Source organism: Cyprinus carpio, chromosome B8 (genome assembly GCF_018340385.1).
Source record: "Cyprinus carpio isolate SPL01 chromosome B8, ASM1834038v1, whole genome shotgun sequence".
Classification (NCBI taxonomy): Eukaryota; Metazoa; Chordata; class Actinopteri; order Cypriniformes; family Cyprinidae; genus Cyprinus; species Cyprinus carpio.
In genome coordinates this window covers 19,397,153-19,457,232 of record NC_056604.1, presented here as the reverse complement: position 1 = coordinate 19,457,232, position 60,080 = coordinate 19,397,153, and the positions used below count along the sequence as shown (strand labels likewise).

Below are 60,080 nucleotides of genomic sequence, written 5' to 3'. Positions count from 1 at the left end.
TCTCTTTGTTGTTGTCATTTGTTGGTTTTTGTGAAATATTTTGGTTTTGTTCTGTAATAATGCTTTGCTGTATATTGTCCCTTAATAAATGACTTCTACTCCTTTAGCAAACACGTTTATTTGTAGGCCACTTATCCACGAGGAATGCTATAACAAAAGCGATTATTTTAAAGCTACTTATGAATGAATAACTAGACTATTGTTTCGATAATTAAAATAGTTTACTTGTAGATTATATTTAAGCTTCTGCTAAGAAGCCTGAAGAAATGCCACAGATGATAACATTTTTTTAAAATAATGCTTTTGTTCAGCAAGGATACATTAAACTGACTTAAAATAAATATACATATAATGTAAAAAAAACAAAACAAGAAAAAAAAAAGAAAAAAAAAGGATTTCAAATAAATGTATATATAAACAAATTCATAAAAAGCGTAATGGTTTCCACAAAAATATTAAGTAGCACAACTGTTTAAACTGTTAATAATAAGAAGAAATGTTTCTTCAATAGCAAAAAAAAAAAAATAAATCAGCATATTAGGAGGAATTCTGAAGGATCATGTGACACTGAAGACTGGCGTAATGATGCTGATGATTAATTTTTGTTTGAATGGAATGAATTATATTTTAAAAAATATTCAAATTATGTTAAATTGTAATACTTTTTCACAACATTACTGTTTTACTTTATTTTTGACCAAACAAATGCAGCCTTGGTGAGCATTACAGACTTCTTTCAAAAACATTATAAATAAAACAGGACCTACATGCTTCTTCAGTCTTGTGTCATAAATCTTACCTGCCTGAATTGTTTTTCAGTGCTAACGAAAGCCTCTCCAGCAGTCTTGACTGAAAGCATTTCAACAGGCTCTCTATCAATAAATGGTTAGGTGACTGCACTGCAAGAAAAGAAAAACAGCACTTTAAACACTTAGCACTTTTGCTGGTTTTTTTGTTTGTTTTTTAAAAAAGCAAGAACAAAAAGCAAAAATACAATACAAACCATATAAACTATTAATTATAAAAATATTGACTGTGTAGTGTTATATATTGTGTACGAATATGAACCGCACCACTGAAAAAAGATAAATGAAGTTGTTTTGCATTTGTGCAGACTATAGTTTAATGCTTATTTTATTAATGAGAGTCATCGGGGGGTTATCGGGTTTTGGTAGGTATGTTCCATAGCGTCAGTAACACACCTTTGGTATAGTCTGCCTATCTAGTTAATGATCAGTGAGCTGGATTGGCTTTTATCCATTCTGGTTGGCGGTGGAAACATCAGGCCAGATAAGACTCTAATCATCATCAGTATCACTTATGTTTATCCAATGAGTGAGAAAGTCTTTCATTTCCTCCTGTCTTTCTCTACTGTACCAGCACAGGCAGAGTTCGAGCAGAGATTTCTCTGCTACCTGAAACTCCTTACATCCTCCTGCCTCCTTCTCTCCACTGGACCTTACACTCCATACGCAAAGAAGTGCAGGACAACAAGAGAAATGCATTTCCAAAGAAAGAACTGGACTTGGTCCGGTTTATTGTTTACACTTGCTGCTTGCATGGTAGGTCTTCACAAATTTTTCTGAGTGACAGAATTATCACATTACAACATGTGAAACTCTTATATGTTGAAATATAAGGACTTTGGCTGTGAATGTGTAGTTATACTCTATGCTTTATTTGTGGGATATGGATCAATAACATGAGTTGGAGTGATATTTGTTTCTTTTTCACAAACAGAAAATTGATCCACAAATGAATAATGTATGTTAATGAATGGTTTTGCAATAATGATATATTATGTATGGATTTTCAACATTAAGAATTCAGGTTTAAGCTTTTCTAATGCCTCCACAGTCATATAAGAGTAGATTACAATATCCCAAGCTTGGAAAAGTAATACAAAATTAATAACATCTTTAAACATAATGTAAATTCTTTGGTTAAAAAGTGTGGGGCTTCTGTAAAAAGAAATGACATTGTTTAATAATTTCATTACATTTCATTTCATTTCTACATTAAGGATAAATTATTATGAATAGTAAATGTAAAACAAAATTTTTTGACTCATATTTGTTATTGTATCATATATTATCAATCTGATAAATTATAGTTGGAAATTATTAAGAAAACATTTCACTTCCATTTTTTAAGAAAAAATAATAATATACAAATGCAGAGAAATGGTAAAAATCTGAACTCAGAAGAAAGATTATTATTGACGTGCTAAAGATACATTACTTCAGATTTATAAGATACCATTAGGATTACATAAATATCTTTATATATGTCATATTTCTGTTTATTAAAGGTTCTCACAAGTGCTCAGCATGAACCAGGCTACTGCTCATTCTATGAGGACTGTGGCCTAAACCCTGCAGTGGAAGGGGCTCTTATCCCCCCTAGGGTTCCCTGTAAGGACTACAGAAAAGCTGTGAATGTGACAGGAGACCACTATGAACTTTTTAAATCTGTGTGCCCGATGTTTGCCCATGGTGAGGGTAATACACTGGCCTGCTGCTCCATCAGACAGCTCACAGCTCTACAGAGTAGCCTGACACTATCCAAAGCCGTGCTGATCCGTTGCCCATCCTGCGCCGACAACTTTGCGCACATCCACTGCGCCACCACCTGCAGTCCCAACCAAAGTCAGATTTTAAAGATTACGAAAACCGCAAACATCACGCAACCCACTGGCATTGTCAAGGAAGCTGTGGTGGGTTACGAGGCTTACATATCCACAAACTTCTCAGATGCATCATTTAGGTCCTGCAAAAACGTACGAATCCCAGCCACCGGAGGCTACGCCATCGCCACAATGTGTGGCCGCTATGGTTCAACGCTGTGTACGCCGCAACGCTGGTTAGATTTCCAGGGTGACTCGAGCAATGGACTGGCTCCTCTGGATATTAACTTCAAGCTCTTGTCAGACGGCCAAACCGCTGGACTCCCACCTGGAGCGGTTCTGTTTGCTGATAAAGCGTTGAATTGTAATGAGACGACACCGACAGGTGGCGAGGCCTGTTCCTGTCAGGACTGCGAACAATCCTGTCCAGCTGTACCACAGCCACCGCCTTTACCAAAACCATTCATGATTGGTCGACTAGATGGTGTACTTGTCATCAGCATCACAATCTTCTCCTGCATCTTTTTCCTTATAATGTGTTACGTAGTTTTAGAGTGCACTACCCACATCCGAAAGTCAAAGGGCACTCAAAAGAGCAAGAGCACTAGGGACCAAAACGAAAATGAGATTGAACATAAAATCAGTCCTAAAGATGTTACGTGCTCTGATAAAGCCAGTCTTGCCACTCAGGAGTTCCTGGGGTCTCTTTTCCAGACCTGGGGAACCATAATGGCACGATATCCTCTGATAGTACTCCCAGTCTGCCTTGTGGTTGTGTTGGTATTTGCAGTGGGAATTAAAGACATAGAACTCACCACAGATCCTGTCCAGCTTTGGTCAGCGCCCGAAAGTCGTGCCATGCGAGAGAAGGCCTTCCATGATGCACATTTTGATCCATTTTACCGCACCAATCAGCTGATCCTGACCGCTCCAGACCAGCCCAGCCACTACTATGACTCCTTACTCTTTGGCGAGCAGAACTTCAGTGGCATCATTTCTAAAGGTGACATTTCCTCAAACTTAAGTTATCATGAAAAGTTTCCAAAAGCATACTACATTACACAATGTAAAAGAAGTAGTAACAGATCTTTTCTTTAATGTGTTCACCTGAGAAAAACAGAATATCAAAAACTTCTTTTCTGTCTTTTCATTGGAAGTGTATGTTCTTTCATTCTCTTGTTTTGTTTGTGTTTTTTAGAGGTCTTAAATATTACTCTCCTTTTTGTATTATATGAACGTTTTTGTCAAACTCTGAAACACTAATTCGAAAAAAAAAAAGATATGCACATGCACTTTTTTAAGCAGTGTTTCAAAGCAGCCATTACTAGTAGGCTATACTGTATAGCTTTAGTATACTAGTAATTGATCCACAATGCAAACTGCTGCCAAGAGAACCATGGTGAAGTCTGGATGTGTAGCTTATATAAAGAATGTGCCGTGCTGTTGCAATATAATAGCATTTATGTTTTTGTCATAGGCTATTCATGCAGTCCTAATCAGTTTTTTTTTTTTTTTTTTTTTTTTTATGTAGAAATGCTTCCATTTTGAGAATTTTCTCTTCTTCAGCCAAATTAAAATATACTGTGTACGTTTCTTTCTCACAGATTTGATCATAGAGCTGTTGGAGCTTCAGCAGAAAATCCAGGCAATTGAATTCTGGTCAGATGACCTAAACCGCACTGCAAGTCTTAAAGATGTTTGCTATGCGCCACTCAATCCAGACAACCCCTCGTTAACAGACTGTGCTGTCAACAGTCTACCGCAGTACTTCCAAAATAGCATTGACAATCTGAACGCCAAAGCAAACATGACAGAGCTCGGCGTGACGAAGGAGGTAGACTGGAGGGACCATTTCATCTACTGCGTAAAGTAAGTCAGATATCTGTAGTTGTCACATTACCTAGACTGCACATAGATATTTCCAGTTTTTTGAGGTTCCATTAAACAAGTTCCAAGCACTGGGACTTTTTTTCTATCACTTGCCTGTCCAAGTTTGCCCACTGGGATTTTTCAAGCACAGTAGCACACAGGTTGTAGGTTACATTGTTAAGCCAGTAGGTGGTGTGGTCAAATGACTCTTATGAGTGAGTCATTTGTTTACGGATTTGTTAATAGTTTTTTTTGCGTGATTTATTTTTGAGAATAATATGTACTGGCTTAGTTCGAAATTTGTAGCATACTATTATGCTAGTTTAATAATGCTTCAATATAAAATAGAAATAGTAAGATTAGCATAATATTACATTTTGAATTCAGTCACAGTCTTTCCAAAATCACATGCGTATATACGTCTTTTGAATAAGTATGTACCTGGCAAATATTTAAAAAAGGTGTGCTCTATGTAGAATGAATGTGTATAGTATTAATATAATCTGGACGTGCTATGCCTATTCAGATATAGCCAGTGACTAGCTCCTATTTAGCATAATAGCATACTATTACAATAATATAAAATAAATGTTAACATAGTGTACCTTACGAAAATTAACCATGGTTTTACTACAAATAAAACCAAAAAGCCATGGTTAATATAGCTAAACCATGGTAACCACAAATAATGCTATGATAATTCAGTTACTATATTAATGAGAGGGTCATTGAAACATTCACTCAACCATTTAGATAATTCTAAAACACTGATTCATGCTGGAACAAAATGCCACCTACTGAGTGTGGCTTCATTTTGAAGTGTTTTTATTTGTGGAAACGTTGCTCATGTTATTCTTGTTTAATAAACTGCTTTATAAAAGCAATATCACACATAACATAATTATATTCTGCTTGCCCACAGCTCTCCATTATCATTTAAAGACATCACAGCTCTTGGCATGAGTTGTATGGCAGACTATGGTGGCCCTGTTTTCCCCTTCCTGGCTGTAGGAGGATATGAGAGTAAGACACAAATCTGGTGGCTAACATCTCCTCATTATCTTAAAGATTCACTGGGCTGACTTTCATTTTCTATTATATTTTCAGATGAGGGATACATCACTGCTGAGGCCCTGATCCTTACCTTCTCCCTGAACAATTACGCACGAACTGATGTTAAATTTAAGGTGGCTGAAGAGTGGGAAAGAAGGTTCCTTAAAATTGTACAGGAGTATCAGAAAAACCCAAACACAAACTTCACATTTGCCTACATGGCCGAGGTGAGACGCTGCTGATCATATGCTATAATGATTAGAGATGTCAGTGTTTAACAGTTTCATAATCAGACTGTCTGGGTGCTCTGTAGAGGTCCTTGGAGGATGAGATAAACAGAACAACTGCAGAGGATATCCCCATATTCATGATAAGCTATGCGGTCATCTTCCTCTACATAGCTGTGGCTCTTGGGGAATATTCATCCTGCAAGCGTATCCTGGTGAGTGCATCACAGAGTGGTTAATGGCTGTATGGGAATTTCCTCATTTCTGATAACGGGAAAGGAGGAAGCATTACTTTTCTCAAAATAAAGGCCTAATGGAAACTCCAGCAGTGTGATTTAAGTATGTTATGAGCATTTGAATCAATACATTCTGGATTAAAATATTCTAGGCCTACTAACAGTTAAAAAATAGATATAGATTCATTAGCTGTAGAAATGTATTTTCTTAACAATATTTTTAATATATATAACAGACTTTTTTAACATGGATATGAATATACTTATGATGTCATAAAAATACTGACAATTTTTAACCGTTTGTTTTGTTTTTAAAATGGTCCTTTTAAATATTTCCAAATCTGTAAATCGAATTTTTACAGATGTGGAATATTTATGATATGAGGCCATAAAAGCATAATTAATAATAATTATAAAAGCTTTATAAAAGTGTCTGTGAAAGGTTCTGTTAAAGGCGCTGATAAGTAAAATGTATTATTATTTTTATTATTATCATTTTTTTTTTAGATGGAGTATACATACACTAGCATATCAGACTTCAAGACATGTCCATGTTCCAAAAGAATTTCAGATAAACTTGCCTAGCATGATAACAAGGTCATATTGTTGATCTCTCAGGTAGATTCAAAGTTCTTGGTTGGACTGGGCGGTATTCTGGTCGTGGGCTGCTCTGTCATAGCCTCAATGGGTTTCTATGCCTGGATTGGGTTTCCATCCTCGCTGATCATTCTGCAGGTCGTACCTTTCCTTGTGCTTGCTGTGGGAGCTGATAACATCTTCATTTTTGTTCTGGAGTATCAGGTATGTTAAGTTTATTTCTTCACTCTTATTTTACTTCATTTTTGTGACATACTGTACTTTCTAGGGTCCACTTTAATCACATTGGTCACTCTTATTCACACTCTTAATTCACATTTCTTAGCTACATTTTGCTATATTGCAGTTTTTACTGTTTTATTCACCATATTTTACTGTAATACATTAAACTAAAACATCTTTTATAAAGTCTTACCAACCCCAAAATTATTTCATAAAACATGCTTTCTTTCTGTCTTTTACATGCTTATTCTCTATCAGAGAGATATGCGCAGACCAGGAGAGACGAGGGAGGAACACATTGGGAGAGTTCTTGGAAATGTGGCTCCCAGCATGCTGCTTTGCAGTTTGTCTGAATGTGTTTGTTTCTTCCTGGGTGAGAATCTCATATTGATCTCAAACTCTGCTTCAACCCATAAAACACAAATGAAAATATTTCAATACTTTTATGGATAGAAACTGGGAACATTTATTATATTGCCTGACCTTTACTCACTGGTGCATGTCAGCGAAACATGATGCAGTAGATTTATACCATCTCAATTAAAGAGAGATATGATTCATGTAAAGTATAGGCGATAATGTACTTTCGGCTCCCGAATGAGTCACATATAATGCAGTCGCTGGGTTCAGAAACAAACAGCTGACTTAACACACTCTCGTTGTCTCTTTGCAGGTGCTTTGAGCACTATGCCAGCAGTGAAGTCTTTTGCCCTATACGCTGCATTGGCTGTGTTCATGGACTTCATTCTGCAGATGACTGCCTTTGTGGCTCTGCTCTCACTTGATGCTCGGCGACAAGATGCAAATCGTTGTGAGATAGCTTGCTGTGTTACTGTTGAAACTCCACGACCGTCCGAACCCAACCAGGGCATCCTGCTCCCATTAATGAAAAAATACTACGCACCAGCACTGCTCAACCCTGTCAGCAGGGTATTAGTGGTACGTTCCTCCTTCACCAACAATGGTATTAAAGTGTTTTATCAACTACAGGCACTACAGGTCCCAGGCTGGATATTATAACTGTAAATTGGACATTTTCTGTCCTTATATAACTATTAGTAAATGTTTATTACTATTATGTCTTATTCTCTTAGATGGTGGTGTTCCTTGCAATGTTCTTTGCCTGTGTGTTCCTCTTGTTCCATGTAAAAGTGGGCTTAAATCAGGAATTGGCCATGCCATCTGTAAGTACAGAATTACTTAATGCTCTACTAGTATACTAATAAAAATAAATAAATAAATAAATGAGCCAATTAAAAAACCTTACAGTTATTAAATAATGTTACAGTGTTAACTTTCTCTCATCATCTGTGTGTAAATATTATCAGGACTCCTACATGTTGGACTACTTCGAATACCTCTATAAGTATTTTGAAGTTGGTGTGCCCACATATTTTATCACGACCAAAGGGTTCAATTTCACCAGTGAGGAGGGCATAAATGCAGTGTGTTCCAGTGTGGGATGTGACCAGTTCTCTTTCACCCAGAAGATCCGATACGCCACTGAGTACCCTGAGCGGTGAGCAATATCTATATAAAAGCACTATATAAAATGTAATCCACAATAAATATGTGTAAAATAGACATTATTTAAATAAAACTTTTTTATTTGATAAACATTGGCCTTTAAATACAAGAAGCACATGCGAGTACCAATATATTATATTTGGTGTTCTGGTATGGTACATCACTACTCTTTACCTCATTATGCCAATCACATCAGACCTTGAACTTATAGACTTGTTATCAAGTTCACAGTGACACGGTCCTGTCAAGATACCAAGTATTACAAAGAAATACAATGACCAAATCACTATATATAAAGCTGCTGATTAAAACTAAAATCATGCTGATTGCTCTAGATCTTACATGGCTATCCCAGCATCCTCCTGGGTGGATGACTATATCGATTGGCTGAACCCTGGATCCAAATGTTGTCGTATCTATACGGCTGGCCCAAACAAAGATGAATTTTGTCCTGCCAATGAGAGTAAGTCTTTCTATCTAATTAAGCAGTTTACATTTAAAGCCTTGTTGTTTATTATGTGAGTGTGTGTTTCCATGCAACATTCTTAGAGAACTAAATATGAACGTATTTTGACAGCGGGTCTCTTCACGTGTGCAAAGAAGTGTATGAGTATACCCGAAAATGGGGTTCTGCGACCTAGTGTTGAAGATTTTAACAGATTCCTGCCAGACTTTCTTAGCAACAGACCTGATCTACAATGTCCAAAAGGGTAAGAAAAGCAACTAAATCAAACTAATGAAAGATTGAACAGAATGAATGTTTAGAATAAAACATGTTCATATGCTTTCGTTTCCAGTGGTTTGGGAGCTTATGATAAAGCTGTGGTTAGAGACAAGGAAACTGGGGAAATAATAGGTGAGATAAATGAATGAATTGTATGTGTTTGAACAATTTGCATTCAACTTTTAAAGCAGTGGTTCTCAACCAGTGGACCAGGGACCACCAAGATTAATTTAACTCATTTAAAGTAAGACAAAACAAGGTTATTTCCTTTTAATACACCCCTTCAACAAGTGCTTTTTTTAAGAACCATGAATCCCACGGTTTGGGAAACCTGGACATATGAAGTAGTTTAATTTTAATAATATGATTTCTAGACCTGGAAATGGTCTATGAAAAATTCATTGAGCATTTTTATAATGAATATACATATTTTCTAGCTATGCCAAATGTATTCCTTATCCTTAATTCTCCAGTAAACTATGAACAGCTGGAAAAGTCATGAGGCTTAAAATATTGTTGTGAACAATGGGGAAACTTGTACTGAAAATGGTTGAGAACCATTGTTCTATCAATAGAATAGAATAGCATAGCAGTTTCTGGTTTATGAGTAAAGTCTGTTGTTAATATTACTAGATGAAACATTAATGTTTTGCTCATATCTCAAGTTATGTTGCTAATAATTTTCAAAGCCACAACAACTAGAACAGTTACTGTCAAGCAAGTAAACTCTCATCCTTGTGGTAGTTGTAGTCCTTATTAAGTGACTTGTTCAAAATGTTTGAGGTATGACTGTAATTTACTGTATGTTAAAGAATAAAACGTTACAAAGCCACAGACTCTAGTTTACTCATAAATGAGGTTTTGAGGCCTTCAAACAGCTCATATAAAACATATTTAAGTGTTTGATTCATTCTGGCATCTCTCCGCTTTTCAGCATCTCGGTTTATGGCCTACCACACTCCTCTGGTCAACTCTCAGGAGTTCACGGGAGCGCTGGAGAAGGCCAGAGAACTGGCACATAACATCACACTGACCATGAGGAACGTCACAGGCACCCCTCAAGACTTTGAGGTCTTCCCATACACGTGAGTGTCCACTTCTAATCCTCCCTTATCTTTCTACATTTGTCATCCTCACCCTTGCTGCTTCTTCTCCGGGATAAGATAAGAAGCGATAATCAGTTCATGTAATACTATTGAATGATAACGTGTCCTTGAGCTACTTCATAAATTGCAAAACTGCATCACAGATCCTAGAGCTACTTCATATTTTTCTGCCTACTACAGTATATTGTGTGTAGCAGGGATATCACGCACCTATTTTTTTTTAAAAAAGTGGCACCAGTAGAAAAAAAAGTGTGCTTAATTGAACTGAATGTGCACTTTGTTATGGACTTAAAATCTTAAACTCTACTTGCAGAAAATATAAAAGACCACTTAAGTGTATTTAAAAAGTGCACTTTTCTCTCAGCACTGATTCTCTGATCTTTTATTTCGCAGTGTGACGTATGTGTATTACGAGCAGTATCTGACCATCGTGAACGAGGGTTTGTTCAACATCGCCGTGTGTTTGATCCCCACATTCGTTGTGTGTTGTATCCTGCTCGGCATGGACTTGAGATCAGGCTTTCTGAACCTGCTCACCATAGTGATGATCACTGTGGATACGGTTGGTGTCATGACGTTGTGGGGCATCGACTTCAACGCTGTGGCACTTATCAACCTTGTGACGGTGAGTTGTTCACAGAAACACTGCATGGTCTTCACTTCATAAACCCAGTGACGCTAGTCAGGATAACATTCTCATCTTACTGTGGGTTTGTTTTTCAGGCCGTTGGTATATCAGTGGAGTTTGTGTCTCATTTAACACGCTCATTTGCTCTCAGTATTCGCCCCACGAAGGTGGAAAGGGCAAAGGAAGCCACAGCTAACATGGGCAGTGCAGTGAGTACCATAACTTCCTCAGTTATGCATTAGTTCATATGTCCGGTTGTTGTGTTGTTTCATGAGTGCGTATGTTCTCTTTTCCAGGTGTTTGCTGGAGTTGCAATGACCAATCTACCTGGAATAGTGGTGTTGGCATTTGCTAAAGCACAGCTCATCCAGATCTTCTTCTTCAGACTCAATCTGGTCATCACTCTGCTCGGCTTGGTCCACGGCCTCGTATTTCTGCCCGTGCTGCTCAGTTTCTTAGGTATGTATAGTTGTTTAAATGTGCAGTCTTTATACACATGGTGCTCAATCCCAAAGAGTTTAAAGGGATACTGTCACTTATTAATCACTTACCCCCATGTCGTTCCAAACCCGTAAAAGCTCCGTTTGTCTTCAGAACATAATTTAAGATATTTTGGATAAAAACCGGGAGGCTTGAGACTGTCCCATAGACTGTCAAGTAAATAGCAGTGTCAAGGTCCATAAAAGGTATGAAAGTTGTCGTCAGAATACTCCATCTGCCATCAGACATGCAATCTGGGTTATATGAAGCGGTGGGAACACTTTTTGTAAGTGAAGAAAACAAAAATAATGACTTTATTCAATAATTCCTTTGTCAATGGTCTCCTCTGTGTCTCTCCATATCACTGTATGCTGCGTATGCTCTTCTGTATTATCCACGCCAAAAAGTGTTCCCGTCGCTTCATATAACCCAGATTGCACGTCTGATGGCAGATGGATTATTCTGACGACAACTTTCATACCTTTTATGGACCTTGACACTGTTATTTACTTGGCAGTCTATGGGACAGTCTGAAGCCTCCAGGTTTTCATTCAAAATATCTTAAATTGTGTTCTGAAGACGAATGGAGCTTTTACGGGTTTGGAATGACATGGGGGTAAGTGAGTAATGACAACATTTTCATTTTGGGGTGGAGTATTCCTTTAAGTTCAAAGAGACTAATTACAATTCTAAGTATTGTAATTGTACTGGTTTTAAGTATCCCAAAATGCAAATACAAAATTGACTGGTCAGTCAAAAAGTAAAAGTTTTTACACAAAAACCACACACTCAAAATTAAACTAATGCCTTTCAAATCTAAAAACACAGACTATGAAACATGTAGGAAACATCCAGTAAGAACAGATAAGGGAGAGGGAGGAATCAAACATGTCAGAACAAGAGTTGGATCCATGAAGGATGAGAATTTTTATTTTTGACATTACCACAGACCACTTGATTAAATAAATGCAACATAATGAGGCGATTTGAATAGTTACACAGTTTGAAGTGTTATTTAGAAATAAAGTATGACAGTATAATACTGTAGTTGTTTAATATTAGCACATTACCAAATAATCTGTTATACAGTGTTAAGTATTATTTATATAATATGGTGGTATTTATTAAAATGTTGTATATTGAAGCTTTTATTTTTTATATTTCCATTTTAAATGTAGTTCACAATAATTTAGTAATTTTATATGCTTTTGTCATTTTTTTATTTTTATTTTTTCCCAGTTAGTTAGTTAGTTATTTTTAGTTTTACCTTAACTTCAGCTTATTTTATGTCCTAGTTTTTTCATCTCGTATTTTATTTCAGCTTTATTTTAATGACTTGTAGTAATTAGGGCTGCAAAAGGATTAATCACGATTAATCGCATTCAAAATAAAAGTTTACGTTTACATACTACAAGTGTGTGTACTGTGTATATTTATGGTTTATATATAAAAACACATACATGTATATATTAAGAAAAATAAAATGTTTGTATTTATATATAATATAAATGATATACAAGTATAAATTTATAAACACTGTTTTTTTTAAATATATACCTAATAATAGTAATAATAATAATAGTATTCGTATTTTTAATAATATTCAATTACAATAAAAGAGTAAGTTAAATTTAGTTTATAACTATGTAGCAAGCACCAGTATTCCATTTCAAACACTAGAAGCAACCAAATAAAATCTGGTGTATTAGAACAAGGGTTTGGTTAAACAAAACTCCTCTGTCTGTGTCGCTCAGGTCCTGGTGTGAACAACGCCATTCTGCTACAGATTCAAGAGAAGAAAGCCAAGGAAATGGAACTCAACAGCAAAGCTACATACGACAACATTAGCTTCGAAAACCATGAAAAGTCAAATGGCGAAATCCCCGTAGATCCCAAGACCACCCAAGAATCCAACGAATTTGAAATTGACATTTTGTAACTGCTCTCCCTTTTCCTTCCAGTTCGTTTACCTCTACTATTACACTGAATTGGTAGTATGAGAGTTTCCTCCAAATGAAGGGATCACTTGCTATTACTTACACTACTGCATGAGAGACCTGAGGGGAAAAAACAACCAACTGCAGGCACAGTAACATTATGAGCAGAATCTCATCTTGCTATGTCAGCTCTATGCCTCCTAATGAATGAGGACACTAAAGCATTATGTTACTGCTATAAAACGATCTATCACCTTCTGAAGATGTTCATGAGAGATACTCAGCTTGTCAGCCCTTCACCATCATCTCTAGCGGTGATTATCTCACCCAGGTCACACCTGACACAAAGTGATAATGCATACAAATGAGGAGATAATTTCCACTGTTAGAAATAAGGAAATTAGTACAATAGATTAGAATTGTTTAACCTTTTTATTGTGTAATATTTGTTAAATGTTATATTTAATTTTGTTGTTGTTTGATATTGTCATTTAGCATGCAATTAATTTAATCCTTGAGGACAGAAACACTTAACTTTAAAAAGCAGGCAATGCAACTCAAATAACACTCCAGTATAAAGAGCATCTGCTCTTGTATTATAAGCATAATGTCTGTAATAATATTAAATGCACTGTGTGTATTTCTACATTCTGTTTAAACTCATTGAATGTTCAATTTTATCTGAATAGTTCAATATCTCAACTTTGCATTTAAAGTTTAACGTACTGTTAAAGTAACCATAAAGCACTTTTACAGCAGTTTATTGGCTGTATGTAGGCAAACTAGGAACCTTTTTTGTATATTTTAGGGTAAATATTTAATATATATATATATATATATATATATATATATATATATATATATATATATATACATACATATACATATACAAACACAAAAACTATACTGAACTGTAATATTGCCTTCTCATATGATTATTGAATTATCTATCAAGTATTCAAATACATCTTACAGTAAATCAAAACTCAGATTTATTGGCACGTATCATAACATTCTTTATTAAACATTTGTGCAATGAAAAACTAAATTAAGTTTAATACAGGCACACAACTGAGTCTAACTTACACTGCATAGACCAAAAGGAATTAAACACATTCTAATCCAAAATCAAATCTTAATGAAAACCACTGAAATTAATGACATGCAGGAAAAATAGAATATATAACAGTACAGAAATTTTGCAAACCAAGCACCTGCAATAAAAATGTGCAATTCTTATGTTCACACACAAACACGTACGTACACAAAGACTTTAACCTAGAAATCTGCTGCTCTCTGGTTAATATTGCTGCATAAGGGAAATCTCTCTCTCACACACACACATGCACTCAGTCACTGGTGCAGAGTTCACTACGGTCAAAGGGGATATTTGGAGAAAAACAAGGGCCTAGACTCTAAAAATTTATTATATCTTTTATTTATTAATTAGCATAGCTATCAGCAATAAAATGAATGTCCCAAACACACAAGTCTATAAAGATAAAAGTGTTAAGACTGAAAGACTCTACTGTGTATCTTAGCTGATTTCCTTGTTCCAGCAAGTAAAAAAAAAACATTGACCCTCTGCCATCTAGTGGACATTTGTGGTGCTGTCACAAAGAAAACTATTCATACATACCTCGAGAGCAGATTTGGGCTTGCTATTCTCTATATATATACACATAATATACAAAAATAATTCCATTTAATGACTAAATTTCACATTTTCTAAAATGTAACTCTTCGGTCCGACTGTCAAACAGCCCAATCCAGAACAAGATGGGTGACTTATGAAACACAGCAGATATTGATCTGTTAATGACCATGTAGAACTGAAGCATCTAGTTCCCTCATGCATGAAATATCGTCTCAAACTGTGCCTTTAAGGGTGCTCACACATAGAAAAGTGCTAGTCTATCCTAACATCAGTAACTCAGAACCTAGGCGGACGTCTCGTCCAGAGGTCAGCATGTAAGAGACCTCTGTTCACGAGCCTTCAAACTCACTCTCTTTTTCCTCCTAACAGAGACAGTGAAACAGAACAAAGAAACATGGTATTTAAACACTGGTTTATATGGATTTACAGTTGGTCCAATAGTATTAGAATTTTTGTTAATTTTTTTTTTATTTTTATATTGATGATTGAATGGAAAGTTGATTTGACAAATTATCATTAATTTCAGTAACACTTTATTTTAAGGTGTTCTTGTTACACATATTACATGTGCTTACTATTATAATAACAATTAATTATTCATAATTACAATGCAAGTAACCCTAAACCAAACCCTAATCCTAACCGTATAGTAAGAACATGTAGTTAATTAATATTAGTCAGTACTTAAATGTATAATTACACTGTAACAATGACACCTTAAAATAAAGTGTAACTTTAATTTCTGACTATCATAGAATTTGATTTGTTCCCCCTTTTTAATGGGAACAACAAAGTTATTGAAAGAATGTCATATTCATTTGATGCTATAATATTTATTTACTTTTTAAATGTGGTCTGATACTTTTGGACAACAAAACAAATAATAAAATAAAAAATAAAATAAAACAAAAACTGGATTGCACTTGCACCTTGTGAAAGGTTTGATTTATACATTTTTGGTTGTGTAACCAAGAAAATTAATACATGTGTACATTCAAAAAAACCTTTTAAAGTTTTATTATCAGTGTAAAAAAAACAACATTTATTTGTTTGTGTAAATGTAGTACGTATTTTTGGAAACAATAACAAAACAACAACAAAGAATAAATAAGAATAAAAGAAAAAGCATAAAGCAAAACAAAAATAAAAATGCAAAACAAAGTAAAAAGCACAAACCAAAACAAAAAACACAGCCAAAAAATAAAAATAAATAAATAAAAAGCACAGCAAAACAAAACAAAACTAAAATGTAACAAAACAAAACACAATACTGCACTTGCACCTTGTGGAAGTTTTGTTTAGTTCATACCTTTTTGGTTGCGTTACCATGCATTTCCAAAGAACAGTATAGAGGGCTAACAGAAAGCCTATGAACACTGCTGCGGCAATCGCACCTGCAAACACACACACACAGACACACACACACACATATACACCTGTTACACTGCTGTCTGCAGTCTAAAAACATTTGTTCACAGAGCCACGTAATCTGTATCCTCTACCCAGAGATGAGATCAGTAACACTGATATAGAGCATGACAGAATGACAGGCTGCTGTTTCATTGTCTGCACTTCAAAATCACTGGTATTTCCAGTGAAAAATGCAGCCTGGACACTTTGGTACTGTTTGTAAACATCTCCTATTTATGAAACATCACAGCTGCGTTATGTACTGATCTCAGGCATGTGAAAGGTCAAAGGTCCCACTAAATGGAAAAGATCAGTCAGCTTGTTTTTCATTAGTGTTTTTCATCAAGGAGACTAACCCTGACAATCAAGATGTATATAGACATAAACAGTGTGGTTAAAGAGATATTTGGTGTAATGAGGAAACGGGGAGGTGGAAAATTCCAGTGATAACTTGGAAACCTGTTTGAGCCTGTGAGCGGAGAAGCAGAAGCAGGGAAAATCAACCCTGAACTATGATTTAACACTCAGTATTCTCTTTATATTCTCAACAAATGATCTGTTTATCCTCTGACACTCTGTCCAGAAACCCCAAGTGTTTAATAACAATCCAACAGCTTCTTTTCTTACAGACCCACACACCCTCGAACACTTCTCAGTACAACTAGATTTCTCTAGAAATGTATATGCCGCTTTTATTTTGAGAAATCATTGAGTTTGATATTTTTACACAAAATAACCCCTTGCCGTTTCTTCCCAGCAAAAGGTCAAACGAGTTGTGAAATCAAATGATTAATTTCACACTTGATTTCCACTCTTCTCAGAACATGAAGAGAGAAAGACAAACGTCATCCACTGAAGAAAGAGCACAAAGAGTGGAGAGGTCACAGATAAATCATGTTTTCCAAAGGTTTTGTTTTGACAGGACTTTTTATTATTTTTTTTGTGGAGGAATAAGTCATGTGGGAGTCACACACAAAACAAAGTTTTAAGTCACAAAAAACTTCTCAGTCAGCAAAGGAGAGTTTGGATGGACTGATAAGAAAGATATGAATATTATATATAAATAAATGTACATAAATTTGTAAATAAATGGATAACAAACAAGGTAGGACTGATGAGAGGTGGGCAAAGACTTGCAGAATGAGAGTGAGGAAAACAATAATAATAGAGGAACATTATTACAATTTAAAATAACTTTTTTATTTTAATATATAATTTATTCATATGATGTCAAAGCTGAATTTTCAGCATTATTACTCCAGTCTTCAGTGTCACATGATCCTTCAGAAATCATTCTAACGTGCTGATTTGGTGTTTAATAAACATTTCTTATTATTATCAATGTTGAAAACAGCTTAATATTTTTGTAAAATCTGAGATTTTTTCTTTGATTAAAACATTCAAAACAACCACATTTATTTGAAATAGAAATCAGTATTTATTGGAAATAAATCTTTTGTAATACTATAAATGTCTTTACTATTACTTTTCATCAAAGTAATGTGCCCTTGCTAAATAAAAGTATTTAAAAATAATACTTTAAAACTGATGCTGAGATTGTACCTGGTATGATTCCACTCTCTCTGTTCACGGGGGTCTCAGCAAGAGGGGGTGGACTGCTAGCTGCTGAGCCTTTAGAGACAATAAAGATGATGTTAAAGCATGAATATAGAAACAAATCATTAAGATGATGTAATTAAGGCTGTTTGATGTTCTACCATTTCTATCGGAGTTGGAGCGGAGCCACGAAGACACTGGGGAAACTATCTGGAGAGAAAAAACAACAGGCTGTTCAGTGAAACAATAAAGGTTGGGGCTTGATTTTATCATTTAGGAAATGAATGAATTGCAAAAAGTGAGTGTTAATATCCCCATGATTTACTCACCCTCAAGTCATCTAAGTATTATATTCACAATCGAATACAATCAGAGTTATATTTTAAAAAGTCCTGACTCTTCCAAGCGTTAAAAATGGCAGCGAATTGCAGTTGAGATTATAAAGCCCAAAAAGTGTGTCCATCCATCATAAAAAGTACTCCACACAGCTTTGGGGGGGTTAATAAAGACCTTCTGAAATTTAAGAAGCATTTTTATATGAAAAATATGCATATATAAAAAACAAAACACAAATTAGAAGTACAAAATAAGGATTTGAAAAGGAAAATGTCTGAGGATTTCAACATAAGCCAAGAGGAGACTGGCTCTCCTTGAACTGTAAACAAAGCTTGAGACTCATGAGACTCGCATATTCTCACCGGAGCTTATGCTACGTTTACAACCTACATCACCTGCTGGAACATCACTCTCTTGTAAACCTGAGTACGACATTTGCAGAAGCTAGAAATTACAGTTTATAAAGTTATAAAAATGGATATTTTTCTTACACAAACACATCAATTCACTTTAGAAGGCCTTTATTAACCCCCAAGAGCTGTGTGGAGCACCTTTTATAATGGATTGATGCACTTTTTTGGGTTTCAAAATCTCGACCCCAATTCACATTATAAAGCTTGGAAGAACCAGGAAAATTGTAATATATCTCTGAATATATCATTCGTGTGAAAGAAGAAAGTCATATACACCTAGGACGGCTTGAGGGTGAGTAAATCATGGGGTAATTTTCATTTTCGAATGAACTATCCCTTCAAACAGGTTATTATAAGAGAACTATGATTAGTGGGGAAGGGTTACATAAATAAGCATAAGGTGACATTACATAAAAATGTAAGCTGTTTGAGAAGTGTGGCTACATTTTGATGAATAACTGCAAAGGCAACAATGATTTATTTTTTTATTTTTTTTATCTTTACACTGAAACCTGACTGTGTGGATGCAGCCATCACACCAGAGCAAGATTTCAGATACAGATGTCACTGTAGACATCACCTATCCACATGTATAATTCTCACCTATGATTAATCTATTATGTGACAGAAAATGTCTGGTAAGAAAAAATAAAGTCATGTGATTCCAACATGGCAGCTCCATGATGGGGGACCTGGCCCATGTACAGTCAAGTATTTATCAAATGTAAGTATACTTCACTTTTAATTTATCTGTCAAGAGTAGTATTCATTTCTTCAGAGGTAAAACTGTGGAAGAGTTACTTGTACGTCTGTAGATCCTATCCAAGCACTGAAATGTGACAGTGAGAGAGGGGAGCATGTCCCAGCACTGTTGTTTAACAAAGATAAGAAACTATGCCATTACTGAAAGTTTCCAAAATATGCTGGAAGACAGGAAATGAGACACAGAGTGAGAGAGAGAGGGAACAAGAGAGATTTACTGTTTCCCTAAGAAGGCTTGCTTCTCAAACATTTGATCTGTGCTGTAAACGCAGTCTCTCAAAATGTAACTTTACTTCACTGAATACTAATAAAAAACCAAAGTGTCATTCTGATACACCAACCTAATTTCAACATTTGCAATAAAACTGTATTTTACTTATTTTAAAAAAGGTCCTGTCTTTGAGAGCTTGTAAACAGGTGGAGCATTTCTAACAGATGTGTTGCATTGTTTCTCGAGTGATTGCTTGTACCTGTGTGAGATTGTGGTCCTGTGGGTCTTTGTGAACAGAGCTGTTGTTGGCTCCCGCCTCCCTCCACATGTTTCAGCGCGTGTTTGTGTCTCCTCCCGTGATCATCACGAGTCGCCCAGAGTAGAGAGAGCAAAATTACGAATGAAGCTCAAACAAAACAATCTAAAATCCCGCTTAGCTCACTTTTAAAGTGGGCGGGGTAAGTATAGCTCGTGGGCGGGGCAACAATCCGGCCATCCGCCTCTACAGTTATGTTTGTATCAGTGCAATTTTGTTGCTAAATTTAGCCACTTTTCAGACTACCCTAGCAACTTTTTCTTCCAAAGGCACCTATCAGCAAATTTAGCTATTTTAACATTTTATTTGGCTACTTAGCCACTTTTGATAAGTGACTCAAACAATAAAAAGGGCACACATTTTCCATCTAAATTTCACAAAAAGAGGAAACCAAAGATGCCTAGCAGTAGGCCTACACACATCACGTGAATTAAGTTGTTGCTGTTTGCAGTTGTTCAATTTGATAATAATAATAATAATAATAATTTAATAGCCTAATTGTTCATTTATGATACACCTTGTTAGTAGCTTGTATCTGTGATTGTTGATCAGTTAGTACACTGTAAGAAAAATATCTACAAAAATGCAAAAGGTAGGCTACTAGTAATTTTCCAGGACATTACGTTATCCATTATCCGTTGTAACTCTGTAACCCGAAACACAAAATACAATGCGCAATTTAAAATGCAAGTGTCTTAAGAGTATAGCATACTAACTACTAATACACTGCTTAAAACTATAATTGCTAAAAAAAAAATAATAATAATAATAATCATTCAAAAATGTGTGTTCAATAATTAAATGTTGTATATAAAAATAGTTATTTATATTTTAAAATTATATTATGCATTTATATTATTTTACGGACAAATCTAAATTAAATATATATATTTTTTAATTAATTAATTTATTTTATTTTTTGCTGAGATTTGATGTAGCGACCACTGATCTATAATATACAATTTTGCGTCGTGATTACGTAATGACGTCATCGCGCAATGAAATTACAATGTCATTTAGCAAACAAACCGACCTTCCTTAAGAAACTTCTCCTGAAAATTAGTTGGCAGCACTGGCTTGTATAAACAGAACCAATCAATCAGATAATCTTGTTTCTCAACTGTACAAAACGTTGTTCATAGGCGTGAATCGAATTGAATTGGAATTAAGTGAATAAATTAATGACGCCATTAGGCATGCCAATAGACATTTCAAAGGTGCCACGAAGGGAGGGGAGTATATATATATATATATATATATATATATATATATATATATATATATATATATATATATATATATATATATAGCCTATATTTTTTTTTTTTTTTTTTTTTTTTTTTTTTCGGGAATATATATTTTAATATTGATCTATTCGTCATATATGAAGCTGTCTTATGACTTCAGAATACTTTTTTAACCTTTTAGGTTGATATATAATATGAGCTAATGTTGTATGGACGCAAACTGCGAGAAGATCATTCATAAAAGTATTCGTCTGTGTTCCACGGAACAAAATAACAACAATGACGTGAGCCTGAGTAAATAATGGCATCATTTTTGTGTGGGATCTCCCTTTAACACATCAAATACAATGTGCTACGTTTGAAACGTTACATTTAATTGTGTTACACTGCCATCTTGTTGCAGGAACCCTCTGGTGCATTTTGTGTAAAATTGATTACTGCACTTAAAACTTGCTCTTTAAAAACATTTTATATTAATATTAACATTAGATACTACTGTTAGTTAGAAAATATTGATACAATTAAATAATAATAATAATGATTATAATAATAATTAACCCCCTGCAGTATGATCATTGACCTCCTGTTAAAGACTTCTGTGTAATTTATTTATTTTTTATTCCGAAATTTGATACAAAAATGATTAAGAGACATCAAGCAAGTGATTAATGACACACTGTCTACACCATCATGCAAAGAGAGTTGTTACTTGTTGCAAGTGACCCATTACATCAGTTTACTTTAAAATCACAGTTCTGCTTTTGATGGTCTGACATCAGAGAAAAGCAGAAATGGAAGAGTGAGAAACGGCCAAAATTACTGGTTCTTCCTGCTGAAGATTGCAATTAGCATTGCTAAATGTAGATTAGTCACCCTCTACTTATATCTTGGGCAACAAGCATGTAAATATTGCAACCTTTTTTTTTTCCTCCAGTTGTTCAGAGGTTAAACAATGCATCATAAAAATGGAAGAATTAGTTAAGCATTTCAAAATGTAAGCCTTTATCTTATGAAGATCATCTTTAACATTTGTGTGGTTAGAGCCACATCCGTTATGAACAACAGCCTGCAGTGACCACAAAAAACAAGCCCACTTTCTAGCACAGTGCATGAAGATGATTTAAGTATGTCCAGAAGTTTGCATACCTTATTATTTCACTGAAAAAAAATAATCAGTATTTTTGTCTGGTTTCCAGGGGGGAAATATGTTTTTTCTTGTTATACAGTATAACATTTTGTGAGGTTTGTGTTTAAAAAAAAAAAGGTTGATATTTTGGCCCATTTGACCCTTGCATCAGGATACAAATATTTGCATGTAAGAAGCAGCAGGTGGCAGTATCACATCACTTCTTATGTCATCCACCTGACTGCGGTCATAAAGTTCTGATCCAAAATAGGATGCAAGACTTTAATCATAAACATATATGTATGTAATCAGTCTTAGGCTAGTTACTCAAATAATGTAATATATTACTCATTACTAGTTACTCCTTTCAAAAGTAATTTTGTTACTTTACTGGCAACAGTAATTAGTTACACTACTAGTTACTGCACAAAGTAATAGTATTACAGTAACTAAGTTACTAGTAACCAGTTACTGCCCAACACTGTATGTAACAGAGTTTTATGTCACTTTGTTTGACACCGGTCTGATCAAAATCCAGCAGAAGTTTTGACTATTGTAATTTAATTAACTAGCCCACAACACTTTCTCAAAGTTTTGGCATGATGATGATCCATCCTGTTCCACAAGGTCTTGAATAAATCCCTCATAAGGTCTTGAGAATCCCTTAAATGTCATGTAGTAAGTACATTTTATTTTATTATCTTCTTCATCTTTAGCCTTGTTATACCATACAAAAGACTGGACCAGGATGGATAATCAAATCTATTTTGATGAATGTCTTTATACTTTCGTTTTCACTATTTCTCTTTATGTTTGAGTATAATGTTTATTTACATTGGAAGGAAATTATAACAGACCTCTAAAAACAACAATTCAAGTCACTCAATAGTACAGCAGCTTTATTTACAACGATCAATCACATGTACAAAGTATATTCAAGTCCTGCATTAAATAACTGAACAGTTCTGATTTCCACTGAATATAAACATAATTTAAAAGTCAATAAATAAAACCAGCCATAAACAGTGCACAATTACCAGTTCATATTTACAAACACATCTACATAGTTCCCTCCGTTTCTCTCCTAACCTCCAAACAGCCATGAAGGTGCAATATGTAACATTACCTGAATGTGCTCAGGGCAATTTGCTAACAATTAAAGATGTATGTTGTGTCTAAAAGCATATTTAACTGCAAACATCTGACTTTTACGGCATAAAATAATACATCTGTTAAACATTTCAATGGGCTGTATGCATGTGGTTAATAGATGTTGCCAAACAACGCCACAGCCGGCCACTTCACATACGCAATGCAATGCTGAAAAGGAGCAAAGCACTTTCCCCATATGAAAGGCCGCTCTAACATTGCGGGTCAGCTGTGATTCATGAGATCCACCTGACGCGGCCGAATCGTGGTTTATCACGGTGTCAGCATGCACGCGGCCATCTTGCACGCCACAGCAGAAATGAGAGCCGCGCCCCGACCGCTCCCCTCCTCTGATTGGATGAAGGTAATTTCGCAGTGAGGAGTCATTTCCCACACAAGCTTATGGAACCGCTCCTTGAAACTGAATGGGGGAATTTGAAAATGTCACATTTTAATAGTGTTTACATCACATAGTGTAATATTCTTTACTCATCTCTGTTTCCTCTTAATTTCCCCCCTCATTTCTCTTTGTTTGCCTTCCCATAATCCCTCTCACTCGTCTTGTACTCACTGAGGGTGTAGTTTGTAGACAGAGCCATCGACTCCCACAGTGATCTTCAGTTCCTCTTGACAACGGCGTTCCCTCATTAGGTTGATGACGCCAGCGAGGCCGGCCCCGCACATGTGAGCGGCTCGCGTAGACACGCTCTCGCAGACCAGACGCACAATGTCACAGTCCAGCTCCGACGGTAAGATTCCCAGTGAGCTCAGGATGTTGTAGATCTGCTTTCTGTCCCCCGTGTCACTGAAATTAATAAAGTAAAATGTGTAGCCTAAGTACAAGCGTATTTTTTTCAATATAAATTCTGATTGTCTTAACCTTGCTGAGTATTATCATCTTTAATGATGCGATTAATCGTGATTAATCGCATCCAAAATTAAAGTTTTTGTTTACATAATATATGTATGTGCACTGTGTATATTTATTATGTATATGTAAATACACACACATGCATGTGCATATTTCAGAAAAATATGTTGTTTATATATTAAATATATTTATTTATAATATAAATGATGTGAATATAAATATAGACGTAAATAATTTCTAAATATTTACTGTATGTGTGTGTATTTATATAGACATAAATATGCACAGAACATACATATATTATGCAAACAAAAACAATATTTTGGATGTGATTAATCATTTGAAAGCACTAGTTTAAAATTTTAAGTGTACTTCTTTAAAGTACAACAAATGATTATTAAATCATCGATTTAGAATGTACTTTAAAGTACATCACTTAAGTATGTTAAATGTACTCTTAAATGCAAATGAAGTGACCTATAATTTCATTGATATATTATCTTTAAGTACAGTTTATGTAGTTTTGAAGTTCACTACACTTAAGTGCACATTCAGTACAATTAAGTGCACTTCTTTTTCACAAGGGTTTTTTGAAGCTTCTGATCTTAAAGCCTTGTTTTGATTAAAATTAAGTGAGTTTATGCTGAAAACTAGAACACTATTGGCAGATATTTTCTTGTTTTCGGTATAAACACTTTAATTACGATATTCAGACAGCAAAACTTAATAACTTTACTCACTTTGCTTCTCAAACAAATGTATATTGATTTAGGAATGTTTAAACAAACAATACAATCTACAGTTCTGATTTTAAAATCATCAGTCATACCTCTCAATCTGGGAGACGAAGCGAGTTTCAAAAGCTCCTCGTGTTTTCAGTAGGTCTGAGGCGTCGCCGTTAAACAGCAGATTTTCATTCACAAGTTTTAGCAGCACAAGACGCGCAAGCTCTCCCATATACTTGCCACCAATCAGCTTCTCATACCTGGAGTCATGAGAACAGAATATATAGATATTAGATCTTTCAAAGTTAAAGCACTAACATTAAGTCATTATTTACAGCAGCAAAATGAAGGATTTTAAAGCTAGTAAAAGCCTGAGGATAATCATGAAATACTAATGGCCTAAAGTGACGTGGACAGAGGAGCAGCCCATTGAGTATCTTCTAGCATACACTGTAAATACCCATTAAGCGAGCAGCTTCACTAATGATCTCTTTCCCTGGCCATTAATCCAGCCGTGTGTATTCCTGCACTGACGTGGCTACCGTCAGTATCTCCACATGTACAGAAAAACAACCCTCATCACCTGGAGACCACATAAGAGCTCCAGGTTGCCATCTAACTAACCTCTTAAACTAGAAGCAAGTATGTAAGGACATCAGCGGTTCAGATTCAGACTTTGATCACACCGCTGCTCCTAAAGTGTCTAATCTAGTTACAGATGTGATATTTGAAGAAACTGTGCATGCATCTCCACATTTTATTAAAGAGTTGTTTGATAGGATATATGTGACATCATAACATAGACTGATTTCTTATACTTCTTTCATAGATGAGGAGTTGAAATAATGTTCCTTTAAATGTTTAAGATGAAAATTGCATTAAAAAATCCTAAAATAATCAAAGAAAGATTCATAACATCATATTTTTATAATGATTTCAAATGTACTTTAAAGTAAAACTTTTAATTTGGGATTAGTACTTAATGCACTTTAAAAGTGTACTTAAGTATGTTAAGAAACAGTCATGAAAGAAACACTTAAAGTACACTTAAGTGGTCTATATTACATAAATACGTTATCTGAAAGCATATATAATAATTTTTCTAAAGTACTTTTGAGATTTGAAGTACACTACGAGTGCACATTCAATGCAATTAAGTGCACTGATCATACTTCAAAATATATGCATCAAATGTTTCTTTCATAGATGACATACTGAAATAGTGTTCATGTGATTGTTTAAAATCAAAATATCCTATAAATAGTGCTGTCAAAACGATTGATCGCAATTAATCGATTCCAAAATAAAAGTTTTTGTTTACATAATATGTGTATGTTTACTGTGTGTATTTGTTATGTATATATAAATACACACACACACACACACACAGTATATATTTTGAAAATATTTACATGTATATATTTATTTTCATATCATTTATATTATATATAATTATATTTAATATATAAATGTAACATATTTTTCTTAAATATAAACATGCATGTGTGTGTATTTATATATACATAAAGAATATACACAGTACATATACATATATTATGTAAACAAAAAACTTTTATTTTGGATGCGATTAATCGTTTGACAGCACTACTAAAATATCAGACTAAAGATGCATAACTTTATAGTTTGGGAATACTACTTTAAAGTATGTTTAAGTTAAGAAATGTTCTCATTTACTGTGCTGCAATTATGAATCCAAGTATATTTTGTAGTTTACTGAAGATACTAAGCAGAGTTCAAAAGTCTGAGATCACTAAAAATGTGTATATTTTACATTTTAATAATGTAGTAAATGTTGTTATGACATATATCATATCAGGTTCTGAAGTGCATCTTGTGTTTCACTATAAGCAATAAGTCATATTTATGTTTTTTTTTTTTTTTTTTTTTATTTCATTAATTTAATTACCTCATACCATTTCATTGTTTTTACATTTTAAATGGTATTTTAATTTTTTTTTTTTTTTTTTTTTTTTTAATTTAAATATGAATTTGATCCTGCCATTATCAAAATGGTATCAGACTTCCGGACCACCTTGGGAATTATTATTATTATTATTATTTTTTTTTTTTAATTTTTGAAAGCTCACTCACAGCTGATGTCCAGGGTTTAGTGAAGTCTCATCAATAACACGGTCGTACTCCAGCCGGAAGTCCTCCAGTTCACCATTGTCCCCAAACGCTCCCCACTCTGTGTTCACACACATCCTCCCCTCCTCTCCCTCCACCAGCTCCACCTTACGCATCTCCTCCATGTAACACGCATTACAGCCGGTCCCTGAGAAATCATGAAAAAATAAACGAGAGAGACAACAAAAACATTAAACTAAAAGCTTCAGGCCTATTGCTTTATTGCCATGCTGTTTTTACCTGTATGGTTGTTCAAATATTCCATCTTCCTGTTATAAAGTTTATGTGCGAGCTCTAATTATATTTACATGGGTCTTAGTTTGTGCGGTCACTCTTACCTACTATCATACCGACTTCACAGCTGCGGTCTTCATAGTAGCAGGAGATCATGGTGGCTACTGTGTCATTCACCATAGCAACCACATCCATTTCAAAGTCCTGAACAAAGAATTATTCATTCACTTTTATAGGACAGCAGTTTAAACCTTTTATTATATGCTTTTAAGGTGTCTAATGTACTAGTGCTGTGAAAGCAGCTTTCTGTTCTCCTTCCTAACCTTTCCATTACCAGTTAGGCAAGATCCAAGAACAGAATATCTGCTGCAAATGCATACTAACCCCTCTTCTTTTAATGGCATCTCTCAGTAGACCAACAACATTATTGCCCTCAGCGCCAGAGGCCTTGAAGCCTTTAGTCCAGTTAAGCAGAATGCCCTGTTAAAATTAAACATAAAATAGTACGTCTGTTAACCTAAAACATTGAAAAGTTCACATCCACATTAAAATGCATGTCAACTTCCCTTTTTAATGAAATGAGTTTAAAAACATGGCACACATCTGCCACAACATCAATGTGACTAAACCTTAAAGGGATGGTTCACCTTCAGTTGCTGGTCCCCATTGACTTAACACTATGCAAGTCAATGGGGACCAGCAACTGAAGGTGAACTATCCCTTTAAGCGGCTCATGTTTATATGCATACAGACACTGACCTTATCCAAATCCTCATGACGGACTGGAAAAGAGAAGGTGAATCCCAGTGGAAGCTTCTTATGTTTCAGATTATGTTTGTCCAGGAAGTCAGATATGCAGCTGGCAATGTAGTCAAACAACTATATGTAAAGAAAAGGGGGTACAATGAGTCTAAAATGTCAGAATATGTGTATGAGTGTTTGACGTTTTGAAATAGCTCACCATTTCAGCTGTGCCGGTCATGGCATCTTCAGGGATGGAGTACATGTGATGCTTCGTCTCCACCTTCCAGCCTCGCTCTTCATCCTCACCCACTTTCACCAGCATCACCCGAAAGTTTGTCCCTCCAAGATCCAGTGCCAGGAAATCACCAACCTCTAAGATAAGTCACATGAATAAGCATCAACAACATCATGAGTCATAGGAATCAACACCTGATTCCAGGAAAGAAAGCCCATTAGGGCTTTTTGTCAATGTACTCATCTGTTATGTACATAAACTTACCTAATAAGAAGCTAATATTGATTAAACTCATAGCACACTGCAAATCTATTTACTTTGTCACTTAGTCCACATTATTCCAAACCTGTGCAACTTTCTTTATTCTGCAGAACACAAGAAGATATTTTGAAAAATGCCTATTCTCTGTCCTTACAATGAAAGTCAATGGGGTCCAATATTGTTTTAGACTCCACTGACTTTCATTGTAAGGACAAAATAGTTCAAACATTATTCAAAAAAAAAAAAAAAATGTGTTCCACAGAAGAAAGTCAGTTATACAGTTTTGGAACAACATTGGGGTGAGTAAATGGTGACAGAATTAACAGATGACAAACTGTTACTTTAACATGAATATATGCTTCCTAAGAACATCAGATGTCTGATGCAACATAAAATAACAACAAAACATTTTTATTTTAATTAATATATTTTTAAACAATAAATTAGAAAATGCAGCATATAAGTTATACTCAACCCACCCAAAAATATGAAATACAGTGCTTTTGTTATATCTAATTACACTTTATATCAATATGTAGTTTTCCAACAGAAGTCTTACCAGAGCCTTCAGGTGTGGAGCGGACATAAGTGGGCAGCATTTTGACACTGGCTTCATCATGTGTCTCCACTCGCAGTCCTCTCTCCATCTCTCTCCTTATCCTCCTCATCACTTCCTCTAAATCTTCTTTACTCAGCAGAAATTCAGACAGAATTTGGTCCACCTGTAGAATATGCCAGAAAGAGAGAGATTCAAATAAGTGGATAGTTTTAAACCGACTTAATTTGATATTAGCAGGATGTGTTTGTTACACTCCCAGTAGTTTCAATGAATCACAAAATAGCCTTAAAGCATGTATTATGATTTATGTCAGTCTAAACGTATTGCTTTGTCTCTTACCATGAGAATTCTCTCCAGTACTGACTCAAAGTCACTTGGCGTCCTCTGCCTACGAGCTGAAGAGAGGCACGGCATCTTTGCAAGTCTTTTCAAACAATTGTATGATGAGTGTTGATTTGCTAAAGTTTGAATGTGTGTGAGGAGCATGGAGATGCTCAGCTGTTTTTATGCTCCAGTGAGGGAGGTAGGGAGGTGTGTTCAGAAGGATCATTGCCCTCTGTGTACACACACACGGTACACACACATCTTGATCAAACACACACACACATTTGCACATTTAATCTCGCCCAAACCTAGCTGTCAAGGCCACTCGGCATGATCACGCGCTTCACAAAGAACATGACCTGACGTTTGATACAATGTAATCTCCATAATATATGTATATGTATATGTATATGTATATGTATATGTACGTGAAACAACAATGAACATATTATAGTATAGTACTATTATATTTTATTATATTTTTACTATTATGTTGAGTATATTTTTAAACACAAGCATCATTCTGATGCAGTGCAATACAATGTAATACAATGCAATAAATACATTTTAACCACATTATACCAGGAGGCACAATTGCCATGTGGATTTCCTCAGATGTTTAATCTTGCCACTAAAATTTTAAGTGATATAATATTGTATTATATTGATTTTTTTTTTTTTTATGTAATTAGAGAATTCGATTTTTAAAAGTGGGATTTAGGTTACATTTAAAAATAGCCCCTGAACTTAAAACCCTTGCTAAATTTAGATGATTTGGTTTGCAAAGGGCAAACAGTTTTCCAGAAATAGGTTTGCAGGAATGTAATGTGAGGTAAAGTCCAAACATCAAAAGTTTATTGCACTCTGAAGAGTTACCTAAGTGGTCAGACAGGGTCAAAAAAAAGAAAAAAAGTCTGTTAAAAAGTCAGCTATGTGATTACACGAAGGTCCTAAATTGCTTCAGAAGTATAAAAATAGTATAAGAAAAGAAAATTGACATTTGTCACCAATGGCAAGTTTATCTTGAACTTGATGGAAGTTTAAGAAAGAGAAAGATATTACAATTATATAGGTAATAGACAGAAATAATTGAAGTTTTAATATCATGTTAAGTTTTATAGAATTGTGTTTACTCTACTGGCCTGTTGAATCATGTGCTAAAATGCTGATAACATGAAGGCTTTTGGGTGTTGATTTTGTACACTACATTGTTCAAATTTCTGGTTGCTCTTTAATTTGGGGACCAATTCTGACTATTAACTAGTTGCTTATTAGTATACATATTACTAGCATTGTGTCTGTTTATTAGTACTTATAAAACTCATTAGCACATTTTTGATCCCTTAATCTGACCACATACCTAAACTTAATAGCTACATTATTAACTATCAATAAGCAGCAAATTAACAAAACCCAAATTAGCAAAAACCAACTAAAGTGTGACCAAATATCCACATGGTTTTGGCTTCATATGTTGCCAATAGATAATGTCATCATTTTTGGGTTAGTTAACGCTATTATTCTCAGATAACAAATTTATATTTCATTTCCTTATGACCATTTTCAGTATATACAGTATACTCTATGCATTTGTGAATGTATAGCCTATTTGTGTAGTTCTTGTAAGTAGAGTGTTTTATACTATACTCATAATCAGATTGCAGTTACTTTTTATTATTTGCAGGATTGTATATTATTCACACATTAGAAATAAATTGTTCATAATTTATTTTCTAATACTTCTTTTTAATCTTTTACATTTTCCTTCCTAAAAAAGCATGTAACATACATGTTTGTAAAGTACATTTATGAAACTGCAAACACAGACAAGTCACAGTCATAATTAAACAGAAATTTGATAGTCTACACAACATTTGTCCACTGGATTTGCAGAAATCATTTTGCTTACAAGAAATGTTTTCTCAACAATGTATTACTATGTCTTTGAAATTCATGGCTGCATTTCTAAAAAGCATTGTGAGCTAAGCTGATCATAGATTGGATGCAATGGTTATATTACTAAAAATGTGTAATGTTATAAATAACGTACCTAGCCACAATTTTGATCATGTAATTTGCACTCAACACACTGCACTCAACACAGACACAAACACACAGATTTTATAATATATAAATGTGTGCTACTTATTTAAACAGTGCCTTTTTATGTGTATGTGTATATCAAGACCTTAAAAAGTCATGTGTACTCTGGATGGTCAGACACCCATTGAACTCCCACGCCGAGTTACGGTCACAATATACCAACATTGCGAAAGGTGCTTATCAGTGCAAACAGAACGGTATTTTTGGAAACATTTATCATTTATTCTTGCTTTAAATAGTTCAACTAAAGAACTGATATTTACTCAGACTCTCCAACATTGTAGAACTTCACTAGAATCTTTATCATACAAATCATATGAATTTGAATCATAACATAAAAAAAACACTACACTTAAACAAATGACATGCAACTGATTGGAATGCAAATGATCCATTATAATTAAACACACATTGCACTAGCCTGCATTATTCTAAGAAGACCCGTCCTCAGTCTAACATAATCAAGGCAAACAGCTATCAGTATCATAATATTTTTACAGCCGTGACTTCTGTATTTTGTCTAGGCTTATTCCAGAGAAAAAAGAAAGTATGTTAAATTTTAATCATTTTACGAGAGGGCGTAACAACTCTAGCTGGAGTTCATCACTTATTATCAGCTTTTATAATCATTTAATATTACATCATAAAAATGCAGGCCAATGGAGTTGGCAGGCCAACACATAATTGTGCAATCATCTCTGAATTAAAGATGTAGCAAGAGTGACACAAATCACACACATGGAGTTCGTCCAAGGTCATGAGCCATATAAGACTGTCATAAGAGCAAACTTGCAACAAAGACATCTACTATGGTGTGAGGGGGAGGACCAACACAAGCTCAAGAGATACTTCCAGGACACTGCAGCATGCTTAGATAAACGCTACATTCCTGGCAGTGTATTGGACAGAAACCATGTGCAATTAAGTATAGATAATAAAAAGATATCTGATTTAAGAAAGTGCTCTTGACAATGGGCTACATAGTAAAAATGGTCTACGCCTACTGGTACAATATGATACTTTTAAAGAAAGTAAATTATAGGTAAAGCTTCATAAACATCAAGCATATTCCAATTTTGACAACACATGCTGACCATGCAAAAAAGAGAGAATATAATATATTTTACCTTATCCATGGTATGAAGGTCCATGGTGTGTCTTCTTCATGGGTGCATCATTTTAAAGAAAAATCTGCATAAGGTGCAGGTTTTCCTCAGTTCTTCGTGAACAACGGCTCAATGCAAATGGCTCAAATGAAATGTAAAAAAAACAAATATTTATACATAAACTGTCATTCAACTTATCCAACCTTTTTCATGGTCAATTGTGGATATTCCAATAGTCAGTCACGCCGGATGGTCCTCTGTGTGGTCCATTTTCAATCATCCAAGACGTGTCCCAAAACCAAAATCCAAATATTTTTGTAGCTTAAATTTGTTTTCATTCCAGTTCACTCAGAAAGTTTCCAATACCTTGTCCAGCGTGAGAGATGTTCCAACAAATGATGCTCGACCAGCATACAGCTGTCTGACAATAATTAGCTTTTTACTTTTAACTTTTGGTTTTGTGATTCTTTGAAACATTAATACTAAAAGGTTTCATTCATAATTTTCTCCCTTCCTGACTCCCTGTAACTAAGGCAACAAAAGGACTGTTTCCTCCTATTTTTTGTAGAAAAATACCCACACCTGTCTCTTTCTACGCCAATTCAGACTGCAGGCTGCTTCTTGTTGCTGTGGCAAACTCGTCACCTTGGATATCTGTGAAGACCACACACTACTGATATGGAAAATACTTAGCTTGCCCTTGGTTAAGTGCCCAAAGGGAAATTGTTAAATGAGGCTAAATTACTTAGGAAAACATTGGAGGAGTATGAGTCTTGTTTGGTGAAAATGAGTGACAGTCTATGTGTTGGTTTAACTCTAACCTTCATAGACAGTAGGACAGTTCATATTGTAATATGGAATTACAGAGAAATTCTTGTGGTGCAATACTATATCGGCCAATGATAATAAAACAAAAGATGAGATGTCATATTTAAAGCTTAACTGTGGGCCAAGTTAAAAATGCTCATGTGACGATACAAAGCCTCCTGGTGATTGCCTTTTATAGCCAAGAACAAAGGATTCATAGTTCACTGCTGCAACTTCTTATCAAATCAACTTTTAAAGATAATACAGATACTGAAAGAAATAATCTCTCCCTTATACAAGGCCTGGGCACTGTGACAGCTGTGCTCGTCCTGCCCTATTTATGTACCCTAGATGGCAGTTCTGTATCATAGCATTAAGTATGTAAATTACAACTAAACAGTAAATTACAATGACGGTGCCTATACTCTGACTGTACTGAATCATTACCAAACTCATGTAAACATCAAGTTTTTTTCATCAAGGCTGTTTAAAAAATGGTTGTCGGCAAATACTTTACCTAGATAGCAAGCAACTATTAAATCACAGGAAAATCAGTGCTGATGTGTCAATGCTAATCGCATTGAATTAATGTTACAAAGTGATATTGGTTCAATATCACTTTTGCACCCTGATGCTGAAACAATGAAAATTTCAACAATATGATCAATGGTAATGTCACTGAATCTACATTACTAAATGATGTTGTTTCATCATCACTTTTTTGGCCTAATTTAATGCGGAAACTATGTTGAAAATTTAACAAAACAATGGTAATTGTCACTGAATCAGCGGTACACTGTTGTTGATTTTACATCACTGCAGCTGAATCAACCAATTCCAACAATAACAGCAAAAATCAATGCTAATGTCACTGAATCAATATTATACTATGATGTTGATTCTACATCACTGCTGTTGATTCAATGCTGAAATTAACATAATAATAATAATAATATATATATATATATATATATATATATATATATATATATATATATATATATATATATATATATAATATATATATATATATATATATATATAAAATCATTTTTAGTATTTAAGAACAGTTTAACAATCAGCGATAAAAGGAACTTTCTTAGAAAAGTACAAATGGGACAAAACATCATTTGTTTCGAGAGTCTGAAGTCACGCACCGTGGTTCAGTGGTTCAAGCTGTAAAAATCTGGCTTACATCAGACTTCTGCCTCTTTTCCTTTCAGTTCTCTGAAATGAGAAAAAGAAAGAATGATTATTAAAAGAAAATCAATTCAGCTGTTTATGGTCAGATACAGGAATATTAACAATATAACTGACTTTTTCAGTTTGCTCAATAACACAAAATTAGAACTATGGATTTAGCATCATTGAAGTCTTTTTATTTAATCTATATCAACATCAGTATCCCTTACAGTTTCTAATATTTGTAAATGGAAGCACATTGACAGGGGTGTACAGTCTCACTCTTAAAGGCACTTTCCAGTCAAATTTATCTCCAGGTTAAATTAAACACAACTGAAGCAGCCAATGTGGGTCTTCAGGATCTGTGGAAACTTCCAGGCTTTTGTGTTGAGGCTGAACTCTGCATGAATCTCAGCTCATTTTAAACCACATAGCTTTTAAGTGACAAGGGTTCCCAGTTTACCCTGTAGAATAACAGAGCTTACGTGTTTTCAGTGACAATTTCTTTTAAACTGCCGGTTCAACTTATGTAGACCTTCTTAAATCTCTTTAATTGTCACAAAATAGCCATGTTTCACTCTCTCATAAACACAAGATTTAGTTTTCTTTGATTCTGGATCAGCAGGAACGAGCTAAACCGAAGATCAGTTTTATGATATTTAATACTCATTCAGGAAAATGAATGATTACCTGATGAAGCCGTAATCAGGGAACAAGAGATAAGGGAGGGTTTTTTATCATATAATACGGTGTGATGTTATGTTGTGTAATATAAATATATGTATAATCAGACATGTGCCACGTATCAAGTGCACAATTATACAAGACATACCTAATACACTTCTGGAAGGTTTATTCAAACACTTTAATAACCTTTATTTACTATCATTGGCAAATGACTCTAATAATAATGTATAATCTGAGAAAATTACAATGTTTTCAGACCTTAGATGCATTTAAACCTGTTGTAGGGCACTCCAACACAATATTAGAATTGTGAACACTTTAAAATACCATATGACCTGCTCTTTAAGAACAGTTTTATTTATTTTCTTAGAAAAGTAAAAGTGGGACAAAACATGATTTTTAAACCTTTCAAATCAATGCATTTAATTACAGTCACTAATAATACAAATTGCAAAACACACACACACACACAAACATACAAAATAAATCAGTAAAAGTGGAGAACAGAGAAATAATAGGATAAAGTCATATGCATGCTATTGGTCAGGCAGTTAAACAAACAAGGCTGTATGATACATGAGAAAGAATTATTAGACTACTGAGTGTACAATCTGAGAACAATCCGGGTGTTTTATTTGATTTAGATGACTTGCTAAAATCCTGAAGGTCCATCCCTAAACCCACACCGAAATCTGCCCCGGTACAGATTAGAGCAAATCAGATAAAGCTTTTGAAAATGCCCAGCTGTTTGAGGAACAGCTACTAGCATTCTGCATGGATAAGTACTTGAGTAATCTAGTGAAAATTGGCTCAAAATGTACTCACCCTCAGGCCGTCCAAGATGTTTATGAGGTTGTTTCTTCATCGGAACAAATTTGGAGAAATTGAGCATTACATCACTCATCAATGGATCCTCTGCAGTGAATAAGCTGATCAAAACATCAAAATAATCCAAAAAAGAAATTCACATGACCCCAATCCATCAGTTAACATCTTGTGAAGTGAAAAGCATGTTTGTAAAAAAAATAAAATAAACCATCAAGATATTTTAACTTTAAATTTTAACATTGCTTCTGCCAGTCCTTAATAGCACTTCCTTTTTTTCTTTCATATTTATTCCACTGTCACGTGTCTTATGTATTTAAAGGTGAAAACACTTTCTGTGTGAATGACCCTAAGAAACTGCTATATATACAGTACACAAGTGAGCTGTCCAAAGTATTCAAATTGAATTTTGAATCGTTGCTAACCCGTTTGACCCATTCATAAAATGAACTGACTCAAAAGAGTGATTCATTTTTAAGTTGGGTTTAGCTCTTAAAAATGACTCCACATGCACAATGCTGTCACACGGTCTATTTTCTTCACACACATACCCAATTCAACACAATCCAAGCAAACCCAAAATAAACAGTCACAAGGACTGTGCGTGTAACTCAAGGACACTATGTTGATACGCGAGCTCTGTAATTCTTCAGGTCATGAGCTGCCCTAATTTTGACATGTAACATTTGTACTGCCACCCAGACTTACGTAAACTCACATATAACCTCAAGCCTTCACTTCCCTCTTTCTTATTCACTTTCTCATTTTCATTGCATCCATTCAGTATTTTCATCTCTTAAAAAGTTCCCCATTTACTCTCCCCTTCCTATTCAGTCACTTTATCTCATCTTCCACCCCACTGGAATCTGAGCACTTGGGCAGTTATCAGGGCTCCTGTATTTAGGAGGCTCTGGGTGCCCATGTAGGGGACTAACAGAAGCACTGCAGACTTTTATAGAGAAATGAGTGATAAGAGTCCTCATACTTAAAGACTGCATTAGCAACACCACTGACCCAGGAGCACAAACACAGAGACAGTCAACATGGTGAGTGAACACAGCTACTTTTTATGATGACAATTAATGTGAAATGTAATATAATGGATTTATAATAGTGCAACTAGAAGCACTATACACTTTTTTTTTAAAGTAATTCTTCTATTAAGACTGATGGATAATACAGGCATAAATATAATATAAAAAAAATCTTAAATATTTTCTCAAACCGTTACATTGATCTTTAAAAAAAAGTAATTTTAAAGAGCCTAAATATGTATATTTATTGCTGTGGATTAAACACTCTACCCTGTGCTTTTAATTATTATTTTTCTTTTATTTTTCTTACAGGCTAGTAAGAAAGCTGCAGCTAAGAGGGGTAAAACTGCTCAAAGGGGCTCCTCCAATGTCTTCTCCATGTTTGAGCAATCACAAATACAGGAGTTTAAAGAGGTCAGTCTTTATATTATCTGAAAACCAAATCTGAAAAAAAAAATAATAATAATAAATAATATATATATATATATATATATAATTACCACAATCCTAATTAATAACAAATTAGAACATACAGTATATGCACTCAAAGCGATTTACTGTATAGTCTACTTTATAGCAAATCACATATGCTTTTTTGATTGTTTATTTCAAAATGTAAACTATTTTACTGTCCAGCTGTAATCTGATAAATGTGACTATAAAGCATGAAGATCTTAGGGAATTCTAAACATTAACATCATGATTTTCTGTAAAGCTGCTCTGAAACAATGTGTATTGTGCAAAACACTACAAATAAAATTTACTTGATTTTATAACAAAAATCACATATAGACACCAGCAGCAGTGACAGGCTGGATTGCTTAAATATAATAACTATTTAATGCTTTTTACAGGCATTCGGCTGCATAGATCAGAACCGGGATGGAATTATAAACAAAGCTGATCTGAAGGAAACGTATGGACAACTAGGTATATAAAATGCATTGGAGAGTTTCAGAATACTTTCATTATACATCTGAAACATCAGAAGCAGACAGCTTTTTAGATAAGCATTGACTGTGTTTGCGCAGGAAAGCTGAATGTGAGTGATGAAGAGCTGGAGTCTATGTTAGCAGAGGGAAAAGGGCCCATCAACTTTACTGTCTTCCTCACTCTCTTCGGAGAAAAGCTCAATGGTATTTAAACTGAACTTTCAAGATTCTAAGGCCTTGATGAATAAGAAACAAGTCTATAAAGGACTTGAATGGAGGATTTATTATAAGTTGTGCAATATTCCTATCTCCAAACAGGCACAGATCCTGAAGAAACCATTCTTGCTGCTTTTAAACTGTTTGACCCAAATGCTACAGGAGTTGTCAATAAGGATGAGTAAGTGTGTAAAACAGATCAAAAAACGTTACTGTATTTTTAAGAACAACTGACGGATTTGGTGTCGTTTTGTTTCAGGTTCAGGAGGCTGCTAATGAACCAAGCGGATAAATTCACAGCGGAAGAGGTTAATATTTGCATTTATAAATACTAATTGCATTTAAAAAACATAAAATGCATTAAAAATCAATAGATGCAGATAATATTTCCCATCTTTCACAAACAATGGGATTTTGAAAGCCTATATTATCAGGTGCCGTGATAAGGATGTGCACTTTTTACAGAATCACTTGTTCTAATGATGTTCTAATCAACTTTCTTTCAGGTTGACCAGGCTTTTGCAGTGGCCCCAATAGATGTGGCTGGGAATATTGATTATAAATCACTTTGCTACATTATCACGCATGGTGATGAAAAGGAAGAGTCTTGAATAAAGGCAAATCTTTCATTTGAACTTCTTCATTCTGCAATTTTTGTTCTGGTAGTGCTAGATATAATAAAAGCGAGGAGTAATACAAATCTATTGCTTGCTGTCACATGTAATTGTACTGTTAGGAGCAGTGCACTACAAGACAAAGCAGTTTTATAAGTTTTTAACCAAAAAATATTGCATGATATGAAGGCTAGCTCATTTATTTCAGTTTTATAAAATTACATTTCCATTATATTATATGCAGAATACATATTATACTGAGCATAACTAACTGAAAATTAGAGAAGACCATAAAGATAGGATATTTGCCCACTTGTAAATTCTGTCTGTAATTTGAAGACTATAAATTCAGTCTTTCCTAATTGTAAGTTGCTTTAGATAAAGGTGTCTGCAAAATGACTAAATGTAAATGTCATTGCTGCCCTCCACAGACAGTTTGTTAAACTGCATTTAGTAACTGGAACTTTGTGGGCCCTTGAATTCTTGGACCGCAAGTGGGACATTTTCTCAAACCTCTAATAAACTTTATACACAGTTGCTATGCTTTAATTTTTTCAAATGTAGATGAAATAATGCATTATGTATAAGAGGGGGAAAAAATTGTTTTAAATATGATACACTCAACCTTTTCAGAAATTGTCAAGAGATATCAGTATGACTTTCTTACTTCTGTTGAAAACTAACAAAGATTCTTATTTTTTCTGTGAATGTTATTCAAAATATCAATGTTTGTGTTCAGAAAGAAATACATACAAGCTTGGACTACCTCTTTAAATGTCTCTGAAGATTCATTGTTCAAAAGAGTGGCCACAGTGTAAAAAAAAAGAAAAAAAAAAAAGATTGATTACACTTTATTTTAAGGACCCATTCTTACTAGCTGCTTATTAGCATGTGTATTATTAGCATTTTGGCTGTTTATTAGTACTTATTAGGCATATTAATGTCTTATTCTGTATGATCATATTCTACATCCATTAACCCGACCCAATACTTAACCTGTAACGACAAATAGGACGGAAGCAATAGCAAGTGCAAATGAAGTTTAATGAACCAAGTTCACACAGAACATCAGAGAATAAGCAGAAGGTCACACAATGAATATTGGGCAGTAGAATCTCTTGCGGCCAGGGATCAGGTCCGGAACCCAGACAGCAGGAGAGCGGGACGCAGGGACGGAGGTGTTACCCCTTCTAAGGCCGTCTTGACCTTCGATTCGACCTCCCATATGAGTGTGGAAATAACTACTTTCTCGGGTAAAATGAAAGTGAAAGTGAAAGTGACGTGACATTCAGCCAAGTATGGTGACCCATACTCAGAATTTGTGCTCTGCATTTAACCCATCCGAAGTGCACACACACAGAGCAGTGAACACACACACACACTGTGAACACACACCCGGAGCAGTGGGCAGCCATTTTTTTATGCTGCGGCGCCTGGGGAGCAGTTGGGGGTTCAGTGCCTTGCTCAAGGGCACCTAAGTCATGGTATTGAGGGTGGAGAGAGCGCTGTACATTCACACCCCCCACCCACAATTCCTGCCGGCCCGAGACTCGAACTCACAACCCTTCGATTGGGAGTCCGACTCTCTAACCATTAGGCCACGACTTCCCAAAAATGCACTCTGGAGTAACCGGGTGTTCGGATGGATCAAAAATACAAGATAAGGAATCGGGTTTGATGTTCTTGGAACCCGGGCGGCATGAGAGAAAATTAGAAACGTCCGAAAAAAAAAGTGCCCACCAAGCCTGCCTGGAGTTGAGTCTTTTATCAGATCTAATATATTTGAGGTTCTTATGGTCGGTCCAAACGATAAAAGGTACCCCTGTCTCTTCTAACCAATGACGCCATTCCTCCAATGCTAACTTGACGGCCAACAATTCTCTGTTACCAATGTCATAGTTACGTTCGGCAGGTGATAGAAGATTGGGAAAAAAAACGTGCAAGGATTCATCTTGTCGTCTGAGGAAGCACGTTGGGAAAGAACTGCACCTACCCCCACCTCTGACGCGTCGACCTCCACCACGAACTGACGTGTGGGATCAGGGGTGACTAAATGGGAGCCGAAACGAAGCGGATCTTTAGGTTGGTAAATACAGCCTTGGCTGTATCGGACCACCTGAACGTAGTTCTGGGGGAGGTCAAAACGGTCAGAGGTGCGGCTAGTTGGCTGAAGTTGCAAATGAAACACCGATAGAAATTGCCGAATCCCAGAAACCGCTGTAGGGCCTTAAGGGAATCTGGACTTGGCCAATCTATCACAGCCTTAACCTTGTCAGGATCCATACGCACTCCCTCAGAAGAGACTATGTAACCTAGAAAAGAAACAGACTGTGCATGAAAAACATTTCTCCGCCTTGACAAAAAGCCCATTCTCTAGTAACCTCTGAAGCACTCGTCTGATGTGTTGAACGTGTTCCTGGAGATACGAAGAAAAAAAAATCAATATGTCATCCAGTTAAACATATGAACTGATCTACCATGTCTCTCAACACGTCATTCACGAGTGCCTGGAAAACTGCTGGGGAGTTGGAAAGACCGAATGGCATAACCAAATATTCAAAATGCCCCCTGGGGGTGTTGAACGCAGTTTTTCCATTCATCCCCCTTCCTGATGCGAACCAAATGATAAGCATTACGTAAATCCAATTTTGTGAAAATGGATGCTCCTTGCTACCTCTCGAAGGCTGAAGACATCAATGGCAAAGGATACGTATTCTTCACCGTGATGTTGTTCAGCTCTCAGTAATCAATACAAGGTCGCAGAGAACCATCCTTTTTACCAACAAAAAGAACCCCGCCCCCGCAGGAGAAGAGAAAGATCAGATGAACCCCATTGCTAGAGAATCAGAAATATATTACTCCATGGCCTCCCTCTCAGGGTTAGAAAGAGAGTAAAGTTTGCCTTTAGACAGAGACTTACCTGGTAATAACTCTATAGCAGTGGTTCTCAACTCCAGTCCTCGGGACCCACTGCTCTGCACATTTTGTTTGTCTCCCTTATTTATCGCACCTGATTCAGATCATCAGCTCATTAGGAGAGAGATCCATGAACTGAACTGAGTGTGTCAGATTCAGAAACTTTCAAAATGTGCAGAGCAGTGGGTCCCGAGGCCTGGAGTTGAGAACCACTGCTCTATAGCACAGTCATAGGGACGTACAGAGGGAGAGAAGCAGCACGAGACTTACTGAACACTTCCTTCAGGTCCAGGTACTCCGCAGGCACGTTTGACAGAACCGCTGCCTTCTCCTGAAACAGAGAACCAGACACAGACGAACAAGCAGACACCAGACATGACTCGTGACAACGTTCGCTCCACATGGCTATGGAGTTGGAACCCCGATCCACCCGAGGATTATGCTTTACTAGCCAAGGATGGCCTAAAACAATGGGTAAAACAGGGGAGTCCAGGAGAAGAAAGGGAACAGTCTCGATGTGATTGCTGGAGGTGATGAGGGTTATAGGACCAGTAGTAAGTGTGATGTTGGGGAGTTCATGACCATTTAGAGCCTTAACAGAGATCTGATGGGGAAGAGGCGTGACGGGAAGTTTTAACTGGTGCGCAAGAAGTCCATAAAATTACCCTCAGCTCCGGAGTCCAGAAGAGCCTGACAGGGGTAGGTGTCATTGGCCCATCTCAGTCTCACCGGAAGGAGAGTAGACGATGAGGACTTCCCAGCAGAGATCCCACCCGATAGTAGCCCCAACCTTACTACCGGGCAAGAGTGTAAAAAATGTCCAGAGCCACAGTAAAGGCAGAGTCCACGAGACCTCCTCACTGATGCCTCGAACTCTGGAGCTTGTTGCTCCAGCCAACCAATGCGGGCATCAACCCGTAGAGCCAAGTCAGTTAGTCCATTGACTCTAGGAGGTAAATCCAACATATAAATCTCTCTTTGAACACGGTTGGCCAGCCCATGCAGGAACATATCCCACTGCGCCTCCTCGTTCCATTTGGACTCTGCCGCCAGCGTGCGGAATTCGATGAAGTAGTCCGCCACGGAACAGTCACCCTGTTTAAGATCCACTAGTCTTCTGGCAGCCTCCTTGCTGGCTATCGATCGGTCGATCACCCTCCTTATTTCGGCGACAAGTGCATGGAACGAGGCACAGCATTGGTCCCAGTTCTCCCACACCGCCGTTCCCCACAAGGCTGCCCATCCCGTGAGTAGCGTGAGAATGAAGGCAACTTTAGACTTTTGAGCTCGGACACCTGCATCACAAGTGCTTGAACTGCACATCCGGTGTTGGTAATGGTCTCCTGCTGCTGATCCATCCGGGAGACGCTGTGATTGATGATATCCACCAGCAAGGTTGAGCTTGCTGCTTCCATAGTTATGGTCAGATTGTTCTGTAGACAGGGCACTAAATAGGAACTGAAAATGGATTGCAGCTGCGGCTGGTGAACAATCAGTGGTCACGTCCACATGAAACAATCAGTGCAAACGAGACACACACATCAACCCACCCACATAAGATCAAAATGAGACAGCGGTTCTACCAACCGTGACACAACCTTACTAACTAATAAGCAGCAAATTATGAGTTTATTGAGGAAAAGCTCTTATAAAACAGACGGTGAATATGTGTTCCCTAATCTAAAATGTTACCAAGACTATTTTAGTTTCACAAGAAAATACTGTTTCAGTCATTCTAAATTTTATACAAATTTTCACGTTTCATTAATTGTGGTACTTACTGTTTCTTTGTAATTAATTGTGAAATTTATTAGCAATTTATTTTAAACAACTGTTTCTACACCATTTTATTCAGTGCATTTGTAAAACAGTCTGCTAGAATGTGTATAACTGCCAGTATTAGATATGTATGTCCACTATTTTTACTGCTACCATGGCGTTATTGATATATAATAGCCATTTTATACAATGAAAGTGAGTGCTTACCATATTTATAGACTGGCTGTCTTTTTGGCTGTTTACATATAGGAATTAACATTAAAATAAAGTCAGATAAAGAGTTTCTTTCTTCTGCTGAAGAACACATTTGTGAATAATGATGATTGAAAAAAAGAAAAATCTATGGAACAACCAAGAAAGAAAATGTGACCCTGGACCTCAAATTAAAATAATAATAATAATAATAATAATTAGGATATAAACTAAAGATAATGTTCCCTGAAGATATTTTGTAAATTTCCTACCGTAAATATATCAAAACTTAATTTTTGATATGCATTGCTTAGCACTTTGATTGATTTTCTCAATATTTTGATGTTTTATTTATTTATTTATTTATTTTGCACCCTCAGATTCCAGATTTTCAAATAGCTGCAACTCGGCCAAATATTGTCCTTTCCCGGGTGCCGCAGCATAAATGGCTGCCCACTGCTCTGGGTGTGTGTTCATGGTGTGTGTGTGTTCATTGCTGTGTGTGTGCACTTTGGATGGGTTAAATGCAGAGCATTAATTCTGAGTATGGGTCACCATACTTAGCTGTAAGTCACGTCACTTTCACTTTTCACTTTTTATCCTAACAAACATACATCAATGGAAAGCTTATTTATTCGGCTTTCATATGATGTATAAATCTCAATCTCATTAATAATAATAATAATATTAATAATAATAATAATAATAATAATAATAATAATAATAATAATAATAATAATAATAAAAACCTTATGACTGCTTTTGTGTTCCAGGATCACAAATCATACAGCTTTAATCACATAAATATTAAATTATTCAAATTAAACCTCGAGAATCGGCCCAAATTCATTCCTTAGAAATATGTGCTAATAACCTGTGAATTCCACCGATAAGCTACTGTTAAATATTGTAGAAACTTAATTTGCTGTAAAGTTGCTTTGCAACGATTTGTATCGTAAAAGGCGCTATACAAATAAACTTGAATTGAATCGAATTTAATTCCGGAAGTGACACAGACGCGCATGTGCACTTGTGCAGAACTGTCAAACGCAACAGAGAAAGACTGGAAACTTTGCGCTTATGTCATCATCACCATCATCACCACCCTAACACTAAAACACGGCTCGACTGATGTGTCAATTACTTTATTATTTAGCGTTCAACCATGGGACCTCGACTTAAATTACGGAAACAACACTGCTGGTGCATCTCGACTGGGAATATAATCGGGTTTCCTCCTCAAACCTCTGCGTGCTGAATGAAAACAGTCCGCCGAAGCCGTTGCTGACTAACCGTGGACTGGAAAAATGTGATTCAGGAAATCAGGCGTAGTTTCGCTCGTCCGGTTGTTTACACATTTTTCGGACGTTTCTGCTCAAGTAAAGTACATTTTCAGAGATCGTTGTTTGTTTAATTGTGGGTCGGATAGTGACACGTTGCGCGCTAAGCTAATTTAGCATTTAACTCGGGTGATTTAAACGCACAATAATCCGTTTAGAAGACGCTGTAGCTTTAAAAGACGCACAAATCCTACGCAGCGTTACAAAACACGGGAAATAAAGTTACAGTGAACCTGATTGTTTTACTAAAGTAGCTTTGGCCGGCCTGTTTTGGGATCAAGCATCTCCTTAATTTCACGTTTTCTCTTGGGATGTTTAATGACGGGTGCAGGCGATGACCTTCAGTGAATAAATCGGGTGTGTGTTAGTGGAGGATCATGATGGCTCAGCAGGAGAATGGACGTCGGTCGTCCGAGGACACTATGAGTGTGATGACTCTGGGCAGTCAGTTTGACGAGGAGAGCTCTTTCGGATCGGACTCTGAGATCAACGGCTTCACCAGCTCGAGACAAACTGACAAGTATGGATTCATCGGAGGAACCCAGCAGTACTCAACCCAATCGTAAGTGCACTGGATGGCAAGGCTGTTCTGTGGATCCCGTCAGATCCTGTTTGTGTTGCTTGATTTTGGGAGAGCGATGTCACGTGATGAAGCGTGGAACGGAAAATACTGCATGTTTGGACTTTAATGGGTGTGTGTGAGTAGTAGGGAAGCTTTTGAAAGCAGCATAGTTAAGATTCTTGACACTTAAACAGAGGCATTCAGAAGTTAAGAATCCGTGTTAATGAATAACTGTTGCTCAGCCTATTTGATCCCATACTTTATGTATGTGTTATATATATTTAGCAGGCTTATTATTCAATATGTAGCCCAATGGAAATAAATAAATAACGACTTCTCTACAAAAAGTTAGTTGAGGTATACTTTATTCCAGGTAGAGGATGTAGCCTTTGAGTTAAACCATTTGAATGTAGTATTAATAATAATAATATACACTAGCAGTCAAAAGTTTGGAATCATTAAAGATTTGTTTTTTGTTATGCTTACAAAAGATGCATTTATTTGAACCAAAATAGTAAAAACAGTAATAAATTGATACAATTAAAAAAAAAAAGTCTATATTAACTGTCTGTTTGTGTGTGTATTGTCAATTATTCATTCTACAGTTATCATTACAAAAGAACAGTTTGTAAAGTAACTGTTTTCTATGTTAATATCTATGTTCTATTTTGTGTGTGTGAAAAATATGAAGTATTACATTTTAAAATATAGCAAATGATTATAATTCTATTTAAAATTTATTTATATACAGTAAAAACGAAATGTTGTGAATTACACAAATATTTAATATCGGTTTTCTGTTGTATGTAATATACTTATATGCTGTATACAGCTCGTGTCATGTGACTGTTGACACCAGCCATGAGAAATGTTCACATGATATTAGTAAGTGAACAGTAATTGTGCGTAATACATTCCTACACCCTTTTTGCAAAGCAGCACAATTCCTCCCTTTTAAAATAAATAAATGGGGGGCTTGATGGCTGGTCAAACTAAAGCAAACAAAATCAAAACATAGCATGCAACCAAGTATCTCAAACTCACAGAGATTAACTAGTCTGCTTTCAGAGTTTACGAATCTGTTTTATAAAGCTAACTCGTTGAACCAGTTTTGACGGATGCATTAAACTGACAGATTTATTTTCATTGGAAATGGGCTTAAAAACCTGAATGTTAGTTTTCATTGATGTGGTTTGAATGGGGTGTCAGGGCGTTTCATCCTCGCTTGCTCTGCAGTTGCAGACCTGTTAAAGCTTCCTGTCTTTTATCAGCGAGACATCTGCCCCAGATTGATGTCTTAAATAAAGACACCGAGGTCTACAGAGAAGAACACATTCATGTTGTTTACAGATACACCTGGATTTAGGATTGTCACTGCTCCATTGTGAAGAATTAACGGTTTGACACAGTAGCCTGAGATGGCAGCAGGCCTGGCTATTCGTTGTGAATTGTTAAAGAGCATGGAATAGTTGAGTAAGTGATAGTTGTCCCTCTGTACTGAGTGTACAGCCGCTTTCCGTTTCCTGTGGTTTATGGCAGTGCTGGTGCCCTGAGGTTACACTGTCTCTGCCAACTACTGGAGAGAGAGAGAGAGAGCGGCCCCAAACCTAACTCACAAGAAAACGGTTCTAGGTCCCTCAGTTTTTGGTCAAAATTGCTCTGGAAAATCAAAAGGAAGTAAAACTTGCAAGTTATAACTCGATAGGAAAAATAGTTAAAGAAACATTGCTTTCAGATCAAATTTCTAGTGGTTAGGGTCGGTATCTAAGTAAAAGGGAAGCTAGCTGGTGGTTGGTTTGCTGGCAAACTGATATTTAAATGTCTCGGCCACAAGCTAAATGGTTCAAATTTTAATAGAGGAAACACAAAAGGGAAAGATAACAGGCCTGTTCATCTCCATTGTACTCTTAGGCAAAGTAGTTCACCACAGGTCGAACCCAGGGAGATTCTCCATGGATGAAAGTGTCTGGTCATCTACTGGATGGCTGTCTACATTTGTCATGAAATTGTTTCCGATTATTCTGCCCTAAAATTTCAGATAATTAAGATTTTTTCAACTACTATTTATTTTTTTCTCTCATTAGCACAAGGCTGCATTTATTTGATTGCAGTACTGTGAAATTTTATTAAAATTGAAAATAAATATTTTCTATTTTAGTATGTTGTAATTTATTATTATTATCTGTGATGCAAACCTAATTTTTAGCATCAATACTCCAGTCTTCAGTGTCACACGATCCTTCGAAAATATAATGATTATTACATTCTTATCAATATTAAAAACAGATGTGCTGCTTAATGGTTCTGTTTATATTTGAAAGTAATTTTTGTAACATTATAATTGTCTTTACTCTCATTTTTGATTAATTGTATGGTTAATTTTTAAACAATAGTACTTTCTTTCCAAAACAATAAAATAAATACATAAATACAAAATTTTTACTGGCCCCGAACATTTGACTGGTAGTTTGTGAAAAACATTTCATGGTTTATGCCTCTCTTATTGACTCAAATGCAGAAGGTATGAATGGGTAATTCATATAGGAGCTCATATTAGACATGATTTCCGTGCATTGCTTATGCAAGTTACAGTAAATTATACCATATAAAAATAAGTTAACTTAAAAAAAACTTAGCAGCAGCTCTTTTTGTGATATTTATGAATTTATATGAAGGACTTAAATCATGTGATGAGTGACATGTTTATGTCATTGTCAGCTATTTCAGTTGTTGGTTTAGTGGCTATAGTTCTTCCTGCGAATAGCTCAGTCTTTTTTGATGTAGTATGTTTTTATAGTTCTATGGTTGACCTAAAATGAAGTCACAGTTTTGTCATGATTTACTCCCTCTCATATCCAACCCCTTATGACTTCATTTCTGTCTTTCATGGAACACAAAAGAAGAAGTTAAGCAGAATGTTTACACAGCTATTTTACATGCAGTAATATTAAAGAACAGAAGTATTATTAATGAAGTCTATTTGTATTCAATTTAATTCAAATTTAATTTGCAGTTCTGCATATTTCATCTTGCCATGTTATAGTTGGTTATGAGAACTGTGAGAACTAATAACATTTGCCATCTTCTTTGATAAGCAAAAATTAGAGTTCTTATTCTTTCTTTCTCTCTTGCACAGGGCTCAAGAAGTGCCTCTGCAAGTGTTAAGGCACAGGGAAGTCAAATGGTTGGATATGTTGAACCACTGGGACAGATGGATCAGTAAAAGGTTCAAGAAGGTAGGAGCTACGATCAGAGTTCACTAGATTCTTCAGTTGTATTCTTTTCCACTGCATGTTCCCAGGAACTGATCGATGATGTAAGATGTTTGCCAATGCCTTGCATGTAAGCATGAGAACTGAGAGAGGAGGCATAGATACATCTAACTGTGAAAACATGAGGAAATCATTTCCATATATCAGGGCTTGGGGCTTTAAATTATGACTGTCATCTTCCTTCTCTTTTCTTCCCCTTCTCATTTTTCCTGTCATTGACTTGCTCAGACAGTGCCACTGCTGCTTGGATTTATTAAAATCCTCAGCAGAATGACACCATGACACAGTCGTTCCAACACAGCCCTGTCTGGACAAGACTAATATCGCATCAGCTCTCCTTATATGGTCTTCAGTGATGTGTGTATCTATTAGTCTGAGTGTTCACCTCTGTTTTTCTCTCAAGCTGTGTAAAGCTTTCACTGGGAGTGAGACGTCTTCAGGTAAAGACAACAGAAGAGTTTTGCTAAAGGATTTCTTAACAGTCTTTGTTGGCCTTTATGTTTGCATGCCTGTGTAACTGTGTGTGCTCGTCCTTGTGTCACACAGGGTTTGAAAGCAATAACACGCAATTCTAGGGTTGGGAACTGAGAGCCGGTTCTTACTGAAACCAGATGAATTTCATGACATTTTCATGGCAAATCCAGAATAATATTACTTTTTTGGTAAAATAATGAAGATTATGAAGAAATAGACAATTCTCAAATTCTATCTATCTGTCTATCTATCTGTCTGTCTGTCTGTCTACCTGTCTATTTATTTTTTTGCCATGATGTAAAATTACTCTTACTAAATATAAGATCCCATAGAAAATAAAAAAGAATGTAAGATATATCTCTACTGTTACAGATATTGGCTGATATAAGAGATTTTTTTATTCATATTGACACACATTAGATATTTAACTGCATTCTCATTTTCACCTATTTTTGCATTTACCTTTACTGTCATTTTTATGTTTGCTTAAAGCCACCCAAAGATAAAAATTACCCCATGATTTACTCACCCTCAAGCCATCCTAGGTGTATGACTTTCTTCTTTCAGAAGAATATTTAAGGCGTCACAACATGTTTTTTTTTTATTATTATTATTTTAATATGTTCCTTGAGGTTTACTTATAATGTTAATAAAGTTATTTATTTTTTTGCACAAAAAAAGTGGAAAAATTATTATTTTCAACCCTCATTCTGAAAGCTCTCTCAGAAACAGGATGTTTTTAAGGGGCAGGTCCTTTAAGGCTTCTCAGTAACCGGCCACTGTTAAGATTGGCTAACGTCATTGCAAAGCAAACAGTATTAACTCCCTCTCGCTGTTACATGTGAGTGTTTTGACACCATAATCAAAATAAAACGGTCATGACTCATTTCTAGAAAAAGCAATATGAAATCATTAAGTTATGGTTGATGCAGTCAGATCTAGTACTGCTTCATCTTTCAACAAATGTTTCAATGTACAAAGATGCGAATGAGTCGTAACGACAGACTCGAGCGTGTGGAATGTGTCAGAAAGCAAACGCGCATCTGTATACTGTATCTAGTGCAGACAAGATAACGGCAGTGATTGTAATTTCTATTACATAAATGTTTTTTACTAATGATGAGGACCTATTAAGTTATGAAACTTGCAGGATGTATTAAGTATACAAAGACCTCTTCTGTATCAAAAGATCAAGGGAAATTTGATTTCTCTTGTCATGACCCCTTTAAGTTACATATTAAATAATTGTCCTGGCTCTGCCTAGCTTCATAATGGCAGCGAATGGTGGTCGAGATTTTAAATCAAAATAAGGTGCATCAATCTATAATAAAAAGTGCTCCACATGGCTCAGGGGGGTTAATAAAGGCCTTCTGAGTTGAAAAGATATGGTTGTGTAACAAAAATATCCATATTTAAAACTAGAGGTCGACCGATATATCGGTCGGCTAATATATCGGGCCGATATTTGTCATTTTTTTAATATATCGGCATCAGCCGATATCCGTGTTTAGTAGCACCGATTTAAATTCAGGCACGTCGGCGGGCAGCCCCGTGTTATTGGTGCAGTGGAAAGTGCTGCTGCCTCATGTGAAGGACCCCAAGCCAAAACTTTTGGAAGATTCAACAACAGTCCTCGGAGATAAAGGTAGTCAGAGAATTTCACTCTGTAAATGGGGTGGAGAAGGTGGCAGCTCTCACAAACACTGCAGCGTAATTGAGGGCTACGTTACTCCGCCCTGCTCACAGACAGCACCGTGCTCGGAGAGACAGCTGTCCTGGAGCAGCCCAGAACGGTGAATGACATTTGTTCGGAAGCATGGTTTAATGCAGACAATAGCCAGGTTTCCATCCAACTCATTTGCATTTAGGGATGTCAGTATTTGATCATTTGCTTGATCGATCGTCATTTAAATTAACGATCAATTAATAACCTTAATGCTGCAAAATGCGTCTGCAGCAGTATTATTATTATGTGCAAAAGCCACTCGGAAAAAAAAAGCTTTCTCACCCGAATTAAAGGGGGTTTAGTCTAAATAAAATGCTAGTAATAGGACTGTAAAATGAATATGTGATTATGATCATTTGATAAAATGAAGGGAGCGCGCTGTACGTTTGAGATCATTTTACTTTGTTGACTGTTTCCCATCAAGGAGACCGCTGAATGCGCCTCTTTAAATGGTTTCGTGGTGCTTGTTGTTGTATTTTAAAACGCAATTGCAATGTTTTCAAATGACACTATAGTATTTAAAATAAAATTATCCCAAACGTAACTGTGGCGCTTGTGGCTGTGCTGCGCAGTCAGTGAACCACTTTTTTCACATTAAACATTTTATGCGAGTATTAATGACCAGTACTTTATTTGATCCTGTTCTGCAAAATGTTCGATTTTGAATTTTTGCATTCCGGTAGGCCTATTTGTTTTGTTTTTTTAATCCTGCATTTACAGTGCATTAGATCGTGACAGTGCATGTGTGCGTGCAGACGAGGACGAGCGAGCTCGGGTTTGGCTAGATGTATTTGGAGGTTATTGCTCACGTCTCGTTCTGCACATATCCAAATGTTTCCATATTCGCAATGTATCTGAATGTTAAACTATAATATTTTTAATTTTTTTAATGTAAACTAGATGGAAAAGATCATCCTCTTCACATGAGCAAAAACGTCCTTGGCGTAACAGCAGAGTGGACCGGTATACTACGGTCTATTTAAACTGACCTGTGTAACCTTTTATATGTTTGGTTGACTGTACTTTATTTTAATAATGAACAGACTTCAAGATATCGGCCCTAAAAATCGGCAGCACATATCGGCCATCGGCTGACCCTGACCTCTAAACATCGGCATCGGCTATAGAAAAACCCATATCGGTCGATCTCTATTTAAAACATTATAACACGTCGTACGCGCGTTCATGAAAGAGAAGCGTTCCAGCTCAGGTGAGAAGTGACGAACGTGGAAGCACATAGGAGAGAGCAAAACAAAACACCAGTCATGATTTAGAAGTTCAAAACAAGGATTTGTAGAGAAAAATGCCAGATGACTTATATATAAGCCAAGAGGAGACTGGTTTTCCTTTGCTGTAAACAGAAATTGGTTTTCATGACACTAGCATATTCTCACCAGAGCTTACAACAGTGCGCGGAATCTAGAGATTACAATTTATATATTTTAATGGATATTATTTTTACACAAATGCATCAATTACCTTCAGAAGGCCTTTATTAACCCTCCGGAGCCATGTGGAGCACTTTTTATGATGGATAGATGGATGACTTTTTTCATACTGTGCATCCTATAAGTAATGTAAAGGCAATAAGCAGAAAATCCATCTTTCTGTTGGTTCTTGCCTTTACTGGTCACATGTAACAACAAAACCAGTGCAGCCAGTGTTGTGTGACAAGAATCTTTAGGGAACCCGAATCATCACGTGGAATCAGAGCCAGCATAGTTGAAATGTTAAATCATAAAGTGGCTTTTGTGTAAAGGGAAACTGACATTTGGGTCAAATAACCATTTGAAAATGACGTCTTGGTTACCTGCCCAGTCTCAGCTTTGTGTAATCACAGTGAACGCATGCTAGTCCCTGCTTATCTGAATATTTCCACATCGGTGTGTGATGTTCAGACTTCTGTCACCCACAGGTGCGACTGCGATGTCAGAAAGGAATCCCGCCATCGTTGCGAGGCAGAGCTTGGCTCTACCTGTCAGGTGGAAAAGTGAAAAGAGAACAAAACAGCGGGAAGTTCAAGGTGAGTCAGATGTACACATGATTATATCTGATTTGAAGAGGCCACACTAGAGGTTGTTGGTAAGAGGTACATTTAGTCACACCCCCACTATTTATTTTTTATTTTTTATGTTTATACATGTGTTAAACCTATGCAGCATGAAATTAGGCTATGAAAATGCACAGATATAGGATGTTTAAGACTATGAATGAGATGAACCTGTGTTTCTGTCCTTGTTGAATAGGAGTTGAATAGCATGGATGGAGACCCTAAGTGGGTTGATGTGATAGAGAGAGATCTACACAGACAGTTCCCTTTCCATGAGATGTTTGTGTCCCGAGGAGGTCATGGGTTAGTCAACACAGTTTCATATACATACATTTGTATGTATATTTTGGTAACACTTAAGCAGGGCTCCAAACTGCGACTAAAATAAATATTAATTTGCTATTGACGTTTTTGCTGAGGTCGCCACTGGCGACTACCCGCCGAAAGCTCCTCAGGATTTAACCGCTAAAAAAGGTTTCTCAGGCGGATGATTTGCTTCATTCTAGCAGCGCCCCGTCTGTGATAAAACGAACTCTGGCCGAAGGTTAATTACACACAACTACACCGAGTGTGGACCTGCCGCGTGTGCAACAGCTTTCAGCCGAGATCGGCCCATAGTGAAAAAGCCGTCTGTCAGCCAGAAGTGTTTTGTGGAGTCGGCGTGGTTCTGGCCCATTATCTTCTCACCGATACCGAGACTGAACCGACAGAGACGCTTTTCAGCCAGAATCAGCCCAAATGTTATTGCTCTCTGGGTATATATTTACATGTTATATCTTAAACATTTGAATGTAATGCCTTTTTTCCTAATTGTTTTGCGATCAAATCCTTTGTTATGTTCACGTATTAAACTGAGACGATGCGCATTAAAGTTTTAGTGAAAAAAGAGAGTTTCAGACAGTCCTCATCTCTGCCGCACATCAGCGCTGACGCACACAGTCTGATAAACGCAGCTCCCGCTGTGCAGCGAGAGAGAAATGACGGAGACGTAAGAAGGGAAAGTGCAGAAAATACAGCGTCTATTTCGTGCACAACTTGAACAAACTAGAACAGGTAAAGGTGTCAGCTGTGTGGAGATTGGCAATATCGTTAACAATTATCGTTTATAATAATTACTAATATGGCTTCTTCTAAACAAGATCTTGGTCTGTGTTCGTTTAATGCGTGAACTTCATTATTTGAAGTGCAACTGCCGTCCACTAATCGCAAAAAGCTCTGTGCTTTTTCACTTTTTAATAAAAAGTACCAGCTTTTTATTTTTTTCCGAATTCATAACGAAAATTCAAACAATACAGTTATGGCGCTCCTTAATGGGGCAGGCCCGGTCGCTTTAGCGCCTCAGCTCAAGGGCAAGTGAACCCATTTAATCTTTCTCTTTACTAATATAGTACATAATGAACATGAATTAACATCAAAAGGTAGGCTATTTTATAAGAGAGCCTACAGTACAACTTACTGAAATGTCTCATGTAGGAGGAGCCCAAGCTACACTCAGTGGCCAAGTGATGCTTATGCTCCATGATATTGGTACAGATTCTGTGTAATGAACAATTCTTTCTGACTGTAGATTTCAAGCTGGAAAAGACATTTAGTTCCCACTTTAAGTGAACCTTAGTTCCCAGGTCATCTACAAGATGGATTAAAATGCTGATAAAGTCAAGAAAAGAAGAGACATAAACACATGACAGTATGATTGAAATGTTGAAATGTAAATAAATAAATAATAACAATCGTTAAATAAATAAAACACGTTTATTCTGTGGCACCTAAAAAATTATTTGGCACCTAAAAAATTATTTGGCTCCTAAGTTTTTTTCTTATAGGAGCCAATGGCTCCTTACTCGATTTTTTTGTTTGGAGCCCTGTTAAGTATAAGAACAAATTCTCATTATTAACTAGTTGCTTATTAGCATGCCTATTATATACATATTGGCTGTTTATTAGTAGTTATAAAGCACATATTCTGCATGACCATATTCTACATCCCTAATCCTACCCAATAAACTTAACAACTACTTAACCAACTATTAATAAGCAGAAAATTAGTAGTTTATTGAGGTAAAAGTAGTAGTTAATGATTTGTTACTGGCGAGAATTGGACCTTAAAATAAAATGTGGCCTATATTTTTGATGTATTTTATTTCTGTTTGTCTTTTAAATTATATTTCTTTTTTTGGTCTCTCTGTTTGAACAGGCAGCAGGACCTGTTCCGGGTGTTGAAGGCTTATACCCTGTACAGACCGGATGAGGGTTACTGCCAGGCTCAGGCTCCTATAGCAGCAGTGCTTCTGATGCACATGCCTGCTGAGGTAAAACACATTATAAAGTTGTTTGCAATGCATATTCTGGAGCAGCAACTGTAATGCTTAATTAATTAAGTAATGATTAAAATGATAAATTCTTTTTTGTTTTATTGGTATTCAGGATGCATTTTGGGGGCTGGTTCAGATTTGTGAGAAGTACCTCCCTGGATATTACAGCGCAGGCCTGGTAAGACCTCTAAATGTCACTTCCCGTATGAGAAATAAATGTTACTGCTTATCAAATCTAATCCAAAAAGGGGAAACAGGAAGTGCTTTGGAGAGCTAAAAGTTCATTATCTATTGGCTGGTGACATTAAGAAGGTCCTACATTTTACAACCATGTGATAAAACATTTGAATGATGAGACCAACTATTATGAACTTCACAGTTTTAGGTAATTGAAACCTTATCTGGGTTCCTCACGCACGTTCTGTTCTCAGGTTCATAGTTTGCATTCTATTCATAGCATTCATATCTGAGGTTCCCGTTTTCGATCTGCAAGCATTGAGTCATGTTTCCTGAGACAAAAAAATATGCTTTGGGTGCCAGTAAAATTGAAAACAAAGCTTCTTTTGTTTTTGTTCAAAGGTGATTTTAGTTTCACAAATGTAGGGTAGTAAATTAAATAGCTATGGGCAAAATTAATTTAGATCTAATCTATGATCCTTCATGCCTTTCTAATGTGAATGAGGAGTTGCTGCTTGTATAATCTGAAAAGAAGGGCACTGTTTCCTCCAAGACAGAGAAAAAAGCCCCACCGTCCTGATGCCAGTGTTGTTTGTGTTTTAGGAGGCCATACAGTTGGATGGAGAGATCTTAAATGCGTTATTAAAGCGCGTGAGCCCTCCAGCATATCGCCATCTTGAGAAACACAAGATAGAGCCCATCCTTTACATGACGGAGTGGTTCATGTGTGCATTTTCCAGAACTCTGCCCTGGTCGTCTGTGCTCAGAGTGTGGGACATGTTCCTGTGTGACGGTGAGATTCACTTACACATATTACCACACATGCAGCTTTGTCTTCTTCTTTCTGACTGTATGTTCTTTGCTGTTACAATAGGAGTGAAGATAATATTTCGTGTTGGCCTGGTGTTGCTGAAAAGCATGCTGGGATCTCGTGAGAAACTGAAGGCTGGTCTTGGTCAGTACGAGACTATGGAGATTCTCAGGGCCCTGGAGCCACAATACTTGCAGGAGGGCTTTCTCATACATCAGGTATCACATGCTCTCAATCTGTTGTACTGCATTTGAGGTTTGAGTAGATCTGATCTGATTTGATTTTTTTTTTTTTTTTTTTTTTTTTTAGTTTTCCTTTTTCTTTTTCTTTTTTTGCAAGTGATGTAGATAATAATTTAATACCTGAAGCAGGATGTGCAGAACCAGTATTTAGTAATTGTTTTATTAATGTTTGTTTTGCACATTAGTAACTAAATAATAATTACAATAAAACTTAAAATAATCACACATCATTTTTTTTTTAATTAAGCTTAAGGTTAGATTAATTGAATCATAAATACAGAAAGAAAAAAAATAGTGATTTTTAAAATAACTGTTTCCTGTTTGAATATATTTTTAATATACTTTATTCCTGTAATGGCAAAGCTGAATTTTTTTGCATCATTATTCCAGTTTTCAGTGTAACATGATCCTTTTAATACTGATCAAGAAACGTATTATTTTCAATGTTGAAAACAGTTGTGCTGCTTAATATTTTTGTGAAAATTGGAATTTGTGATACATTTTTTTTTTTCAGGATTTGTTGATGAGCATTTTTTTAAACCGAAATCTTTTGTAACATAAATGTATTTACTCACTTCTGATCAATTTAAGGCGTTCTAGCAGAATAAAAATATTAATTTATTTACAAACAACTTTGCATGAATATAATAAACCATGTTAAACTGAAGGTTTAGGTTTATTAACATAACCGTCACTACTAAATAATCAAATATTCATCCACATATAATGTGAAGATTTTACTCGAGGAGGTTTTTTTTAATCATAATAATAATTTAAAAAGCATAAATGTCTGAATTTCGTAATGTTATTAACATGAGCACTGCCTTAAATTACTTTAACTATGAACTCTGCTGGGTGCTATGCTTTAAAAACCCAATAGGTGGCACCATTTATTTGCATTACTGGTTATTAAATCGATAACTCATAATAAACAGGTTTTATTGTCATGTAGGAACTTTTACTTATTGATGTGTTTTATTTGCGTCATGTAGAAGTGTTAATGAGCATGATGTTGGTTTTGAGTTGTAGTGGTCAAAACAACAAGGATGATGACGATGATGAAGCTTATCTTCTGCACATGCAGGTATTAGAGCTGCCCATATCTTCTCGGGATGTGGAGCGAGAGCACCGCGTGCAGCTCAGGCGCTGGCGGAAAACTCACGGCGAGCTCAGCTACAAAGCCCCTCCCAGAATGCACGGCGCTCACGCCATCATGTCTGCCGAGCCACACACCCGCCAAGACCTCCGTCAGAAACCCACAATCATCGTCCAGTACCCCCTGCCCTCAGACACTAAATCCGAATTCGCTCGCGTCAAGAAGAGAAGCACTATCCGAAAAGCCCCCAATCCGAAAGTGGAAGTCACAAACCCGTATGCCATGCCAACAGACCCCAAACTAGCCTCTCTTAATAATCAAACACAAAAGACAGCTTCAAGCAATCAGTCCAACCATCCTCCTCCATCACTACAGCAATCCCACCTCACTACACCCGAAAACACACCCTCCTCTGATCCACAACCACCTCAACCGTCTCCAAATCTCTCTCGCACCCCACCACCTCCCCAACCCTCACCCAAACCCAACCCCGTACATCCGACTGAAATCCCTCCCTCCTCCAGCCCTGCAGTCACCGTCCAGCCACTCGCTCTGCCTAAAGACTCGAGCAACTCCAACAACTCCGCCCACCTGACAGATCCTCCACCCACTACAGACTCCACTCCGCTTCCTCCAGACGACACGCCTGTGAACGGCAGCTCGGTCGCTGATCCCAGAGTTCCTGGTTTACGTAACTCGAGTGAGAGTGTGGGTTCAGAAGACACGTACCTGTAGCTTTCCAGGTCAGCATTCAGGGAGAAAACAGTATTGGGAACCAGCATTATGCATGAGAACAAGATGGGAGGAAAAACTATGAATGTATTTTGATTTTCTTTGGGTGAGGTGACAAGAATCCTTGCAGTCAGTATCTTGCACCCATTAGAATATAAAAAGCTTAATGACAAGGATCAAATGACTTAACACTTTGGTGTCTATGCACACAAACCTCCTTTTTTCTCTGTGCTGGTCCATAATTGACTCTACAGTCTTTGTGTTACAGTGTTCAAAAAATCTGACTATTAGTTCTTCCATTATTCCTCAATCATAAGCAGAACAGACTTTATAATCAAATATGTTTGGCTAGTTATTGTGTTATTCGCTGCTTACCAATATAAGGTCACATTGCAAGAGTTGAGAATGTATGACTCTCCAATCTACCAGTCTTACATTTAGTTACAACTGCCATTATTATTAGTTGTTTTTTTGTTTGTTTGTTTTTTTTTTTTTTGTTTTTAATTTATATATTTTTTTTAATAAATTGTTATTTTGATGTTTTGAATTTATTTTTTTTACATGTTGTTTGATTCAAATGTGAGTGAAATTATAAAGTTTTTCAATGTTTCTTAGAAGCAGTTTAAGTGGTAGCATCCTTAAACTACTTTTTGGGGAAAAAAAAGTGCAAAAATGTTATCTTTAGGTGTATAAAAGCTTGACACTGGGGCAGTACCTTTGAAATGACAACTCTGTACCTTTAAGAGGTGCATATTAGTTCCTTTGAGAGCCATTTTGGTGTAAACAGTGGCAAGCTGTACAATTTGTTTAAAAAAAATTATATATATTTGAATTCTTTCTTCAGATTTTTGTAACTACATAGCTAAAAAAAAAAAAAAAAATTCTTGTGTGTTAACATTGGAGTCACAAACAGTAGATGTGATGTTGTAAAGATGTTGGAGTGTCTCTTTAACACATCTGATGTATTTATTTCCTTGCTAATATGAGAAACCGAGGTCTGTAAACCTGTTTCATCTCAAACCAGCAGGTGGCGCACGTTCCCTACAAATGATTCATTTAGTTTGAGCAAATGTCAGAGATGTTAACTTGTTACATTGGGAAGTTCTAGTTACTTATACAGTCATCATCTGTGAAAAGAGGTGTGTTACACAGCTAAAAGTGCTGTTTTTTTTTTCCTTTGGGTCACAGACGTGATTACATGTTATTGGGGGAGTCATTTTTATTTACGTTATCTTTTAATATCTGAAATATTCTAATCTGTCAGATTTTCAGATGCATTTTATAATTTGAGATTATGGGAGCACTTTTTTTTTTTTACTAATGCTTACAAATTAGCTTGGCAAAAACTTTGATTTGTATGTCTAATATATAATCAG

General features: G+C 36.0%; 4 protein-coding genes across 4 annotated transcripts; 3 read left to right on the top strand and 1 right to left on the bottom strand.

The window, feature by feature from the left end:
• The first annotated feature begins 1,214 nt into the window (after positions 1–1,214).
• On the top strand, positions 1,215–13,878 carry LOC109100782 (NPC1-like 1). The gene is made up of 19 exons (XM_019114215.2): positions 1,215–1,562; positions 2,312–3,629; positions 4,231–4,495; positions 5,418–5,518; positions 5,603–5,775; positions 5,862–5,990; positions 6,630–6,812; positions 7,089–7,203; positions 7,504–7,769; positions 7,925–8,014; positions 8,159–8,349; positions 8,693–8,820; positions 8,935–9,067; positions 9,155–9,213; positions 10,016–10,166; positions 10,581–10,812; positions 10,911–11,024; positions 11,112–11,274; positions 13,050–13,878. The coding sequence occupies exons 1-19, from the start codon at positions 1,230–1,232 to the stop codon at positions 13,232–13,234; spliced, it is 4,329 nt and encodes a 1,442-aa protein (XP_018969760.2). The 5' UTR covers positions 1,215–1,229; the 3' UTR covers positions 13,235–13,878.
• A 9,271-nt stretch (positions 13,879–23,149) lies between these two features.
• Positions 23,150–29,689, bottom strand: LOC109100787 (hexokinase-4). Its single transcript, XM_042730020.1, has 10 exons — positions 29,533–29,689; positions 29,194–29,356; positions 28,356–28,510; positions 28,154–28,273; positions 27,779–27,874; positions 27,499–27,598; positions 27,125–27,308; positions 25,117–25,272; positions 23,988–24,221; positions 23,150–23,837 (listed from the first exon to the last, which is right to left on the bottom strand). The coding sequence occupies exons 1-10, from the start codon at positions 29,677–29,679 to the stop codon at positions 23,690–23,692; spliced, it is 1,503 nt and encodes a 500-aa protein (XP_042585954.1). The 5' UTR covers positions 29,680–29,689; the 3' UTR covers positions 23,150–23,689.
• A 7,433-nt stretch (positions 29,690–37,122) lies between these two features.
• On the top strand, positions 37,123–39,044 carry LOC109101138 (myosin regulatory light chain 2, atrial isoform-like). The gene is made up of 7 exons (XM_042730018.1): positions 37,123–37,273; positions 37,574–37,675; positions 38,116–38,191; positions 38,293–38,397; positions 38,512–38,590; positions 38,669–38,717; positions 38,916–39,044. Exons 1-7 carry the CDS (start codon positions 37,271–37,273, stop codon positions 39,018–39,020), a joined length of 519 nt encoding a protein of 172 aa, XP_042585952.1. The 5' UTR covers positions 37,123–37,270; the 3' UTR covers positions 39,021–39,044.
• Positions 39,045–44,936: 5,892 nt separating this feature from the next.
• LOC109052893 (TBC1 domain family member 10A-like) lies at positions 44,937–59,100 on the top strand. Its single transcript, XM_042730017.1, has 9 exons — positions 44,937–45,812; positions 48,949–49,048; positions 53,200–53,307; positions 53,531–53,637; positions 55,529–55,643; positions 55,759–55,824; positions 56,427–56,616; positions 56,698–56,852; positions 57,961–59,100. Exons 1-9 carry the CDS (start codon positions 45,628–45,630, stop codon positions 58,705–58,707), a joined length of 1,773 nt encoding a protein of 590 aa, XP_042585951.1. The 5' UTR covers positions 44,937–45,627; the 3' UTR covers positions 58,708–59,100.
• Positions 59,101–60,080: the final 980 nt, after the last annotated feature.

What these genes read in the sequence shown, in the direction of transcription:
- LOC109101138 (XM_042730018.1), top strand. An exon ending in GGAAACGTATGGACAACTAG is followed by an intron (nt 38,192 to 38,292) that starts GTATATAAAATG and finishes GTGTTTGCGCAG; the next exon opens with GAAAGCTGAATGTGAGTGAT. An exon ending in CTTCGGAGAAAAGCTCAATG is followed by an intron (nt 38,398 to 38,511) that starts GTATTTAAACTG and finishes ATCTCCAAACAG; the next exon opens with GCACAGATCCTGAAGAAACC.
- LOC109100787 (XM_042730020.1), bottom strand. Translation starts at nt 29,679, where the DNA reads ATGCTCCTCACACACATTCAAACTTTAGCAAATCAACACTCATCATAC. An exon ending in CTCCACACCTGAAGGCTCTG is followed by an intron (nt 28,511 to 29,193) that starts GTAAGACTTCTG and finishes GACTTATCTTAG; the next exon opens with AGGTTGGTGATTTCCTGGCA. An exon ending in TTCGTCTCCCAGATTGAGAG is followed by an intron (nt 24,222 to 25,116) that starts GTATGACTGATG and finishes TATTAATTTCAG; the next exon opens with TGACACGGGGGACAGAAAGC.
- LOC109100782 (XM_019114215.2), top strand. Translation starts at nt 1,230, where the DNA reads ATGATCAGTGAGCTGGATTGGCTTTTATCCATTCTGGTTGGCGGTGGA. An exon ending in TTACACTTGCTGCTTGCATG is followed by an intron (nt 1,563 to 2,311) that starts GTAGGTCTTCAC and finishes TGTTTATTAAAG; the next exon opens with GTTCTCACAAGTGCTCAGCA. An exon ending in ATGTGTTTGTTTCTTCCTGG is followed by an intron (nt 7,204 to 7,503) that starts GTGAGAATCTCA and finishes GTCTCTTTGCAG; the next exon opens with GTGCTTTGAGCACTATGCCA.
- LOC109052893 (XM_042730017.1), top strand. Translation starts at nt 45,628, where the DNA reads ATGATGGCTCAGCAGGAGAATGGACGTCGGTCGTCCGAGGACACTATG. An exon ending in TCAGTAAAAGGTTCAAGAAG is followed by an intron (nt 49,049 to 53,199) that starts GTAGGAGCTACG and finishes TGTCACCCACAG; the next exon opens with GTGCGACTGCGATGTCAGAA. An exon ending in GATATTACAGCGCAGGCCTG is followed by an intron (nt 55,825 to 56,426) that starts GTAAGACCTCTA and finishes TTTGTGTTTTAG; the next exon opens with GAGGCCATACAGTTGGATGG.